Below are 72,089 nucleotides of genomic sequence, written 5' to 3'. Positions count from 1 at the left end.
TCAGGCCAGGCGTATTGATTGCAAACTGACGCGTGTGTCGAAAACTGAAATAATATATTATTAGTGTTAAATTTCAACACAACAAAGAATTGTTTATTAAAAAATCTTCTCATTTCTTTTATCAATATCATAGTTCTGCTATAATTATCTGATTTTTTTGTACATATCTTTATTGTGTATATAAATCAAAATCTATGGAGCTGTGCAAATAATGTTTTCTCTCCCGCTGTTCCGAACCCATTATAAAAACGGTTCGCAAAATAAAAACTATTGTTGTTGGAGAAAGTGCAGTTCATTTCCCGCCAAATTCGTCCGCCATTGTCTATGTAGACCGGTGCAACCCTTTTGTGCGAATTTTGCAAAATTTGCAACTACAATAGTCTTTGCAAATTGTATAATTTGCATGTGCTTTAGTTTCCATGGGTACAGTTAACAGCCTATGACATTTTGAGTTATTTATCAAAGTTTGTTGGCTAGAAGCAGCGTAATAATAATATAAAACCTCCTCGGTAAAAAAAATTAAAGGAATTTTAGTACATAATGTTTCATTAACGTCGTTTAAACCACATAGACGCGCTCTGCAAGGCATAAGCTTCTTCTAAAGATATGTATGGGGAGATATACCATAATCGCCTCGAAAGGTAGGTGTGTTGGCGATAGCAGTGTAGAAGCTGTTTTCTATCTTCTGAACACATATTTTATTTGTAATCATATAAAATTAACATATAAAGTGTGTGTGGAGGGCTACGATCGCAAGTCTTAGTTCTTTACCGCTGGGCGACCGCTGCTTGAATATTGTACTTTAATGACAAATAGTCCTTTACAATTTAAACTCTTTACTTCCACTACACCCTACTTTATTATAAATTCCACTTTTTTAAATTATTTTTGGAATCTATATTCCACGGACATAAGCATCTGGGCCTTTGTTTTTTAAAAAAATATTTAGTTTACTGACCAAATTTACTCTAGTCTATTAAACAATTTACTAAGTAAAACTTAAATTATAAAAGATAAAAAGTGTCCAAATACATGTCCGGCTAACGTAAGCTTACCAATTCGACTTTTAAAAACTCATATATTGATCTATCGAATTTCGCATTCGATTAAAAGCGCCGGTGTTCTATGCCTCTATTAACGAGTCGCATTTTAAACATAATTTTAATTTACTTCGCATAGAATCGTGACATTGGTTTGCGGTTAGCATACGCCATTGTACCGCAACCCTTTTCTATGCAGTGAAACCGTTTTGTATTGTGAACGGCTGAGATCGATGGGCTGCCGTCTCTTAATAATGCGTGCATTCGATATCTATCTTGCCATTTCAATCAACAATTGCTAATATTTTTTTGAAGAGTTCGTGTGAAAAAAAATTATGTAGTTGTACGTTTGTGAATAGAATATGAGTTAATCTTTGAATGACTTTCAATATTACATCTTTATTTGCTACACAATCAGTTTTTTGCGGACATGGTCACTATCGTATATTAAAAATACGTTCTAAATTAAAAATAAAAATCAATACCGAACCGTTTATATATAGTTAACGTGCTTTTGATATATTACTAGGCTTATTCGTTATAAATCACAGCGTTGAAGTTTTTAAATACAGAGTGAACGCTCAAAACAGACGACGATATTTTAGAAACCACAAAAATAACACGATCATCATTGAAATCGTGTTTTATTGGAGACATAACATAAGCCATTTAGATATAAATCTTGTCAATTTAAAATGTTAAAGCAATATTTTTATGGACACCATTTCCATATGTTTATTATTATATCCGTTTCTATTATATCCATTGCTAATAAGTCCGTAAAAGATGACAAAAATAACTATGATTAAAATTATGTCATTATGTCAACCTTTTTTTTTGTTAGCGACGCGTTTTCAAAACACGCAACTGACCATAGATAATATAATTGAATGTCCAAACTTTTCATAAAACCAATTGAAGCGTCATAGGAAGCAACTGTCAGTGTACGAGTCCACCCCGCGCTTTTTGTCCGAGCTTCCGGCTGCCATCTTGTCGACGCGTAGGAACCATTTGCCACGGTGGTCTAATTTATTGTTACGTTCACATTAAAGGGTTTGTTATAATGGCTATAGAGGATGCGGATCAAGTGTTCTGTGACGGGTTTGGACACAACCTAATCTCTATAGGGTTGAATGGCTATCGATAACTAAGATATTTTTCAACGATACATTCTCACGGGAATTTATATATTACTAAAAATGAGTTTCAATTCAGCGGGATATGTGGAACAACTGATCATATAAACATTATTCCTAACTAGTTTTTCATCTATATTCCTAAACATAAACCGATCAACTGCTGAAGTGCATATAAATTAAAAATAATGTAATTATAGACATAAGCACGTGACAATACAACTTCAATTTAATTTATGTGATTTAATGTACTCAGTAACTTAGAAAAAGAAGAGAACCAAGGTCATTGCAATTAAAACGAACGGCTAATGTTAAAGATATGGGATTGGAAAAAAAATATTCTTTTATATTGTGCATCTAATGTGATGTTTTTTGCAGCATTTAAACAATTGTAAACAACTTAATTTGATAATGAAGTCAGGATTCATTTTAAGAGTGATTACTGCCCACAGTTTTAATTGAACTATTGAAGTACCAGTTAGTAAACAAACGGCGGGCAGCGCGTGGCCGGGGCAGCGCGGGGTAGCGCGGGGCCGAGGAGGGAGCGGCGAAGAGGGTTTCCAGGAAGCTAGCGGTACCGTTAGCGTCGGCCGCAGGTAGCGGTGCACCAACCCTTCGCTTACCCTCTCCCCTGCCGAGTAAGCCCCGCCTACAGCGACCCCACGCCGCCTGGGTACCCTCGCCACTATTAGTGCATCGTGCTTTCCAAGAACAAGACGAGCTACATCATGTCCCTGTGGACCCCTTACGCAGACGAGGCTCTGGACCTGAGTCGAACTGCTGTAAAGCGGGAACGGGCGTCTCCGGAGCCGGAGCCCTTGGAGTACAGTCCGGTCAGATTTTACCCTCATCCATCGTCACCGCCCGACAGCCTGTCTATTCCTCATCCGTGCTACGTAGGCTACCACGAAGCTCCCTGCGTGCCGTCCGCTCAAATATCACCGGAATCCGCGGGAAGTGGGTGGTCACCGAGATCCAGCCACAAGTCACTGTCGCCTTCGAGGTCTTTGGATGCATACGAAGCGGAATCTCTCTCTGAAGACGTTGAGTACCTAGCGTTTGAAAGAGATGCGCTGAGAGCCATGGCGGAGAAGAACGGTGGTACTCTTCTGGGGAATAATCCGCGGATGCGGAGGGCCGTGCAGACGAACCAGGCCGCCGACGACTCTTATCGCAAGCAGAGGGAGAGGAACAACTACGCGGCGAAGCAGAGCAGGGACAGGAGAAAGCTGAGGGAAGTGAGACTCGCATTTCAAGTAACTTTTTTGAAGAAGAAGTTGGCAGATCTAAGAGCGCGGCTGGAAAACGGGATCTGTGCTCGCTGCTAACGGTAATGCCGCTGCTGGAAGAATAGTCCAGACCACACAGGCAACTGGATTTGTCAACTCGGGGCCACGTTGAAGACTAAAATGTATTTATTAGTGATATGTGCAATTGGCTTTGTAAATTAGCATCAATATCTAATTTTATATTTATACGAGATAATTCTATTATTTTAATTATTAATTTGATTTATTTAAATGTGTTCATAAATATTTTTAATTAAATTTTACGTATTTAGGATGTACTAAATAGTTGTAAATGTTATTTTTCAATGTGTGAATTATTTTTATTTATGTAAAGTGTCAAATATGCATAGTAAAAATAAAATATAGCGAGAAATTGTATTGTTTTAATTATGTAGCATAGAGTACTATGTTGTTTTTATTTCTTTTGGGTGGTGGGCGTTGTGATTTATAGTAAACATATATTTTTAATATTTAATATTGATGCAGGAAGCCACACCGACGGCATCTGTAAAAAGACACTAATTGGCTGAAAAAATATAATTTAAGCGTGTTACGTCTAAAGTTCAATACGATGTCAGAGCGTGGGAAAATACTATATATAAAGAGACGCCCAAACTGTGGACTAACCACATTTAACGATACTTCACAAAACCTTTTGTTTTTGAATTATTTTAATTTTATTTTTAAACATAGGTAAATATTATACTTTTTATGAGCTACGTAAGATATTAAAAATACATAGTTTCTAATAATAAAATCTATTATTGCAGTACAATAAATGATAGATTATTTCCATTAAATAAAACAATAATGTTAAATGATGACTTTAAATGTTATTTTACTAACTATGTATAAAAATGAAAATATACATTATGATTTTAAAAAAATAATCCTCAATTCCCGCGGTCACGCTAAATTGAAATAAACTGCCTCGTGTGATAAGACACCAGTTTATACTTTATTACATTAAGTATATTTTCCAGCGTGCATAATAAAGCGTATTAAATTAAATTAAAACTTGAGAACGATATTATTCATATTTTTTAACATGTTTCTTAATACCTTTTATAAGGTTGATATGGAAATGAGAAAATTACAAAATGTCGTAGAAACTGGAAAACTTTCATGAAATATACCGACTGAAATTGCGCATTTGACAGTTCACTTTGAACCTTCACAATTGCTAGTGCACGCGCTGCTTGTTCAAGTGTTTATTGATCACAGCATTAATTAATTTATTTCATAATTAAACTGTAAACAAGCAATTGGAACGTGAAAGGTTAATGATTTATGGCAGTAAAAATTATGTGACAGTACGTAATATACGAGGCTATTGGAAATTGGTGCCAAGCTTTACAGGGATGAATGTATTGTTCATTTGTTAACTAAAAGGTTTAAAGCTTTAACACCATTTTTAATAATTTTCCATAAAGTGGTCACTTTAAAACTCTATTGCAGGGGTGCCCAACTTGCGGCTCGCGAGTCACACGCAGCTCTTTGAAAGATTATTTGCGGCTTGCGATAAATGTATTACAGTTACCTTTTCATTGTTTTATTATTATAAAAGATCTATTGGAAAATTTAAACACCGATTAATATTGACTAACCGGTGTCTGAAAGAATTACTGAGAAGTGACGAAAGACATTAAATATTTACGAAATTATAAATAATTATCAGGAGTATAATAAATGTATTTGATTTTTAATATTTGAGTTGATCACAAATATTTTGAATTTTTATTTAATATTATTTCATTAAACATAATCTATGTAATTTTTTGTACACTTTTGTATACGTTTTAAATACGTATTTATTAGCAACTAGCGAAAAATTAAAACTTTACAGAAAATGTCTCTTACTGTGAAGGAGTTTGGTCACCTCTGACTCATTGTAATACGACAGACCAGTAACTTCTGACGGCACAAAGTCTGCAAAAACGGATTGTAAAGAATAATTCATTTAAGTGTGTAATCAGCTGAATTTCTAAAAATGCTTTTCATAATTATATTATCTTCACGTTGTTTACTATCACTTAAACTGTTTATTTTTGTACAGAGTGCACTGTACAGCGAATGAGTTATACATTAGCACTTTTAAAGCTTTTATAACTTTACAATTGCTTCGTATAATAAGCGACATATACCACGTTGCAGATATTGTTTCCATGTTTACACGTATTATTTTAAATCGTCCAAGTTCAATTGATGTCGAGATTGTTGTGGCGGGCTTTCATGCGTTCAATAAGATGCTTTGTACATTTTAAGTGTAATGCCAACATGTTATTAGATTTACCGTCTATCCGCTATTTTAAAAACTATAGATCAAACATTTTATTGCGAATATGCCAAACAGTCAAACTGACAGACTCTTTCAGGAGACCAATTCAACTTGAAATGTTTTATTTGTCATCTTTTGTAAATAACGTGCGTGTATATATGTGTATACACTATTTACTTGTATTTAGGTTTCTGGTTCGAACTGTTTATGCCCCCAGTTTTAAGACCTATTTGTCTGTTATAACTAGAAATTAAAATCAATATTGATAATGTTTTTCCCCAACACATACATTTGTTTTTATCTCGTCTCAATAATAAACTTTTGCGTAAAAACGTTGGCAGAAATGATTGAGCTGATCTTAGGTTTTGCATTTAACACACACACACATTGGCAATTAATTTTTATATATGTATAAATACATTGTATGTAAAATTTTAAAAAATTCTATTGTCGATATAATGACTTAAGTAACATGATAATTAAAACGTCAAAATATAATTTAGCAAATATTTAATAACGATAGATCACATCAAATAAACAACAAGTCAGTTGAGAATGTAAATAAACAGTGCAATTAGCACTTCCGCAATTACTTTGGACTCCGTAACGACTTTGTTTGCGTCGCAGCGGGCCACGACACACGACATCCAACGAGCGGCATTACTAATGATCGGTCTAGACTCGAAGGCAACAAGATTCTAATTCTCCAGGCAATAATTATATTTAGCTGTAAACCTTATATACAAATTAAAACATTAAGAACCGCTCATGAGTTTTCTCGTGTTTCGGGTTCCGTCTTTTACGGATGGATCACGAAATAACCCGTGTTTTTTACAAGCTGTCTCTGGGTGTATTATATAATTGAGTATTTACATCAACAGCCAATGTATTAAACTTGATGATCAAATACTTGGTCTGCCAAGAAGGCCGACTGATGGCTTGCATTTGTCTCATCCATAGTGAAGAAAAAGATCTCATTGCTTGCATCTGAACAGATAAAACTAATAAAACCTGCACGAACGCACAATATATAATAATTATTATAATTGTTTTAAATAATACCCAAAGTGCATCCTATTTTACAATTATAAAAAATTAATTCAAGTTAATTTTTTATATAAAAATAGTTATTAAAATTATTAAAAAAACATTTTCTTTTAATAACTTGAAAGTTTAACAACAATTGCTTTATAAATAAAAAAGTTATGACGATTTTAAAACGTACAAGTTTGCCCCAAAACGTGGCGTTGCAAGCGTATGTCTTACAGATGTGGTCCTTAATGCGTTAATAAATAATTTTAAATAAAATAAACTCTAAAATAACTGTAAAGGGCACTCCTGCAGATTTCCAATATGACTGTTTGAAAAAGGCTTGCGTCCAGCGCTTGCCGCCAACCTCAACAAGTTCATCTGTTTAGGGTGGACGTCATCTTAGGGACCTAGTAGTTATCTTGTTCTTCACGCTATTCATCTATCTGCCCAATAAATCACGTAAGAGATATTCAAAAATGATTTATTTTTTACAAAAAATTTCAATTTTATAACAGTCATGACAAGCGATAGTAAATCAATCCAAGAAGCTTAGACCAGTGTTAGCCAATATCTCGGCAGTCTCAGAATCCTTTACGATAAGTTTTGAAGTGGCCCCAGTCAAAACCACTGTGGTAGCCCTTGAGCCTCAGTATAAGCAGGTTTAGACGATGCGCAATTGATTTTGTCTCATAAAACTCAGTGAAGCTGTAAATCATAATATCATTCCGACCTTAGGACATCCACAGCTGGACAAAGGCACACACCATAGTTTGCTAATTGGACCGGTTGGAAGCTTCCTGCGTGCACTGACTGTCTACCTTAGTTAGTTAATTTCTTTAGTGTACGGATCTTTTCACTTACATAATGAATACCCGAGTATAGCTTCTATTTATATGTTGTACGAGCTGCATGTGCCAATATGCAAACAGCATTTGTAAATTACCATGGAATAGGATCTTTAATAATAACAGTTACATCTTAGAATATAAGCTATACAACACTGTACAATGCCAGCATGTTTTAAAACATGCATTTAATCTTGCAAATAGTATATATATTATAGTTGATAGACACTAAAATAACTTGAAACCAAACACATTGGTATTTTAAAATAATGCAATATATATCAGCATTAAATATGGCGTCTGTTTATTTACAAAGTAAATCCCTAAGCCAAATGTCAACACGGCACGCGGCGCAACCGCTGGACCACAGATAATATCTTGCCAAAGATAAAGAGTGATGCGTTTTGACAGATCACGATAAAGGATTAGACCCGCAGTTGCAAACGGCACAAGCCCGTCTTTTCAAATCCCAGAATTCCCGAAAAGATAAGGAGATATACTTGCCATATGAATTAGATAAACTTGAAAGCTGACACAGCGAACAGCTGAATTATTTAGATCGTACGTAATACTTTTCAAATTAATAATTTTGCTAATAATGTCTACAATCTGAAGAGTTTAATGAATTAACAAAAATGAGTTGTGATATTTAAAATCCTTTATATTGAGACAAGCTCGGGCAACATCACACAAATCACATGGGATTTTATGCTTTATAGCATTATTTATATGATTGATATTATAATGTACACAACAATTTGATAAATTTTATATAAAGGAGCAACTGTTGAGTTCCTTGCCTGCTTTTCTCAACAAGTCAGCGTTCTGAGCCGGTGAAAGCTGGCTACTCATAATGTTAAAACAAGCGACGATTCAAAAATACATGAAAAAATGCCTATTTCAGTATCATCATTCATCATCTATACATATATAACGAATATATCAGAGGTTCGTTTAAGGTAGCTCCGATCCCCAGCAAATTACAGGAAAATAGACTGCGATGGTATGGCCACATTCAACGAAAACCAGATGACCACGTGGTAAAAACTGCCTTAAGTCTCCGAGAATTCCCAAGAGGGAGAGGGCGTCCAAAAGCTACGTGGTGGTCTAATATCGGAAAGGAATTGGAAACTCTTCAACTTGATGCAGAGACAACCCAGGATAGAGTGGCCTGGCGCAAATTGATAAGGAGACCCGACCCCAAATAAAGGAAAAAGGGAAGGAAGAAGAAGAAGAGTATCATCATTCATCATCATGTATTCCTATGTTCCCAAGATGGGGCAGAGGGCGTCCACAGTGCGTCGCCATCCGGAGCGGCCTTGAGTCTCGCGCTTTATATCATTCGTACTCTTTCAGTGTAGATAATCATTATTTGAAACTTTTTTTAAGATTGATACAGTTCATTCAGTGTCTGGACAACAGTTTCGCTTGCATAAATTTTTTAACTTTCCTTAATTTATTTGGCGTTATGTAATAAGAACAATTTTAACACTAGTTTGAGTATTTCGTCCATTAATGTTAACAAATAATTTGATAATATACTTATATATTCTAGTTATTATACTCTTTAAAAGCAAAACAATTTTTTTCAACCTTGGTGATTAAATTGAGGTGATTAGAGCATTGTCAGCTCAGCGCCAGGGAATTGAGACCTGCGATTGTAGGTCACAGTTTCGATTTCCGGGATACAATCTAGTATTATTCACATTTTATGCTTTAATTGAATTGTCATTGCTCTCAAACAATTTTTTATAAGCAGCAGCGTCTTATGTGTACCATAATACTATACTGAAATCGCCAACCAGCCTGCCAAGCGTGGTGATAATGGTAATTCCCCCATTTATTTCTTTGGGGGAGGCCTGTGCATTGCAGTAGGTGTCTTCGGTCTGAAACTGCGACTGGAACACTCATAGCTAGATGTTTTTAGTTAGAGAATGCTCTAGAGAAGAGTTATATTTAAGTGTAGTTTCTATCAGGCCATGCTCTTACGGCATATTCTTAACGACGTAAAGAATAAATTATCCAAAGTGGATAATTCATGCACAATTCAATTCATTAAGCTCTGATTCTACTTGGAAAGCTAATCTAGTGAGCGATATTAGCTCAAAGTTTCCAATTTACAAGCACGACGCGCGGCATAAATATTACATAGTGGCTTGTGCGAGGGTAGCAGGATAGGGGTGCGCCCTTCAGTCTTCATAATGCACCGCCCCTACACGCGCCAGTGACGCGCCGCCGTGGCGAAGATTACGAAATATCTCCTCTGTTATGTCTATACGTTATGTATGTTATTACTAGTCTATATTTTACTAAGAAGCGCTAAATCATAATTCATTATCTATACTGCACTTTGACTTGCACTCCATTCGCGATAAGAATAATTATTACTTTCAGTGAATCATTATTATTTTGCTAAGCAATCTTGACTTGAACGTACTTCCAATTCTGTAAAAATATTTATCTTATATAACAGCCTATGCAGCTCGTATAGCTTGGTTAATAATACGAGGTTTAGACTAAGCGCATTCCGCGACTGCTAACTATCAATTCCAGAATTCTATCATCATCAACATAATTTCAATCGAAGTTGTATACAGAGCTGCCTACATACAAAGTCTTACGATATTCTTAACCAAAAAGTTCTTTTTGTGGGTAGACGAATAACCTTCAGCCTCCAGCGGCCATGTTTATGATTTTTTGCCACTTCAACTCGCCAATCTGCAGGGCTTCGTGGTTTAAATTAGATCAATTCGATTCCACCAACCTGGTCATTCCTGGTGCGATATCTGTACGGCGCTTTGAGCGACTGTGTGAACGTCAATGCGACAGGAAGTGAGAAACTACGTTCAGCCGTAGGTCATCACAGCAAACACATATCGGTCTTAATACTTCGATTTAAGACATTGGAATATTGGTCGAGAAGTTTCTTCGTATACTGTACCATTTAAACAAACTTAGAATAAATACATTGATTTTCCAAAGAAAAGTATCGATACATTATCAGCAGCATCACTGGCTCGTTGCGACTGCCCACATGGGCTATCGACTCCAATCGATAATCCTTACCTAACGCGATGCAACGAGGGGCGCTCCGAGGGTGCTGCCCCGCGGGCTTGTGTAACCAAGGCCCTCTCGCCCCGTGCGAACACACCCCACGTCGACGCCATGGCTACCAGATTTATATTACTTCCAAGCTTTAACTGCGTTGTAGTCTCAATGATTGAACACATATCTTTATTGTCCTGAAATTATTTAGTTTACAGAAGTTTAGGAGTGTTAAAGAAAGAATAAATAACAAATATATTATAATTTTTTGAGCAAATTCCTTTAAATAATATCTCTATATATGGTAACGTATAATTAAGAACACGAACTTTATTTAAATCATAACGAGAATGTATATAAAAACAAACAAATCGCCAAATGAGTTGCTAAGCGCAAAACTCGAAGACATCTTGATCAAATAACGTTTAAGAACAAGGCATATTATTTATCCCATTTTCGTAAACGCATGATGAAATTTTTCAGGAAGGATAATTAGTAAAAAAATCTCTTTTACTTTTACATATAAATGATAGACTGAATAAAAGCACCTGTTTCCATGTATGAAATATTAAACGACAGATAAAAACGTGCATAACAGATGCACTTAACTGTTCTCTTCAAAGAAAGTGGGGCTGTGCAAGTCACGCGGCGAGGTTCGCTGAAGGATGGTGGACATGAAGAGTTACAAAATAGACGGGACGACGAGGTATCAGAGCGAGAGGATGATCTATTGCCAGATGGCCTGACGAGATGGTGGCAACGGCAGGTCACGGGAGGTTTTTGACCCTGAGGGGTTCATAAAAACTTAGTACAAAATTATTATGACTATTATCTGAAATATTTAATTATTAATTTAAAGTCATTTGTATGGAAAGAAAAAAGCTTTATTATTATTAAAACAGAAAAACGTGTGGAAGTTGGCATACAAAAACATCGTGTGTCATATAGCATCAATGTTATTTATTTTTCCAAATCAATATCATCCCCTTTAAAGGAATCTCCGGTTGATAAAACGCACTCTTGCCAAAGCTTTTTCCAGTCCTCGAAACATTCAGAATAGTCTTCAAGACCTTCTTCGATTAGATTTCAATCTCCTCAGTCGTGTCAAAACGGCGTCACCGCATTGGCCTTTTGAGTTTGCTGAACAGCCAGTAGTAACACAGATCCAAATCAGGCGAATATGGTAGTTGCAGAAGGAGTTTTGGCGCTTTTTTCCAAAAAATTAAGCGTTTTTGAAAATCGAAACTTGACGCGTTTGAGATACAAAATATCCTTCAATATTATTTGGACCAAGCTCGATGATTTTTCAACACTATCAGCGAGGTCCCTAATTGTTGATCGTCTTTTTTCAAGCACCAAATCTTTCATTTTTTGAATGTGGCCCTCGTAAATTATAGTAAATGACAGCTTCAACCGTATTTTACATCACATTATTACAATAGTCTTGCAAGTAACGAAATAGGTAACCTATTGTGTAACAGCGCAAAAAACTTAATACTCATATAACTTATAACGTCCCCACATACATAAAACACACGCGCATAAGCTTCACATATACACACAAACGCATTAAAGTGTAAATAAATATTGTATACGTGGTAACAGAATATATAACTTGAATATTTTTTTGTTGTTTATGTATATTTGAATGTAGCATTTAAGTACTACGTTACAGGAGTTAGTAAAGATGCCAAGAACATACTGGAATTATAATTACATATCCTGGAATTTTAAAATAAATCATTAATAAAAGAATTAAATAATTTTATCAGTATTTTCTTAATACATTAAATCTAAAATAATTACCCTGACATACTTTTCCTTTTGGACCACAGGTCAATAACCTTTTACTGCACGGAGCTTGTCTAGAAATTTCGATATCCTTACTAGAATTACAAATAACTCCGACAGTCCGGTAAAGTAAATGAGTTTAATGTCTGAATCGAGGCTTCTGAGCTCTCGTCTTAATTACTGCAAAGAGATTTCAGCAAAGCGCCTTCAGTAATCTGCAACAAAACTTCATCGTCAGCAAATGTCATTATAAAATATTGCAGCACACCATTACGCATAGATAAGGACACTCTTGCTCAGGTATTTGTAAATCTGAATAATACAGGATGATTGGTTATAGGTGTTAAAGGTTTAAAGCAGTGAATGTACTGATCGATTGTCAGCAGAAAGCTTTACAGCTTTTACACATATTTCCAAGCACTCTGTATAAAGTGATCAAGCTGATCTGTGTTACATTAGTTTATTTTTTCTATAAAATATTACAGAGCTATATCTCTTAACAGCATAGAGTCTGCAGTAACCAATACTTTTAAAAGACTTTTTAGCTGTATTATCATAGCGGTGTTTAATATTTCTGAAACCATTGAGTTTTCGGATAGATTGGACCATGGATTAATTTTTAGCAAAAGTGCAATATAAACTACTCAAAACAAAATAGGGCCCAACGCAACTTTGTCTCTAATCGTATTTATAAATAACTCATATACTAATCATTGACAAAATGAAGCACTACCACTTCTAGCACACATGTTTATTGGTTCATAATGATGTTTTAAAAGTTAAATTTTTTGTTGATTTCAAGTGGGTAGACAAAAAAGAAAAGTGCTTAAATTTATCCATTTCTTAAATTTTCAATCGTTTCTGTTCTCAGTCTTGCTTTAAGCGCAATACTTTGATCACACTTTGTTTAGTTTTGTTTTTTTCGTTTCGGCATTATTCCCGATTACAATGCCAGGTTCTCGTCGTCATATGGATGTGGAAACTTCGACAAGGGCAGTTCTTTTGCTTCAAGAGGGAGAATCGCAAAGATCGGTTGCATCTCGCCTTGGTGTGTCACGGCGAGCTATTCGAAACGTTAGGGAGCGGTTCCAGGGGACAGGTAGTGTGGCTAGAAGACCTGGATCAGGAAGGATTCGAGCCACAACTGCTCAAGAAGACCGGTACATTCGATTGACTGCGCGCCGGGACCGCACGACAACCGCCCGGACCTTGCAATTCCGGCTAAGGCAATCTACTGGCATACGCGTTAGTGGTCAAACCATTCGGAATCAACTCCACGAGGACGGGCAACATTCTAGGATGCGTATTATTCGTTTAAAATTAACAAGTGCTCACCGGGAAACACGTTTGAGGTTTGCGCGTAAGCATCTAGATTGGACCATGGATAATTAGAGGACAGTACGTGCGTGGAGAAGAAAAGGAGAACGTTTTACTGAACCATGCTTGCACGGTACTGGTCGTTTTGGGGGCCCGAGTGTGATGATATGGGGCGGTATAAGCTTGTTAGGCAAAACAGAGCTGGTGATCTTGAACGAAGGGACGGTCACTGGAGCCAGTTACGTCGAGCAAGTAACCCGACCTTATGTCATCCCATATTCACAAAGAGTACGTGATAATTTTGTGTTTATGCAAGACAACGCTCGTGCGAATACAGCTAGTCACTCAGAGGGTCACTCAGAGGGCACTTTCTGATGCCAATATCTCGGTTTTACCTTGGCCAGCAATGAGTCCCTATCTCAACCCGATTGAGCATTTATGGGATCAATTGAAAAGACGTCTTAAAGAGACCCATAGCCACGTTAACAGCCAACAGGACCTCATAAACGCGCTGAAACTGTGTTGGGAACGAATACCCAACCAAAACATCACTCATCTGATTGAGAGTGTTTCAGATAGGCTCAGAGAGTGCATACGGAGCAAAGGAGGTCCTACTCGATACTAAAGAAAAGCTCCCGGCAAGTTTATTAAAAACAAACAGTGACTATAAAAGTTTTTATTGACAGTCTACTTAGTGCTCATTTTCTCTAAAAATGTGTATTTGAGTGTGTTGCGATAAAATTAAACAATTCAAACGTTATTTTGTGTTTACTTAATGTGTAAAAGCCTAATTCAACATCGACTAATTGTAAAAATTTAATAATCATGTATGCACATAAATTACGGGGCAAAATGATGGTGGGCCCTATTTTGTTTTGAGTAGTATATATACACGTTTAAATCTTTTACATCTGTAGGTGATCATCCTGTATAGTAAGTAGAATGTGGAAGATGTCGACACTCCAGAACATTTGAAAGTAAATGAACAAGTTATATATTTACAAGCGTTGGGCTTGCCGGACAACTAACACGTTTGTATGACGCGGACTGGACCGTTACTCGATGGTAAGAAATGACCAATATTTAGCTACTTCCGCACATGCAGTGATAAATCAGAGTCCGAGACTCTGTGTTTGGCACTAATCGGTGTAACATAACTCCTGAAGATGCCCCGTGGAGGGGTGAAACACGTGTTGAGTAATTTGGCGGTGGCGGTTGTGTGATTCGCATTGTTTGCCGCATACGCATTTATCAGCGTGCTGGCGGGCGGTGCATTTTATTGCATGACTACCACTGCATGTGCGGAAGTGGCTAAATATTGGTCCTTTTCTTACTTAGGATTGACTTCCACGAGGTAACGCCTGATTCCATTAAATATGTTACTCGATGGGTAACTAGTTTTTGCACGATTGCAAACAAAAATTTCCTACTAATCCTTTGAAAGGATTTGAAACTCAGAATTGTCGAAGTCGTTTTGTTTATTCATTATTCAATATTTTGACACTTGTATGTTTGCTATCGGCCTCCTGCTGAGTAGACCAGTGACACAGGGTCGCGGGCAGTCGCTGGGCACGAGCAGCCCAAGACTGGTCGTCGTGGCGTTGTGATGGTTATTTACTGTCTGATTGTATTCAATATTTAAATTTATTATTCATATATTTTGTAGATGCTGTTTAAATTATTTTTGGGCCAAATTAAATTACTTTTCTCCGAAAAAGAGTGGAGTAAAAAATACACTTTCCATTATTAGTTTTACAGCTTCAACAACTCGATTCATTGTGGAGTAGATAGCGGTAGCTTCATTTTAGTACAATGGCAATAAACAGCGCTATTACAGCTAGCCGGAGGACGGTTATATAACAAGGCAACCGCCGACAAAACTTACTGCCAAAGGAGTCATAAAATATTCGAAAAAAACGCTGTATCGCAAATAAATAAACATATTATTGTTATTATACCATCAATGCAATTACTATTTATTTATATGATAATGTTTGTGTTAAGACTGTATGAATGTTTTTTATATATCGTAAATATTATTTAAAAACGACACAAATTTGAACTATTTCAACATTTATACCTGTGTTCCCAAGATGGGGTAAACGGCGTCTACAGTACGTCGCCATCCCGAGCAGTCTTGAGCCTCGCGCTTTACTTCGCTCTGCGTGATTCCAACTGCCTTTACTTCTGCAGTGATCGTCCGCCGCCAGGTTTGCTTTGGGCCACGTCTTTGCTTTCCTTGAGGATTCCATTTTAGGGCTTGCCTCGGTATTTGATCAGGGTCCCTTCGGAGCGTGTGTCCTATCCAGTTCCACTTGCGGCGTTTGATCTGCTGGTCGATCGGCATCTCACCGCAGCGTTTCCAGAGATCTGCATTAGAGACTTTCTCAGGCCAGTATATACCGAGAATACGTCGAAGACAGTTGTTACGAAGACTTGAAGTCGACGCAAGATATCTTTTGAACTTTTTGCTTACACTTATTTATGTTCAATTAATTGTAGATAATTATATTATCATAATTTATATAGCGTTTCGCATGAAGACACCCTTAGATCGATCTAGAACCATGTTGCAATACAATACAATGCTCGTATTTAATTGGTCTTGTCTCAAGAACAAAATACGTAAAGTACGAATAAAGTAAAATAATGGTCGACATCTTTTTAGAAATCAACCCTGCACGTCCTATTGTGAAAGGATTAAATTAAATTCTTAAAAACAGGGCAAATTTAAGTAGCCCTGCCGTCCATAAAATACGGGTGCATTGATCGCTGACAATGGCGGCTGCGCAAACGTCAATTTATGACACAGATTAAAACAGCGCAGGTAGGCGGCACGCGTCCTCAACGTTATAAAATGTTTTGTTTTTCGTTAGAATTTCATCAGCAGCTACCTTTGTTCTTCTTTCTGTCGTAAATAATAATAAACGAGTTCCTAGCTGTAAGCCCACACCAGGACCATTTCTGAACGTAAAGAACTTTTGTTTTATTATGTTATTTTTAATTTAATAACGGTTTTTGCATTTTATTAATACTCCAGTGGAATGAATATTCAATTTATGATCGCTAACTATTGTTTCAATTGAGATTGGCTCATTATTCACAACAAATTGTGTAATTTTTTACATATAATAAAGTAAAGATTTGAGTCGGCGTCATACGACAGAAAAGTAGATCATGTTTATGTATGGAGACTACATTGTTGCTTAAATTGTAATTTATCTCGTAACATTTGTACCATAAACTTACTTTCAAAGACGTTGACATTAAGTTTTGAATGCCGCCAAAATAATATATATCTTTAAAGTCTTAGATAAGTACTAAACACTTGTGACGTCACGTGGTGATGCTTCTCTATATTATACTGTTGAAGTATCTAGAAGTTTTTTTTTAATAGTCACCTGCCACTTAGAAATCCCTGCCATCACACGGCATGGATTTGTAATCTTTGTTAATTTTCAAACAATTTTTACAAAGAACATAAACTTTGAATGTAGAAGTAGTAGCCTAGAGATAGAGGACTGGTACTTACGATCGTATGTCGCGGGTTCTTTGTGCATTAAATATATAGGATTGTCAATGCTTAAAGACAAGTTTCTACAGAATGTACAGCGGCGTCATCTGCGTACCGTAATATTGCACTGCGATCGCAAACCAGCCTGCCAAGCGGGTCAGTTACGGTATATTTACCCATATTTTGGGGGAGGCCTATACCTTGCAGAGGGCGCCTATGGCTTGAAAGATCATCCTTTCAGCCCATTGACGATGAATCTCAATAACGAACTATTTAACAAAGGTATATATGAAATAGTTATTTCATATTTACCATGGGTTGCCAAGTCATTTTCCAAAATTTCAATAATTTCGAGAGCTCTGAATACGTAAGTATTATGTTTTATTAAGAAACGATATCCATCGAAAATATATATTATTGTACGAAATATTAGTATGAAATCTAAATGTAATATTTAGAATCTTTATGTAGCATGCACGTAGCTCCGATCCCCAGCAATTTACAGGAAAAAAGATTACGATGGTATGGCCACATTCAACGAAAACCAGATGACCACGTGGTAAAAACTGCCTTAAGCCTCCCAGAATTCTCAAGAGGGAGAGGGCGTCCAAAAACTACGTGGTGGTCTAATATCGGAAAGGAACTGGAAACCCTTCAACTTGATGCAGGGACAACCCACGATAGAGTGGCCTGGCGCAAATTGATAAGGAGATCCGACCCCAAATAAAGGGAAGGAAGAAGAAGATGTAGCATGCACGTGCACAGTTGGTAGTTTTTAACCACCCGCTAAACGCGTACATTGTTGACTCCGACGTGATCTAAACTGATCAGAGTATTGTGGTTGTACTGGCCGGCAATACGAGGTTTTTAAATGAACGCTACACATCTATGCGATTTCGAATTCGGCGACCTGCCAAGCCCATGTTATAACTTGACAAGTGTACAGGCTCCTCAACGATAACTATTTAATTACTGTAAAGAAATCTAAGCTTTAGTAATCAGCGATCCCAATCCCGTAGAATAAGTAATTGTTAAAAAGCAAACAGTGATTAACTTTGGGTAAAAAAACTTGCATCTAATGATGTTGTTTTGAAGCGACGCTGTGTCGTGTGTCGTTATCTAATGCGTTTGCAGCGCGGCCGCGCTCCGGGGCGATGTAACCCTTATAATTATCACACGTAATGAGATAATCATTACAATTTAAGTCAATTGATTTTAATTAAAATGTTGTTATCTAAATTTTTTTATATATCATTATCTCATTTCGCCGTTTAACGAATGCTAGAAATAGATCTCCCTCATAGGTTGTCAATATAAAACAATAACTGGGAAAATCACAAATACTAATATAGCAAAGTAAAGAAGAAATTTAATGAGAATTGTAAAGGATATAAAATAAAATGCATAAAAATACTATAATATATAAAGATCTATCATTTTCAGACCGAAAGGTGCGCAAAAACGGGTGCCTTATAAACATAGCGAGTAAGAATTGATTATAATCTCAATGTATAACTATGTATCTATGTTCATCTTAATCATATCAACATAAGGTCGACAACTGTTGGATCTTTGGCTTCGCCCATATGTGGTGAAAAGCGCACTGCATACAGCTTTTATCGTCTTCTCAATCCCTAGAAGGCCACTGCCAGGTATATGTTTCCCCTAAAGATGTGTATGGCGGGTTAAGCCACAATCGCTGCGCTTAGCAGAAGACTTGGTGATCGGAGTGTAGTATGATGGTACGCAGAGAACGTTGCTTCCCATACTTTAAAAGTTTGTTAGTGAGCAGCGACAATCCCATTAACACACAAAGTATGAATTACATGAGATTGTATCCCGGGAGTGGAACCTGCGACCTACAATCGCAAGTCTTAGTCCCCAACCACTGCGCTGCCGCAGCTCGCTTTCTGCTTTCTTAATTATCTTTAATTTTGCAGTTAGAGCAATTATATCCAAAGCTTTATTGTTACTTAAAATTCTTTACACTGTAACATGATTTGAACGATTTCTTAACTATAAATATAATATACTAAACTAACTAAAACTATAACAAACAAAACCTCCACAGCTCCGTACTCTTCAAATATAGGGTCGCGTTAGAACCTTCCTAGTTATATTTAATGTTGAAAGAGGTAGCCATATGCGAACCAAATTCTATTATATTTTATACCCAATTGTTTCCTAGCATTATTCTTTCGAAGTACACAAATGATTGTTATAAATGATCCCAAGTGGAAAATAATGAGATAATAAATCTCCGGTATTAAAAAATTGTAACGAGGGTAAGGATTTAATCCTTAAAACTATGCAAATATTAAAATTCGCAAGAACCGTAACAACAATTGTCACGCGAACCGCTAGCACGCAGGCAGCGCGTGGTGCAGGCGGGGTGCAGGCGGGGTGGGGGTAGCCCCGCCCCCTGAGCCGCCAAGGACACGGCGTGCACTCAACAGGGTAGTCAATCGTGATCGATACTTCGAGACGGTAGTGCACCAAAAATGGCCCTGTGGACCCCTTACGCCGAAGACTACGTTCTGGACTTATCCTCCAAGTGTCAACGGCAGAGCCCGCCCGCGCCGGTCTATACAAGTGAAATTGGATATGGATACGTTCATTCATATCCAGCGATGCCAACGGCTATGTATCCGTGTCAACCATATCCAAGATACGCCCCCGCACCGGCGCATTCCCCTCTGTCAGGGGAGAGCAGCTATTCATACGCCTCCACACCCCTGAGTCCGCCCGCCTCGCCTCCCAACCGCCGCGCGCAACCATCCAGTTCCTCCTTGCTGGACGTCGACTCGCTCTCCGACGACCCTGACTTCCAAGCTTTCGAGAAGGATGCTCTTAGAGCAATGGCCGAGAAGAACGGTGGGACTCTCCTCGGAAACAACCCGCGGATGCGGAGGGCCGTGCAGACGAGCCAGGCGGCCGACGACTCTTATCGCAGGCAGAGGGAGAGGAACAACTACGCGGCGAAGCAGAGCAGGGACAGGAGGAAACTACGAGAGATACATTTGGCTCTGAAAGTCACTTACCTGCAGAAGGAAATTGCCAAACTCAAGAGCCAGTTCGCCGGCAACCCTTGCGTCCGCTGCCGTCAGACGTACCCTGCCTAAACGAACGCGGGAGTCCGCATGAATATAAAGATTTAAGTAATTTATTGGAATATGTTAAGAGATCGATTAGTGCAATGTGATTGTAAACACCCGCAGAGGTTTAGTGCAATTGGTGTTTGCTGTTAGTTGATAAGTCCTAATTGTATATTTAACCATAATTTGTAATAAAAGTATGTAGACAACTTGTCATTTTTGTTAAACAAACCTAAACCCCGTAGTTTAATTGGTATAAAAATTTTCTGATATTAAACATAAAAGCCAGAGAAAAACTTAAATATAGATTACGAAAAAGCAATAATTTTTCGGGATACCATCGAAATTTTCTCCATAAAAAATATACAGAAGAAACTTAATTTAATTTAAAATTATCTAATAGGTCTTATTTCATTAACATTATGCTATTTACATTGTCTTCTTTTATATTTATTTTTGTAACGAAATACACGATCCCGACATGCGTATAGCATTTTGTGCAATAAAGAAATATTGATTTAATCTCTATTACATGTAATGCTATTTTTCATGACTCAAAGTTTTTTATTTATAACCGAACTAAATATAAAACAAGACAAAAAGTTGCAGGAAATTATTTAAAACTTTTTCTATTGTTTAACCCCTATAAACCCTAGAGCGCTTGTATTGTCAGTGTATAGTAACTAATAATGTTTTATGGCCGTCATAAAATAGATGTATTTATAATAGTTCAACTACTTTTTGCCCGCTACTGAACTCTTGAATATTTACGTAAAAACTTGCGCAAAAAACTAGGAACAAAAAAAGCTTTTTCAAGTCGCGCGTCCTCCATTTGCGCAATAATGGGGTACGTTGGAGGCGCGGTCTGCGCGCGCGCCGAATTGCGTTCCACCAATCAATGAACGTCTCGCTACAGAGTAAAAAAGCTAATGTCAATACTTACAAAGTAATATTTTTTTAACAATAGCAATTGTTAATCTTTTTAACCGCTGTTATACACTGTTATATAATAACAAATTTTATATTGTAACACCAAGTTGTACTCCCGCTATAATTAAAAATGAAATACTAAAAATATTTGGCAGATTAAATAATAAATGTTGGTCTACCTCAAGGCACGAAGATAATATATATAATATAACAATTCATAAACATTCATTTGAACTCCATTTTGTTAATGTTTTGTTAATTTGGTAAGTGCAGAAAATGTGTAAAAATGAAACAAGCGTGATCCTTAATCTAATGCGTTATAATTAATCTGGCAGCACTAATATCATCTAGATGACGTCACGTCAAGGCTTCTGCTTGATCACGTGTGCGAGGTCGTACTTGCCGCGCACGCACTTTAGCTTCACGCCGGGACAATCTTTTACCCTGGAACGGAAAATAATGATATATCAATACTACTGAACAACAATAAGCTCACGCGCCGTCACAATCTTTGTATTTGGTTCACATTTGGTCTGCGCACCTATGACCATGTTTCTAAATTTAATGAGAAATACGTAATAAGCTCAAGCGGTTGCCGAGTCGAATGCTCGCTGGAATGTTATTACAGTTATGGCTCTATTCTTCAATAGTACTTAAATTTTAGTATTTGTTGTAATTTTTATTTCTTGTTAGAGCTATATTGCTTTGTTCATGACTAGCTTGGGAGCTTGCTTGACTCTTATTGACATAGTTCTGAGTTTTATTATTTTGTATTGTATATTGTACTACTTTTTTTGGAGAATATAGAGCGACATATGAAATCGCCCACGAGAGAGACGATGCTTATGTCCAAGTGGCGGGTGCATGGAGGTAAAGCGCTGAGGGCGCTTAGCCTAAAACCTCTTAGCTAAACTCAAGGGCTCCTGGGTTGGGATCCCAAAATTGGGTTTCCAAAGTATCAATTCGCTTTCGTTCTCTGTCCTTCTGTTCACGTATCTACGAAGTAAATTAGTAGTGGAATGCTAAGGATATTAAAATACGAATCATTGCTGCCTTCGCCTTTAGCACCATGAAGTAACGTGGCCTAAACACCTTCTAGAGGGAACCTTAATTGGATTTAAGCTCACGCACCTGCCAACGCGGACCAGCACGATGTTGTGCTCCTGCAGGTTGTGTCCGATGCCGGGCACGTAGGCTACCATCTCGCGGCCGTTGGACAGCCGCACCAGCACGCACTTGCGGTTCGCCGAGTTAGGCTTCTTGGGCTTCCTTATAAGGGTTTTTAGCACCACACCCTGGGTAACAAATAGTTAAACATATTTAAATATATACTCTTTTGAATATAACCGTAGCATACTTTTTGATCTAACCACGATGATAAAATAGTGATTGATTGTTGTAACTCAATTTAGACACGCGGCTTCACCAATTAGATAACAGCAAATTAGTGAGACGCTTCCGTAATTTCAGGCGCCATCTCACATACCTTAACAACTTCAATTCGTCAATGTGTACACGCTTTTCTACACGGTGATTGTTTATAGATGTAAAAACTTTAAAGAAGTAATATATATATATATCATTTTCTGTCAATTAATGTATCGCAAACTATACCAATATATCGATATTTTGATAAATAACGTTGCAAAATTACTTTCTGATTACTAAATATTAAAATTAATTAAAGTTTACTGTCTGACCCAGCCGACTATGTACTGCTAAAAGTTATTGGCTTAAAATTGAAGAAATAAAATAATGAAACCTACATCTGAGTGATCGCTTTATACAGGGATGACTGAAACATTCTTGCTGACAAGCGAAATGTATATTCTTTCCTTTAGTTTTTATATCTATAAAGAAACAACGTACACAGTGTTTACATTACACGAAGTATATTTTCTGCTGTGCAGTTTTCCTGGCTTTATTATCATTCGTCTTCCAATCTTTCTATGATATAGAAAATTAAAAACATATCTCTCTCATCGTCAACGTCCGTTAAGGCGAAAAGAAGATAGAGACTCGTCTCTTACTTAGCTTAGTCACGTTCTTATCCGATTAAATTACAGTAAATTTATGATTGAGATGTGTTCGTAATTTCCGACGCCACGCCATATAACAATCTCAACTGGTACATGTGAACACCGCTTTCTTTACGCGAATAGACACACAAACTACACGATGACTCGTTGAAAGCGATAAATTGTTCTCGGCTTTTGTACGAGTTGCAAGATGTAACATTTATATATACAGCTAGCTGAAGCAATACAGCGGTTCCGGCCAGACTTGCTATGAACTTGCTTTCAATCAAAACGACACCCGCGACGTACCTTGGCATATGGGTTTCCGTTGAGTGGATTCCTTGACTTCCTCTTCTTGATGTGCGGCCCAGTCCTGTGCATCTGCGCGAGGGTAGCCATGGCGCGGCTTACGAAGCCCAGGGGGGACGTTGGCAACTGCTGGATTGTCGGTGCGATGGTGTGCGGTATGGCTGAGAATTAAATAAAAAAATTCTCGTTGTATGCATATGGAAGAGTAAGAGAATGTAAGGTACGATAATGACAAAATAAAACAACTTGACAAGTATATTACTTCTCAGAAGCCTGGTCGAAACAAATACAGGTTATCTTCTATTAAGCGATTGCATGTAATGGCTTCCAATGTTGTAAAATTAAACAGACTTAACAGAAGTCTCTAACAGAGCTCTTGAGCTGCACGGTCTCCAGGAGGTGCCCGGACCAATCCAAAACATAAAGACGTCCATTGACAAGACCTTTTTAGAAGTCTTTAGAAGATTTTAGAAGTGAAAGGCAGTCTAAGTGTATAGTGCTTAGTTTGTGACTTAAATAAGTTTAGCATATTTAAAAAAAACTCAGTTTATTTTTAAATAAATTTGTATTTCTCGATAAAATTGTCAATCGCTTTTAACAAGCACTGCACAAGTATTTAATTGATTTTTTTTTCATTATATAAATCGCACAACCGAATAAATTTATAGATATTTATTTGATAAAAAGAAGTCGACATTTTTTTCGTTGCACGCGTTTTGTTAAACTTGACTTAAATCAAGTTAACCAACAATTAACAGCGACTAATCGTAGGTCAAAATTAATTAGTCATCCGGACTCTAAGAGTTAGGTATGCAGCGCCTTATTAAAAAAATATTTGCACCCTTTCCCAAACAAAACGGTCCAAATATCAACCGTTAGTTATTGTGCCGGGGTGTACTTGAATGGCAGGTGGCAGAGACGGCAAATACGTTGTCGCTTCACGGATTATCCCATAAATAGTGGTAGATCGTCTTTCATATTTCGAAGGTATATTATTGAAAATTCGTATAAATAACTTTCAATCTTATCTCCACGGCGTAAGGTATTGAATACAATGTATTTTAAATCTACGCAAAAGTGTGTAAATTTACATGTCAATACGTCGTTCCTTTAGTTTTTAACAGTGGTTTACTTTTAGGAAACAAATAAATGTTTGTATGATATTGTGTCGAAGTGAGCAAGTATCTTTTGAAGCTATTCGAAATAGAAAAAAGGACTTTAATGATTTTTTTTTCTACTTTGTACTTATACATTTGTTAGGATATTTGAACAATCACCGCGGAGGAAAGACGGCAATCTGCAGAATAATCAATCCGCTACTGAGTTTGTTTCTTTCAAAACAGATGCGGCAACAACATTGTCTAGACCGAAGTTCAATAACCTCCATAGTGATTCTTTCAAAATTCGATTCTTACTCCATCAACACATGATGCACATTCTTCTCACCACCACACACACTATAGATGATGATTTGTTGACGGCCTTGTCATGTTAAAAACAAGTTAGTTTCATATGTTAGCTAATAGACAGTGGATTCTTTACATTCTCATGACGACACTGCTTCACTGCTTTATGTCGAATCATTATAATATAATATGTGCACCAGTACTAATCATCTCCTGAAATATGCGAGGGGATTGGAAGTAATAAAGTTCAAGCCATCTTTCCTCTAATATCCCGTGTGCGTCTTTTTAACCTTTCTCTCTACCGTTTCGCCGCTCACATATCTCAAGCGGTGATCATTACTTCCACACTTACTAAAGCCTTGAGTCAAAGTCAAAATTATCTTTATTCGTATAAGCGTAACTGTCGATGGTTTTGAATCGTATAAATTATCTTAATATCAAATACTATACTCCTCTGACCAACAACCCTGGAAACCTGGTTGAGTTCCGCGAGTCGGTAGGCAAATAGGTCAACCACCAATAAATTCTGAAGGCGATATTTATTTTTCAAAGTTTTGCTAAAGAACGTTCAACTACTGATGGTGCTTACAAATCGTTCATGAAATTATATCACTCGAGAAATTCAATCCTACGCATTTTTGTCACTCGTATAATCTTTAATATTATATTTAGATTTGATTTTTATTAACGTTTACATTTCACAATATATTTGAATTTCCTTATAGACAAATCAGCAATTTCATTTGAAAGTTTGTTATAAGATCTAATACAACTACCCTACAAGGTATTGCTTATTTTATGAAGCCCAATGGTGGGCACTGCGAGCTTATTCTTATTTTTAGTTTAAATTATTATTTCTTTTTAGCTTATTTACTTTTGATGGTACACAAGATTTGTTGGTTGTTGTAGTTCGGCCGGAACTTCTGCACCGCGCGTACAACGATTCCGATACAAACAATAAAGTAATGCAAATAACATCGCATTGATTCACCTTCTCTCTTAAAACAAATTCTTAAAGTACCCTACAGATAAACAAGATCAAACGACACAATTCATAATAAATTTTATCGAACAACCTATATCATTATTTTTCTCTCATAGAATTTTTCAGCGCGGTTATTATATTTTTAAATCTTTTGATAATATAGTCAGCATGTGTGGCGTTCACACTCGGTACCGCTGGCTACTACAGTCCCAATATTTGTATGTCATATCATTTTCACGCGTCCGAATTCGAAATTCGAACGCCAATTTGAATTCAGAAGCCATCAGTGCTGTGATCGCTGCCGTTATACATGTGTGAATAAATCTTCTTCGATCACCCGTGGCTATGTTCCTCGTCATGAAACAGCGGACGAATACGCGCTCGGCCGGTATCTCACGATATAGAAGCTTTAATCTTTACTTCATCAAAATATACCAATCAAGCAATGTGCGGTTTTAATTTATATTAATCATTTTTTAGCTAATCGTATGAATATATAAATTATTTTTTTTCCTCACAGAGCGATTAGCTTCTCGCTATGTTGCCTCTTGTTTGATAACGGGAGTAGGAATATCGAACTTGCAAAGAACTTAAGCAGTTAATGAAGTAGGAGATAGCAATAGTTGCCTCTGCACTAACTATTAAAGACATATCCTGTGGCAATGGCTAAAAATCATGTTTACATGGAATAGGGAAAGAAAAATTATATATATATATATATATATTTAAATATTACATGTGACCATAGCCAGTAAGATTAAAAACAGATAGCTCAGTACAAAAGTAAGTCTGTTCAGGGTCATCCTTTCAGCTAAAGAACCTCTACCGTAGATTTCCCATAAGAACGGTTGGTAGCGGCCTTATCAAGAGATACCTATGTGGGTATATACCATAATCGCCACGCTTAAGTGTGTCGGTGTTGTGGTAGACAGGGGACGCTGCTGCTTCTAATTCATTATTTAATTTTGTGTTTAGATTTCGTATATAAATTCCGAATATAGCCCTTTCTACGGTTCGTTCAGACCTCCGCGATGACCGGTCAGCGCTACTCAAATGCAGCGACATCCCGTCACCTTGTTTCCAGTCTTCAAAGTCTCTGCTCTTGAGAAATCAAGTTGTTAACCTGAGCGTACCATGAAATATATAATAAAAGTTCGACAACTTTCAGATACAAAATGGCAACATTTATAGATTTTTTGTTGTTATATCAATTGAACAAGCAACACAATCATATTGACTATTTCAATCGCTGTATATGGGCGATAGACTGTCAGACAAACCTCTATTTACACGTACAGACGACCCCATTCTGTACGCGGAGCTGGGCGGAACGTCCCGTTGTGGGAAACGCATTCGCATGCATTGTGCGGGCAGCGGGTGTGTCAATTAAGCACGCATCGCCGGGGGCGGTCGCTATGCGTAGCGGGAACTGCGCGCAACAAAGGGGTTACGCGGCGGGTCGGCCGGTGCATCGCGACGCAGCCAATGCTGACATAACTGCATTTATAACTGTATCGAAGTGGGTTTTAGAATAAAATCGCGTATTGAACAAGCATTTTTTTATATCACGAATAGATGCATTTTCTACGTCGCCGGGCTTGAGTTGCCAAAGGCTGCTAGTCTTTACTTTACCTCTATTTATTATTAACCTCTAGAGTTGCCTCAGGGAGGCAAGCTTCAGATTACCGATCTCGGTTAACAGAGGGAATAAAGGAGAAGAACATCGCCCCAATAGTTAGTAAAAGAGTGTCGCCAGACATTTTTGCAAAAAGGTAAATAAGAAAAACCATACGAAGTAAAGTAAAAAAAGAACAAGAATAATGAAAATAATAAGGATGATAAAATTACTTTGATATAGATAATGAAAAATATGAATTAACAATAAATAAGTTATTAAGCAAAAATAATAATAATAAGCGTAAAATTGTAAAACTCTGAAAGGTAAGCGAAGGAAGTGAGGCGATCTATGGAAGTATGGAAAGAAATGAAAGACATTGTGAAGGGAATTAGAGGAAAGAAAGAAAAACATTGAGAAGAACGAAAGATGAGTATAGAAATCAACTAAAATTATTAAAAAAAATTACAATGTGAATGAAGATCCTGTCCACCCATGATAGCGTTTCCTCACAACCAAGTAGGGAACTCCTTGGTTGTGAGGAACCGTAGTTCGGGCTGAAATATTACTATACTATTGCGAAATCACGTAGCTTTCAGGTTGCTGAGGCCAACGCTCCATGGAGTTTGGACTGGGTGCAGCAGCCACCTAGAAGCGGCTTCGGTACGGACGTATATACGATAGGTCACACAAGAATTTTGATCAGAGGATGCCCGAGAGGGCTGGGCCTCGGCTCGATCAATTGTTCGATTATCATTTATGTCTAGACTAGTTAAATACAGTACACCATATTTAATTAAAAAATTGCTAGTAGCGCTAGAAATAATTGTCATCTCGCATTGCAATAAAAATAATAAATTATTGCAACGTATACCAAAGTAACCACTTTATTTATTCATTAAATGTGAAATAAATAAATTATGTGATTGTTAAATACTGTCCGATGCAGCTGCTAAGCGACGATATAAATTTGAAGCGCATGAACTGTCAAAAGTTCAAAACGCACTGTTCTATGCGAAAAGCTAAATAATAGTAAAAATTGTGTGCGTGCGAGTGTAATAAGAAACTTGCATGAAACCGGTTAAGATTCTCAAGTGATGACGTCATCCAGGAGCACCGGCATACATTTTTTTAAGTGTTTGAGCAGCGGTAGCTCAACGGTAGAGGACTGAAACATTCCATCTTAGCTCGCTTGTCCGATTCCCCGAATACAATCTCTTATAATACACTTTTTCCGTTTTATTTATACAAGATTATCACTGCTCACAAGTTACCCGAACATGGGCAGCGGTATTCTCTGCGTACCATAATACCGCACTGCAATTGCCAACCCGTCTGCCAAATCATTGAAGAAGGCCTATTCTTGCAGTGATAGATGATATAGATTTAAGATACACAGTTCTTAAATCAAGGCTTGAACAGTGTTATGATTCTAAAATTGTTATCTGAATCGTCAATTATTAAAATGACGTAACATGAAAAGCTCTGTACTTATATATATTCAATCAGCGGATCTTGCGTTACTTATATAAAAGTGTTAATAACAGTATAAATAACTCAAACAAATATAGTAAACGAAAATTCAAATTATCTAAACGAATCCAACATCTTGGTTTCAAGGTGTTTATATATAAGATTATGAATATTTTATTACAATTTATTTTATTTATGAATAACGTTTCATGAAGTTTAAAATAAACATAAGATGCTTACTTTTTGAATTGATTTATCTAAAGTAATATTACAAATTAGCTCTTGACTTTTGTATACAGTTTGTTCCTGAAGAAGTGTCTGAATGTGGAGTGTTTGAAAGTAGAGGCAAATTACAAATATGTCATAAGATAAATGCGTATTATCATATATTGCTCTTCAGAATGACGTTCGTTAAGCAGATAAAAAGTATATATGATCGCCATAATTGTGTATGAACACTCTGGCATATTTCTTGGTCACTGTTGCTATATTAGCTTTTATAACAGCTACCATAAAAGTAATATCATAATGTGAACTTGCCTTAATTTCTACAAACAGCGCCAAATATCACTGCGCTTTGACATTCGTGATGTAGATGTATAGAGGATTAGTTCCCAACAAACGACGGAGCGACACACGCCGGCAGAATGTAGAACTATTGTTACTGATTATTTAACAAGCTTTCAGTCTTTTGTTTTAACGCAGCATTAATTTTGAAGTTCTTCATGGGCACGAATAATCAAGCATTTGGCAGAGTATCTCGTGCAAGTTCCACTAGAGTTGTCGCAAACCACGCACCTTACAAGCCTTGTATATTAACATTGAAAAAGATATCGCCAATTTGAACCCAGCGATCTTGCGAACAACAATTCAAAATGACGTAAATTATGCTAAGCTTGGGAAGTGCCACTTGAAAGACATCTATTTTTCAATTTAATATCATCAATCTTACACTTATAAGTAAACTGTTTTCAACAACAGAGCTCTTTTCTTAAATTTATAACAAAGTGACTGCTGGTACAAATTATGACATTACTTTCGCACCATCTGTGGCCTGATAAGGTAAAGCGCGAAAGGCGCTTAGTCTAAACCTCGTTTAGATATCCTTACAGTTCTTAGGTAACCTAGCAGCGCGAGAGCTTTAACAGGAACCTAGACTTTGACCGTTACATCACATTAGATATTTACGGATTACGAGGTCATCGAGATATCAGATCGCTTAGGCGGGCGGTTTCTGCAATACGGAAAGCCTCTTTAGAGATGAGCATTAGAGCTTTTGCTGTCGTTCAATACGTGTTTAGCACCACCTCGACTTCCGACCAGAACGTCGGCTGGTAATATTATTACATTTATTATTTATTTAGTATTACACACACTACAAAGATTGTGTTTACATGATTAGTTTTTTTTCAATAGATGTTGGTTTAGATTATTATTATTAAACAAATACTGACGAAGGACATGAACGCAACTGAACTGATCCTTATCTGTTATTAATAATAATACTAATTAGAATATATCTCAGTAAATGGCGTCTGATTGATCAATGCGCTTAAATCGAATGCGTCTCTAATGCTGTCACGATAGCTTGTATAAAAACGCCATCGCTCTTTGTACATTATATGAACTTAATTAATTGTTATAATTGTCTGTCCGGCTGAGAGTAGTGAGACCGAATTGATTTGGTGTCCGGTCCGAAGTTACTGTCCGGTCGGGTAGTCCCGTGGGACGTCGTCAGTCGCATCTGCTAGCGCAAGTAAATATCTATCGCTTGCCGTAAGCTACAGGCGGAAGCGATTTGCATTAAGAAAGGTTTTTTATCCGAGGATTTATGAAAGGACAAACCGTTTCCTTTCTTTAAGTCCCTAGCAGAAATATTCGCCATCTACCAAACGAGTTGATTGCTAACCCTCAGTAAGAGGAGATTTATCACCATGAATGTAAATCACACGTGTATTTCCACAACAACGCCGGGAAAACCTAATTATATTAAAACTATAATTCACACGATCTTCATGTTCTTAATAGTGGTCTTTATTGCAGTGGTATTTATTGCAGGACAATTCGTAGTCATTGAATAAAAATATGAGAAGTCTTAACCTAAGCGTATGTATATAACGCAAAGTGAACTCGCTGGCGCTCGTGGCCCGCGCCGCGTTTACTGTACCTGCTCTTTTTGCGGATTATAATCCGTTAATAGCGGGCATTGTGCGCAGATGACGGGCGCAGATTAAAAATGATCCCACCGCTGACTCCCCGGCGCTCGCAAAAACTGTCGCGCGACAATGGGCAAGAGTTGCAGCGCCCGCCCCTTCCCGGAACTCCAGATCATAACTGAGCGCACCATTTGTATAACTCTATCGGGCACGCGTTAGGTCTGTGCACACGGCTCACGGCCGCATGTTACATACAAAACAAAAATAATTTATGCTAATTATATTCAGGGGTATATATACCGTACTATACTATTTTATTTTTCTGGGGGGGGGGGGGGAATTTTACATGGGATACCCTACAGTTGTGAGTATACCATAAAGGTCATGCTGGAATCCTACCGCTTAAAATCGCTTGAAACTTCGAAACAATTTCGAATACTACCATTATAGTTTAAATGGCGCTGGCCACTGTTTGGTTTTAACAAATGAGCGGTAAATCACCACGAGTTCGTCCCCAAGGCTATGTTAAGGAAGTTACAGTTTCATATGAGGAGCTTTACTCTTCTCTCTCGTTTCTTCTTCACAGTCTCCTTCTATAACATGACTTTTTCGCAGGGAGATACTAAAAAGAAACTATGTAGAATCAAATAAAGATCCTATATAATGGCATACGTCAATGAAAGCTTCGAGAGTTTCAAACGCACTTTGATCTGAGAGCTCATAAAGCTTTTAATTTTCACACAACTGAAAATGTGTTTTTTATCATTATTGTTTATAAGATAATGAAAAGTAGTCCGAATCTTTGATCCAAGTTTTGTACATTATAAATAATTTTTGCGTTAATATTTTGCTTCATTTTTTTAAAATAATAAAATTGATATAAATTAAACAATATATTTTGAATAAAGCATATCGTTGAGTGTGCACCTGGTTTAAGCAGCGTACTGTCGCTTGTACTCGCTGCGCCGATCGTCCCCGGCACTTGCACTTATGGCGGGGCAGTCGTCGTGCAAATAACAGTTTTGTTCCTGGCTAATCCCCGCAGGACTGTTGCGAGACATCACAAATAAACAGGCTTCCGAGAAGGTCCTTCGGTTGGGAGCTGGCGTGGGCCTTTTTTAGTTGACTCGAAGTTTATTCAAACTTGCCCACATTGTTAACACCATAGTACACGGAGCTAATTTATTAGCGGTTTAATCCTTTTTTGGGGTTTTTTTTTCCGGAATCAATTGCAAATTTACTAAGTTCGAATATTTATTATGTGACAGATCTTATTACAGTGTAAAGAATTTTTAAAACAATAACACAACTCGGAAATTAAAGTATCTTATATATTAAATACATTTGTGACAGTGAAAACTTCGACTAATTTAATTTATACTATCATTATGTGGCGAAGAAGATTCTTATGAAAAAAATTTCCGCCCACAAGGTAGACAGGCGACCTTGACTGATAAAGTTGTTGGAAGACGCTGGATGCAAGCCGCTTTCATCGGGTCCTATTGGAAGTCCATGGGAGGGGTCCATCTGGCAATAGATGGCCTATTGCTGACATCACGATGAAGATGCAAAAAAGTCCGTGTATGTAACCGCAGCAGCCACGCTGTAGGCCAGTGCGACCAAAATGGCGGACCCGAGTTGGTCATTACATACTGTGTACGAACTGTATCGTGGTCATGTGCATAATGGTCCTGGGTTTGGGCATCGCGATATTTGGCGTGAGCACCACTCGTGGGCATCAGCGTCTATATCATAAGTATAGGCGCGACGCTATCATGAAAAACATCATAATACTGGAAGCATTATCAGCATCGGCAATCGGCACCATCGCAAAGATTTAATTGATGTTGCCATCCTATGCAAGTGTAACAAATTAAAATTCTTTTGACCATACAAACCACAGACTAATTAAAAAACACCTGACAATGGCTGTCAAACATAGCTGTCAAAAATAAAACATCTTTACCTTAAATAGGTAATTAATAAATCGCATCTGTATACGTTTATATAAAACACAAAGTCATGTTTGTACAAAGTTGAACAGCATTGACCCATATGTGATTTTTGTTTTTGTATATGCCTCCTTTCAGAATAAGATAATAAGCATTAATTACATTATGATATATAAAATAAATAAATTAAAAACATTACCACCACTGCAACGTCAGTTAGAATGAGTTTAACCGTGTTCTAATGTATCTCAGCTAGATATTACTTATTGTTGTGAGCAAAATATGAAAAATATTGTATTGAAATTCTTAAAACACTAAATAAACATTCACTCCATAATACGTTATATTCACTTATTTTATCTATTAGATTGCGTCAGTGGTAGCACAGCAGCTAAGACAGAATTTTGATCGTGGGTCGCGGCATCGATGCCCAGTATGCAATCTTAGATAATTCAGAATTTGTGCATTAATGAGATTGCTATTGCTCACAAACAAGTTTCCAAGGGATAGGTAGCAGCGTCCTCTGCTTACTATAGCATTGCACTGCGAAGCTAACCGCGGTGATTATGGTATATCTATATATCAGAACAAACTACGGAAAGAAAGATGTATTGTTTGAACGAGCACAGTTGTACAAAAACCTACCCAATGATTTGAAGTATTCAGTTTATCAATTCGCTCGCTTTTGAAAAACAGTTAATATAATGTAATATAGTATGTCACATTTTTAGTAACTGTATATAAGTTTTATGCGAGTAAATTGTTTACATCCAACCATACCATAAATATATATTTTTCTATTGTATTTGTTTACTTGTTTGTCTATATTAGTTATATATGTCTTGCCATAAATTCTGTTACTGGTTGTTTACATATGAATTTCGAACATTAGCTTCTACGGTAAAAAAATAGACTTCTTTACCGCCATTATTGTATATTTAGAAATTACTTATTTTGAAAATGGAGTGGGACACTAAGAAGAGAATAGGATTGCAGTAACTGCACTGTACAAAGTAGGCAAGGAGCCAGCCGACATTTTTGATTTATTGAAAAAGCCTGGGGATTAGCCGAATGTTTGTGTATCGTACCATGCGAAGGTTCACTGAAACCATGTCTGTTGATGACCGCGAGAGATCCGGCCGACGGCGATCTATTCGGACAAGCCAGGCCGTTAATGCAGTCAAGGCCAGAATTCGTCGAAATCCCATAAAGAAGCAGAAAATCCTTTCCAGAGAAATGAAAATCCCACTGAGGACACTTTTTCGGATTATCTATCAAGACTCTAGGGGCTTACAGGAAATACACAGGACATACCTTAAATAAGGCTCTATAACAAAAGAGAGGAGAAAGATCACAACAGCTGTTAGTTCGATTCGCGGACGAAAAACACAGAGAAATTATTTTTACCGATGAAAAATTTTTTTCAATAAAGGGGCACTATAACAAAGAAAAGGTTCGACTAAAGAAGCTTCCGAGGTAGCGGCCAAAATTCAGCGAGACCACCGTCCAGCAGATGTCAAGGTTTGGTGGGGTGTCTCCTACCAAGGGGTTACAAAACTCCATTTATGCGAAAAATGAGGAAAAACTTCAGCTAAAGTGTATCAAGATACCGTGTTAGAAGCGTTAGTTAAACCTCTCAACAACACCTTATTCAAAAACGAAGCGTGGACATTCCAAGTTTCAGCCCCGGGGCACAAGGCGCGCACTACCCGAATTTGGCTTGAGCAAGACGATCCAGACTTCATAAAGGCTGATGATTATCCTTCGGCTAATCCGGACTTAATCTCTTTGGACTATAAATTGTGGTCTGTGCTAGAGGACATGGTCTACTCTAAGCGTCACCTAAATTTTGCGTCTCTAGAAATATTTGGAGACAGCAGTGACCAAGTTTCCAATGGAAACCATTCGTAAATCCATCGACGAATAGCCCGACCGTTTAAAAGCGCGCGTTGAAGCTAAGGGTGGACCACTTTAATAACTAGTTTAGTACATTAACATGTCTTTTTCACTCTACATAATCACATATAAAACTTTAAAATATATTTTTAAGAAAATATCGGATATTTTCTTTGTTACAGAACTTATGGTTAGACTAGGTAAAGTTTGGGATTTAATTTTTTTTGTATTTGTTTTCGATACCTCGTCGAAAGCTTTGGTTCGAACGTTAGACAAAGCTGTACGTCTAAAATATTTCTCTACTGGCCTACACAATGGCGTAGTCGCCACGTGAAAATTGCGAAGGTATGAGGCGAAAATCGCTAGTCATTTTGCATTGTGTCATCGAACTGACCATCAAAGGCTTTCACGGCAGCCGGTAATGAACGTGCGAGCGCACACAAAGTGCACAAAGTGCACAACAGGCACAATGCGGCCGTGTGGTCATCGCGGTGACGCACGACACCCTCGCAACCCTTTTGTACGGATGGTAGCGTTCGCAGATAAATCATTTATACAAACAATTTATTATTTACTATATATACATTGTAATGTTTTAATATATACAAATAAATAAAATCGGATTGTCTGTCTTTAATATTAAAATAACCGCTTTTTATTACATGAATATATATATGTATATATATATATATATATATATATATATATATATATATATATATATATATATATATACTCGTATATAAATATACGATAAATAAGTAAAAATTAAATTTTTTGTCTGCCTGTCCTTCTGTTTAATCTTTGGAATAGCTGAACTGATTTTGACGGCACTTATACTGGCAGAGAGTGGATAGAATAAGGAGTAACTTGACTACTTTTATTTTAGAAAAATTTTTAAACGTAAAAAAATTTGTATGTTATAAATTTCGCGCAGACGAAGTTACGGGCACAGCTAGTATTTTATAAAATACTCATATAACATGTATGTAACACCTAATTTTTTTTTGATGAAGTATTTATTAATTCAAGTTATTTTAACTTTAAATCAATGATGTCACCACTCGTGTACACCGTGAAGTCGAAAGAGCCTAACTGTATAATCTAATGATCTATCTAACCACATTGAACTGAGGTTTCAAAAGCTCCCTAAGATTTCAGATAGGCCCACGACAAACACATTCGGTTTTTTTCGTAACCACTTCTATATATGCCTTCAATATAATAAGTAGAGGAATGAAATCTATATTATCATAGACTTTTTTTTTAATTTCACTAAATCTTTCAAATTTATGTAATCATGTATTTATTTCACAATTATATATGTACATAAGATATTGTATATTTTACCATCATAGTTACAAAAGATAATTATGTTATCGTAAACTTGGAATGCTAAAAACCAATTCTTGAATGAATACAACGAATTGAAAGCTACACCTCATAAGTAGTAACCTCTACAGGAATATTTGCCAAAAGAAAAATCGATGTTAAATTCTGCGATGATAAATAAAGATTCACTTTTCCTTAAGTCAGTGCAACTTATAGATTTAAACATTTGATTAAATTAAAGTTTATAACAACAACGACATTTTTTATTATTATTAATCGACCAAATATCTTTTGTTATATTGCCTGGAAAATTGTTAATGTAATATTTATATTTGTCTATAACTTTAAAAATGAATGATAGATAATAAATAGCAATGTGTCCACAATGATTTTGCTGACTGTACCGTTCGTAATCCGGGTCCACGCGGAAGGGTTTCTCGCAAAATACAGGCGCGATATCAGCAACCCTCGCTAATACGCTGACCGCACGCGGCTCAAGCCGTTGTCGGTCATATCTCTATCAGCATAACGATCACAGCGGCGTGCACGGGGCGCTGCAGCTGCTAAATCCAATGCAGATGCGTTACCATCACCGCATTACGGTGCCGGGGACGTTGACAGTTATTGGAAATTGACATCTTCCTATATACCGCCGCCGCCTCGCGGGACCATTTCGACAATGCAATATTATACTTGACAGTTTCTTTTTCATGCCAACAAAACAGAGACACATTTGATGAGAAAGATAACATTTATTTATTTTATTATTTATTTTAATCTATTATAATTCTGACTTCAATCTACCTCGAAAGGTGTTATAGTTAGTAGTAGTAAGTTCAACTTACACTCTATCAGACATAGCCTAAATGAAATCACAACAATCAGGCGACATCACCGCCAAGGATTTCTGTAGTTTCAATATTCGTTTATTGAATAACAAGCGTTTTTCCGTCAATTTACTTTTGGTACGCGCTTTCATTTTGTAAATGGCAGTCCAATAATGTATTGCGGCAATTTATTAAAAACCTGATTCCGTTTATTACAAATGAATTAGAGAATTTTTGCAGTCTATACTGTAGTGCAGCCAGCTTTTCACGATGCCTTGTAAATAAAAATACACTATGGACGTCCCCTATGTTTTGGAATTTATTGTAGTTATTTGTAAACGTACAAAATATTATTTTTAGTATACCGTGAGGCCGCTGTCGGAACATTGACCCTTCAAACCGCTTCCCCGAGCAGGTGCGCGGCCCCGAGCCGAAAGTGGCTCGGATGGCTCTCTTCCGCAAAACGAATATATTTCCAATGGCCGCACCGTTGCATTGCACACAACGCATCCTGCATCCACAGGACATAACTAACAACAGCAGAGCGAGTAGCGTTTCATCTTCCTAGCGGCACAAGCGGTGTTGCAGCCGAGTGTGAACGCAAAACTCAGTGCGAGGCCTTCATTGAACTTTGAATCCCAAAGGAATTTTTTATTAATCATACATACATATGAAATAATGCTAAAACAGTAAGGAAAAGCGCTTACATGTACAAACAATTATTATAATATAGTTCACTAATAGTTAAATACCTACTACTAATTTTTGTATTTTAAATTAGCTCCGGACGCGGGCGGCGCAAGAGCGGTCATCGTGGCGTTACTTGCAGGAGGCCTATGTCTTGCATTGGTCATCTATGTGCTTATAGAGCGATGAAGGTGATTATAATAACATGGTTTTATTTAATACGTCTTGAACAATTATCAATCAGTCATATCAAAATAATAAATATTTACTTTTTGCCCGTACATTACCCGAGGCGCAAAAGTAATGTCAAGATGTTAACGTGACTTAATTTTTACAAATGGCGCCTAAAGTTGTTATGCTTTGATTTTTATGATTTATATGTATAGAGAATTACTTATCAACAATTGGTCGAGTACATCTATATCCTAAATGTCACAGCACAGTGATATTGCTGCAGAAGACCTGTAGGGAATAATCCATTCTGCACGACTAAGAACGGTTATCGATAGAATCAAAAACCTGATCCGTGGTAGTGGACGAAGAAAGTTATGAGTGCGCCCTTTAGCCTCTTACTGACCCAGGAGACCGTCGCGAGCATTAGATAATTACATTTAAGTTTAAATATATAGAAACGTAACTTCTCAACACCCGCGGATTTACCCTGAATGTTTTGAGTCTATCATGTTGGTAAAGAGCGGGTACAGTGCTCGGGGCTTCAAGTAGGCCTCCTTGTAATACATTGGCGTTTACCAACACTGCTTTGGTAGCCCATTCTAGAAAGAAGGTGAAGCTCGCTCTTGACAGGACAAAATCCTTACATAGGTTAGAGAGAGTGAGAGAGATATTTAGCTGTAATACCTCTCACTCTTAACTCACTCACACAAATTCACTATAATTTTATTCCTTCTTATGAATATCCTTCTATAAACCTAAACATGTATTTTAAAACATAATAATTATTAATTTTATTGTGTAGAATAGCCATGTTTTTATAGTATAAAAAAATTATTTGCATTGCAATAAGGTTCAATGCTCCTAATATGAATAAACCTTGTTTAGTAAATATTATAACAGAAAAGTTGTGCAGAGTTTGTTACAATTTGTAATTGTAAGCTGTGGGTTTCAAATAAAAATTCAAAATATCTTATCTATTCAAATAGGCATTTACATTTACTTTTGATTTTTTTATTATTTTAAACAAAAGAAGTAAGCTATCACCGGTTCAGAGTGCTAATCTGCTAAGCCAATCAGAAACTCGACCATTGCGTTTATTAAGTTTAATTTAATTATGTTTGATCTATAGTCATTAGAGCCCATTGATGCCCACTGTATGGCATAGGCCTCCCCAAAACATATCTATAGGGCAAATATACCATAATCGCCAAAGTTGGCAGGAGAGTTGGTTATCGCAGTGTGGTATTATGGTATGCAGAGGATGCTGCTGCCCATCCTCTGGAAACTTGTTGGTGAACAATGGCAATCCTATATGATTAATGCACCAAGTGTGAATAATATAACATTGTATTTTGGGAATTGAACACATTCCCTACAAGTAAAAAAAGGACCAATATTTAGCTACTTTCGCACAGTTATGAGAGTTACGAGACTCTGTGTTTGGCACTAATCGGTGTAACATTACTCCTGAAGATGCCCCGTGGAGGGGTGAAACACATGTTGAGTAATAAACAAAAGTAAACACGACTACCACTGCATGTGCAGAAGTGGCTAAATAGTGGTCCTTTTCTTATTTAAGATGGACTTTTGCGAGGTAACGCCTGATTCCTTTAAATACATTTTCTACAATCACAAATCTCAATCCTCTACCGCTACTACCAATGCTGTTTGATGTATATGAGTCAACAAACAAAATTCCACACATTTTAATCAATTAAAAAATCATTGTAAAATTTGATTAATTTAATCAATTAATTATTTTAGATCAAAACCTAAGAAAAGTTGGCTGTGAGATATCTTGAGAAATTTTATTATATTTGCATACATTTAAGAGTTTTTGGTCTGCGGTACCACAAGAGAAAGTACACTGAGTGTAAAATCAATAATATAGTTACTGCTCATTAATGTTACAAAGCAAAAGTGTCACATGTACACTTTTTTAATAATTTTATCTGTGAAATTTAAATAATGAAATACATTAAAATAATGGCTTTGTAGTAGTATTAGGTTAGTTAGCCTGCCTTGGCAGCTGGAGGTAATCAATACTCCGAAAAACCCATTTACTGTGTGCAAAATGGATAATTTTAAAACTTTTAAAAGTAGTAAAGATATAGTTTTAATCAAAAATTTCTAATGGACATAGCATTATAAGCATTTTAAGTCTGCAATTAAAAATTTAATATGAAAAGTCACATTTTTTCTCTCACTACATTTTTTTCAAACTTTTGGTAATCGGCCTCTATTTTCTTTAATATTTTTTTATGGCTTCCACTATTGGGTGCCTTTCGCACCCTTAACTTGTTTGGGATTAAGGACTCTTTAGGCAAATAAGTTCTCTATAATATTAAAAATGTATATATATATAATAATGTATATGTATGTATGCTTGGCTAGTGCTTGGCGCCAAAAATAGACGCACAAAAAATAAATATTTGAAAATATTTCTCACAACAGTCTTATCACAGCTTATATACAAGAATATAGTTTATTATTTTAGTAAATATGTTAACTATATTGACTAATTTTATAAAACATAATAACAACAGTTATATTAAGATGATAGTTTATACCATCATGTATATAATATTAGTAAATACCTGAAATCTGAGAGCACTGCAACCTTATGCCCGTAGTCAGAAGGGAGAACCCTCTTCTAATAAGATTCATCTGAAAACAAACATAAAATAAGGTTAAGAGGAATACCTCTTAAGATACTCTATTTCATGTTTAATATAGTATGTAGTCATATAACTACTATTTCGTATAAAGAAAACGTACCTTTACTCTTAACAATATATGTAATTTCTATTCAAAAAGATAAAAATAAATAAAATAACCTCTTAATATTGACAAAATTATCGAGTTCTGACAGTCGCAGCTGAAACTGACAGTTACCAGTTCGTTACTGCAATTAAATATTTTATGAACATAATAATTATGTATCTTAGAACTTTAAAATTTATAGTTTATATTTATACACAGTCTATTTACATTTATACGAAAAAGCACGAAGCTGCTATATTTTTCATAAAATGAATAGAGTTGTGTTTTTAAATCTAAACATATAATTATGTTTGTTACAAACGTAACACAAGATGTCGCCGTAAGAGTTTATGATTTGGTTACTATCCGCCAATAGAGGGCACCACATTTTTTGTGTTAATAAACTTTAAAACTGCTTCCATTATCTATGCTATGAAATGCATCTGGTTTTTTAAAGTATTTTGTTAAATTTGTTTGTTTTCATGTATGCTGACGTTCAATAAAGAGTTAAATAAGTAATTGACATATGAAAATTATTAAAACATTTAAAAATTGTCTATTTTAATGGGATAAATATTATAGCTTGGGAAAGATATTACAGGTATATCTACAATGGTTTTTGAATCGCTATCGACGACAGCTTCAAGTACTGTGATTAATATAGATAAAAAATAACTGAACAGTAATTTAGTTAGAAACTAAGTTAAGAGTTGTTAACCATTTTTTATTTATGTCAACATAATTATATTCGCTATGGAATATCCTCTTCTGCGTTCGAGTGACGTCAGGGAGGTTTAGTTTCGCGTTTCGGAACGTCGAATGTTAAGTGGGTCAGAGTAGCCCCAACATTATAGTAAAGTTTTTGAAATAGATCAACAGTAAGAGATTAAAACCTTTTTATAGAAAAACGCTAGAAGGTTATAAATAAAGCTTTAAAAAAGTGAATGTACGGACAATTAATGTATTGTCCAAAAATCAATGATTTCGGAAATAATAATATAGTTATGAAAACCGTTTTCAAAAATCGTTAGAATTTTGATTTTTTAATAAACACAGTTTATTTATAGTATAGATATATATATATCTGTGTGTATATATCAAAGTTTACACAATTCTCATAAAATACGATTGAATTATAAGTTGTGACGGGATCGTGCAAAGTTTTATGGGGTCGCTTCTCGGCTTTAACATTTATATTGGATTTTTTACATAATCCCGGCGCGTGGCGGGCCGCCGATTGTAAAGTTTTTTTGTCTAACCGAGAAGTCGGAACTGCTTGAGGTAATATAGGCGACGACGTGATGGTCATCATCTAAGATTACTTACACTTTTATTTACGAGTACTATTAAAAGAATAAAAAAAGAAAAAACAAAATGTGTCAGGAAAAATGATCAATTTTAATTTAAAAATTTAAAAAATAATAAAAAACGGAGATCTTTATCCAATGTGTATTGCCAGTGATGACATCCGAAGCCGTCGCGTGATAGATAGCGATGGACCTCATAATAAGGCTCGAGGTAGCCCAGAGAACAATGGAAAGGTCTATGCTCCAAATAAGGAAATCCGCAGAAGAACTAAGATCACTGATGTACCTCGTTTGAAGTGGCAGTGGGCGTGGACATCTTACGCGCCACCTACAACCATTGCGACCAAAACGTTCCTGAGTGGCGCCCACGGTAAACGTGGCGTGAGTAGGATCGCACCAAGTAACCGACTAGGTTACATTATTTACAAATATGAACTCTAAGAATATACAGTCTTACCAAAATCATATGATTATTGATTGTAATTTTTGATAGTTTTTGGCTAGAAAGTCTAGTTTAAAGTAACTACAAGGCATACTTAAACGCAACGGCTGATCAAGAACGATTAGAATAATGATCTATTGCACTTTTAATTGTTAAGTTATTATTTGTACTGTATATATTATTAAATAAAAAGAAGTAAATACTTTTAAATATTTTATTATTTAAAATAAAAAATAAATGCATTGTTATTGTTTCAATAAAAAAGTTTTTAACATTTTATATAATAGCCTTAAAAATAGGTAATACTTTTTGGTGAAGTTTGAATGCCAGCATCTTAGATGATCGTCTAGCTGGTCAGGTTCAGTTGGCAGATGTACGGCTGACTGCGGTGACACCACCAGTCTCTCAGGCCAGGGTTGATGGCGTCCAGCGCTGCGCAGTGTGGCTCGTCGGGGGCGTTGCTGCAAATGAATCATTTATTTTACTGATAAATGTGCATGCGGCAAACAATGCGAATCACACAACCGCCACCACCAAATCACTCAACACGTGTTTCACCCCTCCACTGGGCATCTTCAGGAGCTATGTTACACCGATTAGTTATCTATTATAGTCTATATCTATCATTAGTTAACCGATTAGACTCTGTGATTGGCACTAATCGGTTTTATCAGCGGGCTGGCGGGCGGTGCATTTCATTGCACGACTACCACTGCATGTGCGAAAGTGGCTAAATATTGGTCCTTTTCTTACTAATGATCACTTGTAGCCCAATGTAATAGAAACTGAAATCAAATGAATTTTAAATATTCATGTATCGTCGTTGCAGCTCATAGCCGTCCTCTAGAAGATAAAGGCCTCCCCCAAAGATATCTTTAGGAGGATATATAATAGTATACTCGCCACGCTTGGCAGCCGGGTTGGCTATCGCGGTGTGTACTATGTTGTATGTTGTGTGTACTATGTTGTACGCAGTGGACGCTGCTGCCCATGCTTTGGAAACATGTTTGTGAACCTGTGTAAATTCTATGTATTTACTGGTTTATTTATTTTGCACCAACACTCTATATCAAAATCTAAAAGGAAATTTAACAAAGTAACTTAGGTAATAACTAAAAAAGAAACATTTAATACACATCTACAAGAAGCGGTCTCATCGCTGAAGGCGATGTCTACCAGACTAACTTTTAATTAATACACGAAATGTGAATAAGTAAAGTATCGCAGGGATTGAGCCCGCGACCTGTAATCGCAAGTCTTAGACCTCTACCGTTGGGCTATTATAACTTCATACATATAATTTTGTTTTTGATACGTAGATGTAGAAAAAGAAATAAAGCTATTTGGGTAAACGTTTCTTAATCTGAGGAGAAACCAAAACAAAATAGTTCGCTTTTTTTATAATTTGGCGAACAAATAGGTCTTTAGTATAACAGTTTAAAGAGATTTATTCCCAAGTTTTAGTATAACTTGAAATATTCTTTTCAATACAGTCCGCTATATTTTTCCTTGGTAATAAGTCAGTTTAAATGTCTGTATGAAATCAAAGTTTGCGATACAATCGCGATTTCCTTATTTCTTTATAGATAACGACTGTGTGAGTATACGTAAATAATTCTTAACGAACAAATGTATTATTATATAAATAAGACAGCGATTATCCTTAACATAAACGGAACCTGCGATCACTACATCAGGGATCACTTACCTAGTCGCTTCTCCGTTGTGGCCGGCCCATTTGTCGAAGCCTATTTCCCGAATGTCGACACCTGGAACAACAACCTACAGTTATTAATATGTTTTTAACGACACCTCGCCTACATAGACAACTCTGCCGCAACCGTATACACGAGTAAGGTGCTATTACACTAGAGTGTTCCTTTTTCCAGGTCTTAAGTGAAATAGAAAGGTATCCATCAAACATAATTCTAGAACACATGTGTTATTTTTAAAATATCAAATTCATTAACGACTATTTGTACAGAGTGTTTGGTAATAATTGTAAAAGATTTACAATTATTACCAAACACGTATATCAGCAATTACAACTCAAATCTATTTTTGATCACTCTGTATAAAATGATCAATCTGAATCATTATTGTAATGCGACAGGGCAATAACATTTGTCAGTACAAAGTCTGCGGGCCGATATAAAACAATAATTAATTTTAATACGTAATAAACATAATGTCATGTATTATTTTGAAATTTTTACATAGGGTGTACGATAGATTAATTGACAAAAAATTAGCTATATATTCTCCCGTTAGAAGCTTTTACATCTATAGGCAATCATCCTGTATAATAAGTCACATTGCAGTTCAATTAGCTCTCGACGAGTTGCAATTTTCGAAACTTTTTTTTATCGGTTCTTTCAAAATATTATTGTTTGTAATATTTAATACTTCACATAGCTTCTGTATCGAAAACTAGATAGTGATTGGTTCACTCCTTTCTTGATGAATACAATCATTAGATTAGGTATTAATATGGTATTAAAAAAAGTATTTACAAAATTATATATTTTTTTTTATAAAATAGCTAGCTTGTTTGTCATTGTTATACCTCTTTTGCGGGGAACTGTGTACGCTTTTACAATAATTACCCTTTAAGTACTAGAATTATCACGCAATAGATTTAAAAATATATTAAACCAAAACTAGATTTTTTTTTAAAACTCTACCAGGAAAAAAGCCGTACCGGCTCAACGTGCTCGCACCCTTAACGAGGTAGTTAAAATTCCGTTTCACAAACCATCACATATTTTATTGCGCAAGAAATTACAGCGCAAAGATATCATCTTGTATGGCCGGTGTAAGCGAAAACATGATTTGAATTAAGGGAAGATGAACAGAATTAAATTGGTTTTGAAATTTGGGTCACTTATTGTTGTTCATTTATGCCCCTACACGCTGGATGCGGAAGTAACCAGACCGGTCAAAGTGGCGATCTTTGAGGGAAGGTTACGCTTTGCAGTGAGCGCTTATCAGATGACGTAATGGTGGTGATGAATTACGTACATCTAGAGAAGAACGCCGGTAAAGAATCAAATTGAGAACCCTAGTCATCCCACCATGGCAATCCAATGGACTACAATGTAGTCCAATAAACTGGACATTGTTAGGGCGTCGTTAAAATAGATTAAGACTTAATATTTTACTTGAACACTGCAACAAGCAAAATGTGAGCAAAACATCAGAAATTTTAAACGTAAATATAAAACAAAGGCACGGATGCTAACATCTGTGGAACATGGATCCTAATAATAATAAAAAAAGGCTTCCCTCAAATGAAAATAACGCTGCGAGGGTTTCGCATATGTCCTGATTTGTCAATATACTTCTGTAATCAAAAAGTAAGGTGAAATTTTCATTTAAAACACCCGGAAATTAGTTAGGCAGGTAATTTATTTTTCCTAGATTGTTAGAACTGTTTATAACATTTGCCAAGCGTCTGTTTCTAAAAAGTTGGAATATTTTTTGGCTTAATCGAAACCATTATAAAAGATGTTTTGTGTCTCAATTGCGCAAAGGAAAAACTAGACTGATATCGATCCGCAGGCACCGTATTCGCCTGATTCGGCTTCGTGCGACTTCTGGCTATTCAGCAAACTCAAAAGGCCAATGCGGGGACGCCGTTTTGCTACGACTGAGGAGATAAATACCGAATCTACGGTTTTGAAGACCGGCGCTACCGGAAAAAGACTATTACGATTGTTTCGAGGACTGGAAAAAGCCTTGGCAAGTGCGTTTTATCGGATTTGGAAAAGTGAATAAAGTATTTACATTTTAATTAAAAATTCATCTTACTTTTTGATCACAGTAATATTGTATAATATTATCGATTTTCTAAAAACACTTACAAAGTAATTTTTTACTAGTTTTGAAATGAACTTTTAAATACATTGCATGATAATTTTAAGGAAGCCTCTTCTAGCTGGTACTTTTGGAAATCTACGGGCGTGATCTATGTCCAGCTGTGGATGTCCAACATCGTAGAAGCGTACAAAGTTGCCCACTCTACTAAAGCTGTTAATGAAGCCTGATGTAAAAATGAGTTGATGAGCTCTTGACAGAACTAAATTCTTCTACAGGTTAGAGACAGATTTCGCTGACAGACCTCTCGTTTCTTCCTCTTTTTATTGACTAAGTCATCGTAATTATTAACCTTAGTTTTGTGACGTTTAGATTTATTTGTTTCCCAACAAACAGTAAATTCTATTAATACTACCGTAGGAGCTGCATTACGTCATCGTCAGCGGTGCAAAAGCGAAATTACACAGAAATATAATTCTTTATATATTAGGGGGACCGGAAAGTAATGTCGCTTTCTTAAGTTAAATTCACACGACTACATTTTTGACAAGATTTTATTTCTTATCAACAATATATTCACTTTCGTTATCACAATCAATAAGATGATCACAGCTGGGCATTAGCCTTTCCAGGCGTGGACCTTTGCTGCGTTTTTCGGTCTGTGCTCTCGACTCCAGAACATTAAAGACCCCTTGCGCGCTATGGCCTATCCCCTTCTATTTCAACTTGCCTATACGCTAGCTTATGTCGGATACTTATACTGTACACCAGTATTCATACATGTTATTAATTACAATTTTAAAATGAAATTATAATATAGTAAATTATGATAAGTTACCATCAACAGTAATCCAAGTCCTGAAGTCGTTTATATTGTTGATGCCCAGCCATACAACCAGCTTCTCCGCCGTATTGGTCAAGGCTGGGTAGTGCATGCCGCGCACCAACTTCTGGATGAACTGGAACTCTTTCTGTAATGTCACAATTTTGTTATAAATATCTACATTGTAAGCACTTCAGGTTACTGTGTGATTCCGAAGAAAAACCTAAAACCTTACAATATCCAAAAAGGATTCAAATTGGTTAGTATTTCAAATATGCAATCCCAATACTAAAAGTAAAATATTTTCAGCCGTATATCATTATAATATATTACTGAAAAGTAAATTGTTAAAGTAGGCATATAATTAAGACGTCTACCGTACTTTATCAACCATTAATTCGTTCGATTATTTAAAATTACTCAGATACGCGCGGCCATTTTGTTTTTGCGCGCTGTGATCGGACATTCCGGAACTAAAAAATTCCTCGACAAACCCGTGCCGTCTGCTGCTCAGTCTTGACGTATGTATAAATTGAGGGCGTGATTATTTAGTTCTTGATTAATCTTTAATTAGTGTTTTATTATTCTTAGTGACAGAGTTAAAACCCTATTGCGATCCAAACTAAAGGTTCGCGGACGTACTTCTTTGTTCCGCCCTGCACCACACACTTGGTTTCGGTTGAAGTTCATGCTTTTAACCCGGAGGCTTTTACAGCTTTATAGGAACTGGGCACACACTTGCCCAGTATTTCGAGCTTTTCGACTCTAACATTGGATCACGGACTCCCGCAACAACCACGCTGGAGCAAAGAGAAACAACTTTCGTCTCCCATTCTCAATTATACATTGTATGACTTGGTCTCTTATTTAGACGTGATGGTCAATTTCGAACCATATATAAAAATGTATTAGAAATGAAACTTTTTAACGAAGAAAGTGTACTCACTAGAGTACTCATAAAATTGGCGATATATACATTTGCCGCGCACCATCTGTTCCGAACGTCGTATATTTCAAAGACTAGACATTCTAGTAAGACGTGTCCACGTCTCGGGATGTTCTCGTATATTTCAAAGTAGCCTGATATTGCAAATATCACGTATATTTTCGCATATTTTCCAGGTTTCTTTTCTGCGCAACTCGGAAGTTTCGTAATTTTATTAAAATTGTTATAACACAAAAACTTGCCGTCAAAGTGTAAATAATTTTTAAGACAAAATAGAGCGTAGAAATGAATTGCTCCATCTATTGTATTATGCATCATTGTATAAACGATCGCAAGCAATCCCGGTCGAGTTTGATGCTTTTCTTAGATTAAGTCGCCTTTGTAACCCTCAAGTTTTAAGTTGCCATTATAAGAGAGATCAATTCGATTATAGTTTCTATCTGATTGTGCTCTTCTCCAATTTTTCTCATTATGTACTTCCTGTATGAATAAAGTAAGGAGGTCAATTAAGGCGTAATCTTAGGGTGAAGACAAGATATATTTCCCTGGAGACCGTACTCAAAGGCAACGGCACAAAAGCGTGCCCCTGACCTGGCTGTACTGCAACGAAGTAGGAATAAAATAGAGATCCAACTGGTATAAACCTTACATCACTTCTCATGCCACTCTCAGAGAGACTATACGAAGTACTTCTAAAGAGATTGTTTCTCCTATACCTTCTGCGCCACGCTATGAGTGACTTTAAATGATTGTGTTTATATAAACATGTAGGATTATCTTCTATTTTAATTTTAGAAATAAGGCAGGCTTTCTGAGAGATGGAAGAAGATGATAAAACGACCTATAAAAACAAATATTGTGTATTCATTTTGTAATTTAAAATAGGAAGAAATTTATGGGAGAACCTTGATAAAAGTGGTTTCACGAGTCACGTTTTCTTTCAAACAGGGAAATAGTGATTATTTAAAAAGATTGTATTAATGTGTACTTTTGGAGGCACCGAGGTGCTTCTTTATAAATTTATCCAATTGGGTCTCACCTCTGAACGCGGTACAGCCAGCTTGGCGCCTTCATCCTCGCAGAGCTGTCGCGCCATATCCCAGGGCTGTGAGCGGTATACTATCTTATACGCAGTTCCGAGCTCCTTGTTCCTCGTGTACCCTGAAATTAATGTTTATTATTATGTTTGCAAATTATGTTCGTTCCACCATTGCGTAGGTAATATCAAAGTACAGCGTTAAAGATGGCAAATGAAAAAAATGTGGTAGAAAGTGTTCATTAGTGCTCTGCAACCGGTGTGCCGTGGTATACTGAGGTGGCGTAGGTCGGATACGAGTGTGCCGTGGTAAAGATTAATAAATTGAAATTTTACAATTTTTTTCATTACACATGTTTTGTATTTGAGGTGACACAGTGACGAGATAGTCATGTTCCCTCGTCACTCGAATTTAGCTTTCGGTGTGCTGCGAAATTCTTGAAAAAATTTTAGTATGCTGTAGATGAAAAAAGGTTGCGGATCACTGCATTACATAATCACGTGTACCTACTATCACGTAGCGCCTACCTTTACAATTCCTTCTGTAAGAGTTCGATGTACATTTCGATATTTACAAATTATAACTTTGATCTAACACACTTTATATTTTTTGTAGTGTAAACTATGGAAATCATTTTCGTTAAATACTTTAGATTCTAATGATATCTTTTGTTTGTGAAAATGTTAATGACTTCATAAAGTAAAAAAAATAGAATAGGTTACAATAGGTGTCATACAAAAGCTAAGATTTTGTTAAAAATTGCTTTGCTTTCCCAATTAAATTTAATAATCCTAATTATTAAGTTTTAAATACGTTAATACGACTTTATTTTTTACTGTTAGCGGTTTGTTATGGTTGATATATGAATTGTAATTATAAACTAATTAAACTTACTTTTGCTTTATTTTGTTACATTTTCAAATGAACGATAGTACATGATACTTATCTCCGTGTCAGTCTACGCCATAAATAGACAACTAAATTACCGATTTTATTTAATAAGGTTCCTATTACTTCGTAAAAGGTTCACAAAGAACATATAAAATTTCGCAGAAATTTAAGTTGTATTTGACTTAAACTAACATACCAGAAAACAAAATAAAAAGTGTGTTTGTCAGTTTGTTATGAACGCGGTGTAAAATTATATTGTCGCATAACATCTGCATATCTATCATAAAATTAATTCATATTTCATTTTTTATCAATAAACAAAATGGCTACTTTGAAATACGTTACTATCTTTTATTTTTTCTTTTGGTATAACAACAGGCCAATTGCTTCGGGTTGTACGTCTGTCTTGACAGCTAGTTTTTGTATATATCAAAAAATATATGAGACATTTTTTTCAGTTTTCAAAAAAATTGAAACATTGTATTAATTAAAAAACCTCAATCTACTGACTTTATAGTAGTTAAACATATATAAGAATAACCTTACATAGTTTAATTCATTATTTTACGTTGAACGATACGATACGGTGAACGGTCTGATCACATTGAAATGCGTCCATAAAATTCGTGGACACACGATGCTCTCAACGGTAAATTGGCTGTCGTTGTTCTACAAAACTAACAGGATAACATCGTTTCTTTAAACAGGATCGAAGGAGAAAGTTTCTTTGGCAATCTAAAAAAGGCTTTATCGTTTACAGATAGGGTACGTTTTTACTTACCCTGCAGGCTCCTGCTGCTTACAAAGCACGTGCTCATTAGAGTGAAGACGATTGTGACCTCTTGCAACCTAGAAACGATTGTCATAGATCAGTCAACTGTATCGTAGACGCGAACTACTACGAAATTCTACCCATGAGAGTAAAAGTCAATGAATAAATTAAAATTATTTAAACGAGGGATCACTTTATTTATTGTTTGATGTATATTGATATTACTTTTTTATATTTTACTCACACGGAAGAATTGTGTTGAACAATGATTTAATTATATTTTTATTGTTATGCTTAAATATAAGATATTTTTTGACTACATACTATCGCGACTATGTTTGTTAAAATTGTCGTCAAATATTTGATAGCAAGGAATGGGAGTTTTAATTTACTCTGTAGTTCATTTTTTTTATTTTTCTAGCAATTTTTTCCTCGAAAAATAATTTTTCGCGTCATATAACGAAAATATGAAAAGAGAACAGTCAAATTGGCCAAGCCGTTCCCAGGATATGCACTCAACAAAATATTTGGAGATTCAACTTTATTTACATAACTGATACAAAATGGCCCGGAATACTCAAATATTTTTAAATTACAATGACACTCTTCTTTATGTATAGATAATATATAAATCTTAACTATATATGCGGATTTTTTTTCTAAATTCCACCAACAACATTAGCGTCTGTGCTTACAATTCAATTTAAAGTTTCCGAATTTTTTTGCTCGTGTTTTTGCATGTTGCCGTTTCCTAAGTCTTTTAAACTATTTCCTTCCCTAAATCTTAGGTTCTTAAATCATTGTTTGTTTGACCACAATGCGCTAACGATGCCACTGATCACTTCCTCGTCCCTACTCCATATTGTCATCCTCAGCTTGTACGCCAGTATCTGTGCGGTGGTTGCCGTCTTCGTCAAATCGATAAATGTTGCAATTTCATCTTAAGTCTCGTCCGTGCAATAAACACGCGAGTTCGTGTGACGTGATATTGCTACCACCGCATTATGTACACTGTTATACACCCCGAATCTAGACGACTTTATGCTTCGATGTAAAAAGTTGTTCATAGTCTATATGAAGGATATGTACATATGACACTTTTTTATCTTGAAGCAATATGTGGAGTTTCTACCTACTTAAAACGCTCAGAGCTTTCGATTCTTTGCAGTGGCCACAGGGTCTGTTGCAGAACTCACGGGTGTAATTACGTACGGTTCTAGTTGAATTTGGTTCTGTTCTTTGTAACATGAAAAAATATCTTTAAAGTCTATAAACAAGACAAGAGGAGTTGCAGAAGGCTCTAACTTATTCCTAGGTAAATTTTTTATACGTTCTAAAAGTACCTAATTGTTAGGTTACACGAAAAGGGACAGTATATTTGCCCGCGGGCAGGGAGCTATTTACAACAGGTTTTGCCTCCACCGCCTCAGCGGGCAGTACTCATTTAAGAGCGGCAATGGACACTACCTGTTTCTCCAAGCATGTGATGGAGTTGTAAGGCGCACTCGTTGCCCGTGTGCCAAAAAGAACGCACTAATGATTCAATCCGTAATGGATTTAGCACTAACTACACCCGGTTACGGTGGATTTTATCTATTACACATTTCTTGCTCAGCAGCAACTACCAGAACTGCGGCAACCTGTTGGTTTCCAGCTGGCAAGTTACCGCTACCAGTAACTTCTAACGGGATGGTTACCGCCCATGTGGCTCAATTACAAACCATACCAGGCAGACGAACATGTACGGCCTTTGTAGTTAATCAAATAGTCACTATGAGACCAACGCCAATTGCCGATAGCCACCACTGACACAGTGACCAGACCTCTGGTCCATGTAGTACACTGATGCAAACAATCGAACCCACGATTCTAATATCGAAACCGATTGAAGCCGAGTATCTCTCAAGCCAGTATGTCAGACATCTCCTATTCCTCATTTATTGATTATGCTTAATATACCCCTAACGTTCCAACGCCCCAAAGCTCCCAAACGTTAAGTATAGTATACGTGCCCGAGAGCGAGGACCTATTTACGGTAGGCCTTGACTCCTCCGTCTCCGACATGAGTGCTCTTTAAAGTGACTGCCCCGTTCGTAAAAGCACCGCCTGCCAGGCAGGTGATGGAGTTGTAAGGCTCATTCGCTTCCCGTAAGTTACCTAGAACGCACTAACAATTCAATCCTCGCTCTGGTCTCCTGGTAAGCTAGCTGCCATATTATCGGAACAAGTTATATAAATCATTTGAAACTTACCTCATGATGACCTGGTATTAGATTGTTTGTGAATTGAAGTCTTTAATCAGTTGCTATCTCGTTTCACTGCTCGCCTCGATATCTGTAACACATTGAGAGTACACAATGAGCGTGCGGGTCCGGCGCCACGCGGTCACCCGGTGCAACAGTCACAGACGTGACCTGGATAACCTCTTTGTTTACGCTTCGGTGCCTTTGCAAAGTTTTGAACTGCGATTATGTTGATATATAGTAATCTAGGCAATAATAATTGATAAAAATGTAACTGTAAGGTCAAACACATTGTTATAACATTTTGACATTAATAAAATTAAAATAAACTTTATGTTCAGTCTTTAAGAGTAATACATGAGCATGTATTTCATCTTTTCAGCCGATGGACGCGCACTGCAAGGCACGGGTCTCCACCAAAGGTCGCCGCGATGACCGGTCTTGCGCTGTATGCATCCAGCGCCTTCCCGTGACCTCAACTGTCTTTGGTCTACCTAACTGGGGGGTATTACCCAAGTATATATATGCTCACACTTTAAAACAAGTAACGTATACATGTAACATCACTGGATGCAGGTCGACTCTAACCGGTTCTTTAGGAAGTCTATAGGGGAGACCTACGTCCAACAGTCGAAGTAGCAACGTTGAAATGATGATGATGATGAAGGAATAGCTAAATTAAATTTCAACAATTAAATATATTTTAAAAACGCAGAGAGAGATATAGATAAAATTAATTTACTTAACATTGGATCTTTTCGCAGAACTCTTATTGATCATTAACGTTTTTTTAATCTATATTAGCTTTGACTACACTCTGCTTGAATTCACAAAACTGACGAGAAGTAAGGAAATACCGCGAGTGATTTCCAAACACTTATTACTTTCCTAAGAAGTGTTACATACACAATATTAAATCTACTTTATCGATTAATAAATGATTGTATTAGCAATGTATGCGCTTTTAAAAGTGAAGTTTCAGATAATGTATAGAAAGCTCTTATTACTAAATTTAAAAAGTCAAAGAACGTTTGTGTGCTAAGGGAGACTTCAGTGTGACTGACCAAAACACTTTCAAATAAAGAGTTCTTTAGGTCGTGGGCTAGATGTTTTCCCTTACGTGCGATCACTTTTCAATCATTTTTTATTTATTTGTTGTCTTCCCTTTCTGCAATGTTGTATATTGTAATTTTTAATGTTGTATCACTTATAAAGGAACACGACAGAACCATTATCTATGAGGCAACTTTTAATGCACTTTTGGCTTATGCGTACTGCTGGTATACCTAAATAAATTGTAAATGAACTCACAGAATAAATACCTCGGGAATTATGAGTTTGCTTTTGATTATGCTTTTAACAAATTATATATATTTAATTACCGTTGTAACGTTGATATGTACATACATATTCATTAGTCATTTACTTTTTCAAAGAGAAGAATGCCAATGGAACCCAATTTAATATAAACCAGAATTAAATCAAGCTAATAAAATATTCTTAAACACAAAAACAAAGCTATTAAGATTTCTTACGCGTTTTTGTATGGTTTGTTCACTTTCACAAAAGCTTCGCGAATAAATAAATTTAACTAATTGACGTTTGTTAAATTTAAAATAATAAAACTAATCATTATTGGATACCTTCTTATTTTAAATTTAATGTTTCCGACGCAAGATCACTACAATAATTAACAAGTTTTAAGGTACTTGAGAATAAATATATATGAATGTCCAACACTTCAGTACTACCCGAGACCATAGGTGCTACAAAGCACACAAAACGTAGGGAACATTAGAAGCTCGGTGTACTTCAACGAATCAATCTACCAATTTACTTTCTACTTCATAATTGTCAACCTTCTTAATATAACCTTCGATCCTGTACGAGAAAATAGAAGAAAGCGAGAAACTTTTTCTTAGATACAAAATTATTATGGGTTCATTTATATATACCTGCGTAGGTGTAAGACGCTATTGTTAATTATTACACAGTTTTGATTTACTAAGGTGCGTAAAGACGAATCACTGGTACAAAGCTCACGCCACACGGCACTCGCACTGCACTGTCGCGGTCGGAGTGGCGGCTGCCCGTTGCGTGCCCGCCGACCATATATATGATAACGGTACCGCCGGCTGCGCGCTCGTCCTTGGATTGTCACGCACTTGCCACTGACCTACGATGTACAAAACTCATCCATAAACACGCTGTAGCCGCATGGCAGCGGTTGATCATTATTATATCAAAAAGGAAATGACCTTGAAATTGTCCCCCCATTGGTAACAGACTAAATTCATAATTTATGTTTTACTATGGGTAAATACTGTTACTATTGGCCACGTGGCGCTCAGAACAGATGGCTGCCGGAGTCGTAAGTTTGTTAAGTGGAGACCATGGAACGGCAAACGTAGGACGACCACCCAAAAGGTGGTCAAATGTCCTTGTCATCCTTGTCGGAAAACACTGGATGCAGCCTCTTCCAGCTAATTTTTTTTGTAATATGACCCTATCTTTGAGGGTCCCTGGACCTTGTGTGTAGTAGGGACGTTACAAATTCAGTGAAAATGAGGTTTTCAATTTTTATTCTACACTCTCTTTCGTCCTTCACATTATCTTTTATTCATGAGCTATTCTCTATAGAATTCCGGGAATGATGGGCGCAGTTTGTCGTCGCCTATGAAAAAGCGGTACACTATTCTTCTAACTTTTCCTGGACTTCCTCAACCTGGAGATCAAGGCGGAGTCCTCCAAATACAGGACAGCAGGCGATAAAATGCACCACGAATGGGTCCACTTCCATGTCACAGATGCACGAGGGCTTCCCTTGAGTTTAAGCTTATGCACGCTCAGAATCCCTCGTGCCCTGTGAGCATCTGCACCAGACACGTGTCCAGCTGAACTTTCCAGAGTACACGGTAGGTTGACACGGCGTACGGAAAGAATTTTCTCATTAAACCAAGGTCTATGTTCAGCAGTGGACGTCGTATGCCTGAAACGATGGTGATGAAATACTGTTTGTCCATGAGGTTCGCGGCGGCAAAATGATGTTTTGCCTAAACCTCTTTACGAGGAGTGATATTGAAAATTTAAAAAGATCGAAAATTAACAAATACTAAAATCCCTTAGGCGTTAGCTGCATGCCGCTTTCAAAAGGCCCTATTGGAAATCTACGGAGGTAGCCTACGTCTAGCGGATATTGTGCTACAGATGAAACGGTAATGTTTTTCAATCTATTCATTTCAGTCAAATGTTGAATTTGTAAGTACATGACGCAATTATTGCTTACACCCGTGCCTCCCATTTAGTTGTTCAAACTTTTCATCTATTAGTTTTCCTCCCAGAAAACTCCAAAGCTGCTCCTAGAAATGTGTTTCATTTCTCTCAAGTTACTACTGTCTTCAGAGTTACTTAAACTAGACTGTATTTTCGTAACAACTAGCAGTAATTTCTCAACTTATTTATGATCGTAAGTTGTGGTTTCGTTCTTCAAGCTCTCGTTGTTCCATTATACTCCAATCCTAAATAGCTACCATGAAACGGCTGAAGCCGAGCGCCGGTGTTACTGCCAGTATGTAGACTTGTATTGTAGCAAACATTTTTATGCGTATTCTACAGATTGCATTTAGGAGAGTGTGCAGCTGAATAACACTAAATAATACCACATATCCTTTCTTCCATCGGACAACAAATCGCATGGATTGAATACATTTGTACACGATTGAAATTTTATCGCACTAATCGTTTTGCTAATACATTTATATTGCGAACAGCCAAGGAGTGGAACAACGTATCGGAGTCATTATTTCCAGACAATTATAACTAAGGAGGTTTCTTTTAGACAAGCATGTAGCAACGTAGACCTAGTCATCGCTTAATATCAGGCGAGACAGAGGTCAAATGCTTCGTCGTCTATAGAGGATAAAAAATATAGTCAAGTGAACCGTTTTCGTTTTGTATCGTCTTAAGTAAGAAAAGGACCAATATTTAGCCACTTCCGCACAAGCAGCATCTTCAGGAGTTATGTTACACCGATTAATGTCGAACACAGAGTGTTTGCTCCGCGGAGGGGTGAAACACGTGTTGAGTAATTTGGCGGTGGCGGTTGTGTGATTCACATTGTTTGCCGCATACGCATTTATCAGCGGGCTGGCGGGCGATGCACTTTGTTGCACGACTACCACTGCATGTGCGGAAGTGGCTAAATATTGGTCCTTTTCTTACTTAGGATGGACTTCCGCAAGGTAGCGCCTGATTCCATTAAATATTTGTATCGTCTTGTTTGTATTATGACATTTTAAAAAGAAAAAAAAGTTTTTCTTCGGTACTCTTAATTAGTTCCTAAAGAATGATTTTTAATAATTTAAAACTTGATATTTAATGGGTCACATAGGTGTGAGCACAACAGTCAGGATTCTCTGGTTGCTATACATATAAATATATAAATAAATCGTCTACACGTTGTAGACAAAGTGTCTGCGCATCTGATGATGTAATTTACTATCATCTGATTAAACTATCAGTAGATGTCGGGCCCGAAATAAATTATCAGCACTTGACGAAATCAATTCATAAGTGAATGTCTGGCGGGTGATTTCGGTCAAGTGTTCTGCCGGATGCTATGTATCTAATCATCAATAAGAGTCACAACTCTAAGACGTGATGTCTGCAAACCCCGACTGTCACAGCCTCCGAACGTGATATGTACTACTTTTACCATGGCATATTTTAAATAATAATACTGTGACGTTAGATATCTAAATGAGAGGCCATGTCGTCAAATACATTATTTAATCGAAAGTGCAAGACGACTAAGGATCATGGAAAATATATAACCTGTCTGTTTCTGCACCGGCGTGGTGCTAACCTAACCTAACCCTGGGTAAATGCTACATGGAGCCCAAATAAGCGGAGTGATACGAAGAAGTAGGTCCTCTTTGGACGTGGCGATTGAGCTCAAAGCAGCAAGAGGTATGCCGTGAAAAGGTTCTGGCTGGAATGTACGAACAAAATGGCCGCGCGTACCTTAGCAATTTTAAACAATCGGCCGAGTTGAAGGTAGGTGGAGTAGGAGTACAGTCAATATCTTAATTTTATGACTACTTTTACAATTTATTTTTTTAATATTTTAAGTTTCGTTTGGAAAAAAATACCTCTTTATTTTTCCACCAGTGATAATGAATGAAATAAATAATTGTGTCAAAGAATATTAGTTGCCTCTGTTTATTGCGCGGCTGTCTCACAGTTGAATTTCATCGGTGCAGCTGAATGTAACAAATATATTAGCTATTTTTTTATACCAAAGACATTTTTATGAAACATTGTGTCGATGATCTGAACTCAAACACAGAAGATCTACTTAACTGTAAGGTAAATGATAAACGAAATGTAGTGTATTACACAAGCGTAAGAATTTTATAATTTGAACTTAGAATTCTATTGCATATTTTACCTCTCATCACGGCTTTTTACGATCTAAGTAAAAATAGTGCAACGCTGTGTTTACGACCGTCATTCTGTAGATAAAATGGCTCATTAGCCTACAAACTTCAATAGCTATGGTACTCTATTGAAGTGGGACAAGGTAATCACTGTGCACATCTTGGTACATCCTAGGATAGTTCGATACCCACCTCTAGCTTTATTTATAAAACAATGTGATTTACCACTTCTGGTCTCATTTGCAAGTTTACTGTATCTCTACGAGATATGAAGGAGACAATGATCCATAAGATCGTATCAAGCTTATTTCTGATTCCATCTCTTAGAGACCCGTAAACAAACGTTAGTGAAGACATGGCCCAACGGATTGGCAAGTTGAACTGGCAGTAGGTAGGCTGCATAACGCGCATGACGTGATGCTGAGCCGAAGGTTCCGAAGTATGACGTCTACATACATAACACAGTAAATACATAACATAGTACATACATAACTTGATATTTTTATGGCCACTTTTTAGACCCCTAAGGTGTTAAGGACAGGAAAGTATTTTTTTAGGATCAGTTAATAATGCCCGAAGAATCAAACTTATAGAAATTGAGCTCCACAATTATGGCACATTTAAATTTAATGCTTATAAAACTGAGTTTAAAACGCTCCTAGATCCGATAACCCAAGATAAACTCATACGGATTTTATTTTGTGATCACTTCCACATTTATTCATCTTACGGTAGTTAGTAGAAATTCATTTATCAGTATAACACAAAAAAATGTTTACTATGCAGTAGGATTTTTACTAATTCACATTTAATTTTCATCACCATCATATCAGCCTATATACGCCCACTGCAAGGTAGATGCTCTTCCGGATGATCACCACGAAGACCGATCTTGTGATGCCCAGTATATATCCTACGATCTTAACTATGTTGTTCGTTTACCTAGTGAGTGTTTCTCACACTTGATATACTTGTAAATTTATTTCATCACAATTCTGAGCCATCTTTTCTCTCTTTTCAGCTTATATATAGCCGATACCTTAAGGTATATCCTATACCATAATGGCCACGCTTGGTAGGCGATCGCAGTGTGGTATTATTGTACGCAGAGGACGCTGCTGCTCATCCCTTGGAAACAAATGAGTAGTAACGCTTTTATAAATGTAATTCAATAAATGTGAATTATTTAAGATTGTATCCGAGGATCGAACCCGAGATCTAAGATCGTAAGTCTCTGTCTTCTATCGCTGAAATACCACAGACCTGAGGTATCACAGAGGAGTTTGATGCAAAAGTGTAAAGAGTTTTAAATAAAGAGTTTTGTATTTAGTTCATGGAGCCGAGAGAAAGGTATAATAAACTCCTTTATTTCTAATTCTAACTCTGTGTAAAGCGCTGTATTTCCTGTTTATTAAAAACTGTAATGGGTGAAACGCTCTGCATTATATTATAAATGTTCCAATGGTATTGCATATAATATTAACACAAGAAATAAACATTGCATATTAATATTATTTTAATAATTTACAATATACATAAATAAATAACATAAGCATAAGTTTTAACTATCCATAAGAGTAATGGAAGCCATGACCGGCCCCATGGCCGCCGAAGTACCAGCCCGCGCCGTACCCGCCGATAGGGTTTCTGTACCTGTTCACCGACTCCTCCACGTTGTCCGAGATTTTAAAACTAATTTTCGGTTCTTTATGGACAACACTATGCAAAGGGATAACTGTCAACTCGTGAACGGGTACCAAGTTATGAATCGGTATCAAAACTGGTACAAGTTGATGAGTAACATTGGTGGTTCCGTGCGACACGGTGTGAGATACGATTGTTGGTAGTTCTTGGTTTACGCCGTGAATTCTAACGTTTGATAGCGGTATGACGTGGAGATTTGGTACGATGATTTGCGGTACGGAGACCGATATGGGCAGAGTCGGTGCTTTCTTCTTCCTCGAGGCTGCGATGGCGTTTATGGGTATAAGCGGGAGAATTTTTTCTTGTTTCTCGATGAGTTGCACAGCGGGCTCGGAGTCGGGTATTAACCGTCTCTGTCTTTGCGGTAACCCGGGAACTTCGCACAGCGTCAATAGCAAAATAACACCAGAGTACAACAGCATCTGTAAATGAGATAAAAATATAATTGTCAATTGGAATTAAAATAATATGTGTACTTCATAAAATAATTATTTTGAAGCTCTACCAGTCACCTAACGAGCAGTGGTCGTGAAGATACCTAATTTGACGCGCGTCATACAATAAGTCTCGCGCGTCAGGTGCGCCGTTTAATAACCTGTCACTTGTCACTGATATTGTTATCCGGTTAACGAGGCAAGCGCGCGGTCAATTTGCAACCGCCTGTATATTATACAGGTTGATTTATTGGCTGAATTAACTGTGGGTTTTAATTTTCGTGTGTGCATTGATACAGTGTTTTTTATGTCAAATTTTCATTCATTGTTTTACAGTGTTTTTCATGTAAAATTTTTGACGTTAATCACAATTAAGGCGTGTTGAGATTATGTTTAGTTCATCATCATCAATGTTTCAGCTGTAAGACGACCACTGCTGGAAATAACCCCATATAGATTTCTACTAAGTCCGAACGAGTTTGTTTATTTCATGATAACTGGGGTTGTGGTGTATGTGTAACTAATCCTTGTTAATTATTTCGATATAAAAAAAGTAACCGTGGGTTTAATTGTTATTTACTTTTATTACTTTGCGAGAGGCTTTAACTTGGCAGTATGACTTGTATGGGCAACTGGGTACAATATTACACTCCCATATAATTTCTCTAAACTATCTGGCAATAAATTTAAGAAGTTCTACAAACAAAAACTTAAAAAAATCTAGCTAGAGAGAGTTGGATATTTTAAATAAAAATGAAACTTGGCAATTTATTATATTACTCCTGTATTAAAGATAAAATGTATGTCAACGTCCAACATTTATACATGACATCGGAGATCTGAAAATTTTATGCAAATATTTTTGTGCAAGATATTCAAGCATCACACACTCCGGAGACCGAGAACAATTACACAACCCCGCAGTCATACTCTTACTACCAAACAGGTACTTTCGATAAAGCCACGTACTGGGTAGCTTGTACCCGAACAGATATCCAGACAACAGAAGAGTTGCTGGTGTTTCTTCCACCTCTTCTTCTCCCATCGCCGACTCTATCTGAAGAAATGGTAATAGTCACTTTACTAATAGTTACACATCTGTCTGAGATCTGTCATCTCGGGCAATCTTGAATTATATTACTTCAAACATACCGTATATAAGTCCAAGAAAACACGTGTGAAAGTTTGGTATAATGATGTCAGAGATAATAAACTATGTAATGACAATATAGTAAAAAACACATTTTTAAAATCGGTGTGTGTGTATTTCTAGAAGTGAATAATAAATTTTGTAATATATTTGCTAGCGAAAGATCACATAATAAAAATTTAGTAAAATATTAAGCGCCTTGTTAAAACTTTCCGCAATGTTACAACTACACAACTCTTGCTATTTGTTTAAGTTTCAATTGTTTCATTCATTCTGTCACTGATCGAATTGTTCTGATGGTTCTAAAGATTATGTAAAGCAATATTGTCTATTTTAAACAACATTTTGCCACACTTCTCGTTATAAATATTACGTACGTACGTACACGTACATAAGCAAAATTTGAAAAGTTATTTGTATTGTTCCTCAATTATTCAATACGTAGATATCTTAAATTAAAAAGCTTTGAATTAATTCTATCAGTATTTATCACGAATTAAAAACATTTTTCTTTACATTTAATTGATAAAATAGAGATCACGGTTAAAATAACATTAATTTACTTTCTATAAGAACGCGACAGGTTAATTATTTCTGGCAGATTGTACTAGTCTGTCAGGACAAGTATTTTTAGAAAAAAAATGTAAAATTAATCCTAGCAAAGAGAATTTTTGTAAGTTATTAATGACGGTAGAAAGTGGTAGACTTATTAATCAAGCGACATGTCCCCAGTCCAGTGTGTCAGTGGCGGCAATAACTCAGGCGGGCTCTTGTGTTATTCTTGATAAATTAGCATGTATTTGTATCCGTTTTCTGTCTCGCCATGTTGTCAGAGGTGAAGCGAAATATTTATAATTTTGTCAACGCTTAGCATTGCTAATGTGGCCGTTAATCAATACAGACATCCTATCAGTTTATACCGCGTCCTAAATCCATTCCAATATTTGTAATAAATCAATATATGTTTTAAATTATATTAACATGACAATATAACCTAAAATACATTATTAAAAGGAGTTAAGATTTTAGCTCAGGTTAAAATGAATACATGTATCAACATATGATGACAGATGACATAGGTACGGCGTAACCTGGTGATATCGCACCTAAGCCTTTCTAAAATTTCTACGTCCCTCTATTTAACATACATATTTTTTATTTTAAAACGAAAGGGTTTAACACGTTGACTGCCACGACAAGAAATCTGGCCTAAAATGACAATTGGATTTAATAACATTATATTGTTAAAAACTCCAATTCTAGTGTATAGTTATCATTAAAAATGTTTCTTATTTAAAATTTTTGAAATTATATTTTACTTTCTGATTTTGAACTCATTTTTATATTTATATGTTTCGTTCGTTTTTTAATAAATTTTCTGTTGGTGCAAGCCAGCATTGAATTTTTGTTCTTTTCTCAGAGCCTGTATCTAATTATATAACTTTGTATATATATAAGAAATGTTTGGCGGACGGTTATTGCTCTTAAATCGTTATGGTAAAACGCTTAGTGCGGATTGAAGGGACTTCAAAGATGGAGGATTTAATTCGATTTAGAAACAAGATATTACAACCATGCACTACTGTCACATGTCTTTAATTAATAATCCAGTCTAAATTTTGTTATTTTAAGGTTAACATATTTTACAGGTAATCCTTGATTTATTAAGGAAATAAAACAACAGCATATTAAAGTAATGTTGTTTTACCTTTAAGAATATTAAAGTCATTTATATGTGTTTTGTTGTAAGAATATTTTGACAGCTAACACCGGCCATGACATAGTTCGAAAAGGGCGCGAAACTTCCTGTCAAAATATTTATCAAGGGTACATTTAGTTACGAAATATTAATTTTATTTCACGTTAAAGCTTTGCACAGGGAGGTGATTTGATTTTAAATCGTAACAAGCATTGACATAAAAGATCAATGTTGATCACCTCGGTGTCAGTTGTCCGTTTAATTTTAATAAATCGTATTGGCAAAGATTAATCAGAGGTCATGCAACGTTTTTTAATTGGCGTATGGCAACATCGGTTAGAATGTTACAGCGGTTATAATGTTGTTGGGGCAAAAATTAGCCGTCAGCAAAACAGTTTCAAGGATGCTATTTACGCCGTTTATAACAAATAATTTTAACGATTTTTGGGTTTTTAAAATTGTATTCATCGAGAATATGATACCTATTAAAATATATATTCATTGTAAAAATAGATATAAAAGAACGGTTGAGAAATACGCACCGAAGGCTGAGATGTTGTCTTCTGCTTTGATTTAACGAAACCAGGACAGTTAATCTTGACTCGTATAATGTTATACGTAGCATATGTTACATAGATTCACAATAAAATCCAACAGATAGATATACCTAGACGGGTCGAATGTCTTTAAATAGCGCGCTTAAAAGAGTGCCGTCAGGAACTCTGGGGAACTCGCGTTCCGTTTATGCGTTTCGGTACGTCCTGTATGCGGACAGGTGAGTAGCTATTAAAACTTTACAGGGATAAATATGAGTTATTTATGACCAAAAAGCTTTGAAGGTTTTTCTTTTACATCCAATCACCCTGTATATAAAGTACTATTATTAGTAACACTTTTTTAAATTTATTTTATATTACTTTATTCGAGATAAACAGTAACAAAAGGCAGTAAGAAATTAAAAACTTAGAAATATAAAATTAGTTACAATTGTTACCTTAAAACTATCTCACTAAGAACATTTAATGAATCAAAGTTAAACAATAATAAAAACAAAAACTTCATCAAACGGGGATCAATAATCCAGTGCATTCTGCAGAACAGACAGTAATAATTACGAGTCACAGCAAGCCGTCATATTCCATCAAAATTTAAATTATATTGTGTCTATCTAATAATTTCGAATGATATTGTCTTTTAAAAGATACATTAAATGTTGTTTAAGTCAAAATACAACATTCATATTTAATTACTTAGTGTACTTATTGTACATCGTTATGTATATAACTAATAAATATTAGCAATCCTTACGCCTTTTTTGCAACATTCTTTCTCATGGCCATATAAAGTCTCTTGTTGTAGATAAAACGGCCTGTTATTATTTACAATAGCAACGTACAAATATAAGGATAATTCATATATGGCACAAGGTATACGTATGTACAATAAAATTCTACAATCAATTTCAGATCTGCCACTGGAGAGATTTAAACCCAATATTAAGAATATATTCTGATGTAAATGCGTGGAATTAAATGTTGTTGATGCTCATCCGGGAAGCTAATTATAGTCGCGCGCTTTTTATAAAACTATATTTGTAAAGAGCAACTGTCGAGTTTCTCGCCGTATCAACAGAACTGCCTTCCGAGCTGGTGGTAGCTTCCCGCAGGGACAGCGCCGCCATTTTATGTTGATTGACGATTCGAAAGTTCTTGTAACAGTCTATTCAAATAAAGAATATTTTGTTTATGATTTTTTTCATGCCAGTATTAAATCAATATCCTTGCACCACTTGCAATCTTTTATTAAACTAAACTTGATCCTTAACCTTTTTTAATACGAAATTTACAATGTACTAAAATGTCGCAAATAACGCCCTGGCTACTAGAGTACATTGAGACAGATTATTTAAAAGGTGTTGCCCTTGGCAGCACTGTCCGCTTACACTCGCAGGTACCACTTGCCATACATATATACTAGGACTTGTTTTATAGGTATCTATCTATATATTAATAATATGTATATATAATCCGATCCTTTTTTCCCTTGGTCACCCCATATCACATATTTTTATAGGTACATTATATCTATATAAGCTGTGCTTGCGATTTATCCGCGTGGAATTTAACAATAAATTATTATTATATTATTTAGTTCATTTAATTTCTTTTTCGATTATGATTTTTTCTAAAATAAAAGTTGCCCAATTTACTCCTCATCACCTGTCAGTATAAGTTACGACAAAATCGGTCCAGCCATTTCAGATATTAGCCGGAACAAAAAGACAAAAATTTAAAAAAAATATATGATTTTGGTATATATACCATATACATATTAATACGAATGTATTAAAAATAGTCATTTTAGTATTACAACAGACACTCAAATTTTATTTATTTCTATACATTGGTTCTTAATGCGACAAAATACAATTTCGACTACGAATTACATTTGCAATATTGATTTGATAAAGTCGTCGAGTATTCCTGGCATCAACCTTACTCGTTCCCGTGTTACTGTAAAACCAAGCATCAAAATTTAATCTACGCGACAACTAACAACGTTGTGTATCAAGAAGCATTAAAATTAACAATATTTATATATCTTTTTTCAAATACTTTTCGAAATGATTATTGACAGTTGATTGATTATTGATTTGTCTGTTGACATTTAAAGCTTCACGATGATCGAGCGCTAAATGCGCGTAGCATAACTTATTATAGTTGATTGAGAAGCCGCCAAGATCTTGAGTCGCTTAGGCGGAGGCTGTATATAAGAGCCGTTGTTTTTTATATCACTGCTGCCCAAAATGTGTTTGCGAATTCCGTGGGTCCTTGTCTAAAACTTCTTTCAAAGTAGCGAAGCTGGGGGCGCCCGGAGGAGCCTCGGCTCGGGTCACTACATATTACTATTTCACCGGATTGGCAAACCGCTGAGCTTTTAGATTGCTTCGGTGAACAATCCTTGGGGTGAAGAGGTCTGAGGGCACCTACGAGGGGACCTCTGCTTGGGTTGTCACTCGTCGAAGGAGACATTGGCACACTATGATTATCATTTGCTTCGCTTTAAGCGTTCTGGGAATGCCTATAGAGTCAAACCATGGATTGATAGATTGTCATTACCAATTCATTATCATTTCGGCCGAAGGACGTTGACCTGGTCGCAGACCTCTCTCATTGATTTCCAATAGGGTCAAGTAAAGCACCCTGCATCCGACGTCTTCGGTCGACCTGAACAAGGTCTTCTGTTCACCTTGACGTTGGACGTTCTACGTGCGCTTGTCGATTTTTGGTTTCCATTTAAGACCCTCAAGGTCCCAATGGTCCAGATAAGGTCTGTCCACTGCCTCTACAATTTGCTAATATGCTGGACTATGTCGGTTACTTTTGTTTGTCTACGGATGTCCTTGTTGTCGATCAGTTTAAATATGCGTTCGTAGTAAAATGTAAAAATTGTTCTTTGTAATAAATTGGCTGATGGAATTATTTAAAAGAAATTATAATTCGAGTGTATTCATATTCGAAGGTCTGATAAGTTCTGACTTTATTATCAAAGACCACTTTCAAAAAGCGATCTGCGACACGCGTTGTAGCTATGACCTGCTAAATATGGAATATGTGAATTTTTATAAGTAACAGATGCTAAACTAAACTATTATCTGCCTACATTTATACGTGAAATTAAGCTCACAGTTGAAAGCAGATAAATTTTCGGGAACCTCCGCTTACGAATTGTAAACAACCATTTTTTTGTCACTCTGTAGGGGATCCTCCTGGATCATTTTGATAAATATTGTATTATCTATATTAATTCGATTTGGTCATTAAAAATTTTCGAATGCCAAAACACTATAATATTATATACACTTTTACAAAGTACAAGCAGTCAATCCAATTATTTATGACATTACAAAATTTCGTTACATACACCTTTTCGAAACATAAAATTAATTTGATTTGTATGAAACCATAAATGCTTGCTATATATTTCAAAAGATTACGCCAAAATTTAAATAATATAGAAAGCAAGTTTTAAAATGTATCTATTTACACAAGCGTCATAATTAGTAATGCAATTGTTATGAATACAGAAATAAATAGTTATTAAAAATAGTACTGGCAACTTCACCTTGCGACGGTAGTGTTTGCAGATTGTGCAGTGTCCGGCGCGTTTAAATTAGGCGCGCATTGTTTCTTTTTTATCTGTTCAACATGAATAACACAACCGCACTAGACGCACACACTGCACCGGAGTGTGTCGGCTCGTGCCTTACCGTGGCCCGTGGGCGAAGCGATGGGGACAAGTTTAGATATTTAACATTCAAAAACTAGCTGCAACGAATGGCCACATTCGAACGGGGACGCTGACAAATGAATTGACTTAGAATGATTATAACCAAATGCTAAATAACTATGTGAATTCGAAATGCATTTATAATGTTATCTATTGATTTAATTTAAATAAAATTTGTGTTTTTAGAACGCAAAAACATAGCATTTTACAGTTTAGTTACATGTCTCTCATTAATTAAAATCAACAGTCAAAATAATTTTATTATTACATATGTAGCCAAGTAGAAATTAAAGTACAGTATATATAGGTGCATCGATAAAGTATTTACACAAAAAAATTTCTTTGACAAGTTGTATAGAAAGAACTTTTTCAATAACATAACGATAGCAAGCCGTTGAACACTTAGGTTCCGCCGTGTTTGACACTCTTGCGCACCTTTTTATGTCCTTGCGTACACTACCGCCCAAGCGATCATTTAGAGTTTTGTCTAAATAAATGCAAGGATAAACCTATTGAAAGCCACCGTTTACAGGTAGAAACACATAGTGAACATACTATCAAATAGAATTTGTAAGATAAGGTTTCAACTACTTAAACATGGTAATTGTATTATGGTCCGACGAAATGGTCAAAGGTCATGGTAAGTCGTTACATGCGGACAGATCAAGACCAGTCTTTGTGGATATCTTTGGGGAGGCCTATCCCTTGTGGTGGGCGTCAATCGGCAGATATAATGGTGATGAATTTCAATATGAAAGACTGTGACTCCTTTTGTAGACCACTAAAATGAAACTATAAAAATCTCGCGAAAAACAGTACCGACAATAAATAACTTAATAAAATCAGGCATTTATCGAAAGTCAATCGGATTAGAGTCTGACTAAAAAGACACGGCAATGCTACGTCTTAGACACTTTGAAATCCCTTGGATGAGACATGATACCGCAATCATCACCTAAACAATAGGCACTTGCGGGGCAACGAATCAACAATTTTGAGGAAGTTATAAATTTTTGAAAGATTAGCATGGATTAGCATGGTACTCATGAATTATCTATAACATGAACGAATTGTGTACAACCTGATAGTCAATATTTTAAAAAAATCCGTTCAAAACTATGTGTTCCTTTTAACGAATGAACTGAAAAAATAAGCATATACCTAGTAACATTGGTAAAGCTGTAAATGTGTTATCGGTGAAATAAAATCAAAAGAAACTACGACGGACTGCCATCTAGCGGCAATAAAACGCGTTTTATGAAATTAAACTGAGTAATTTTAGTAATTGGCTTTTATTTTACTATCAAAAAGGCGATTATTCAACAAACCTTTAATCATATACTTAAAATAAGCACTGGGTTCATATCGAGTAAAAAATATTCCCTTTTATGGTAAGCATTTAAAAACACATTTTAGTTTCAAATCTCGTCAAGAGATGTCGCTTTAACAAAATTGTAAGTCATGCATATTTGCATTATTCGAGAATTTTTAGTACTCAACACGGCTGTCCAAAAGTGATAAAGGTAATGTTATATAAATAAAAGTGCCCAGCACGCGGTATGATAATTAAACGAGTTCGCAAATTGCCGCGAGGTTCAGACTCTGCGGTCGCTACATTAGCTTTTTGCATAAAACATTTTGCCTACGAAGCGAAAGCATCCCTTTCCATGCTGAAGTACCTAGATAGTACAATGTTGAGTTATGGTAATCTAGTTCGATTCCTAGTCTTTAAATTATAAAGGATAATAATATAAATAATAGCCTTCATATTGTATCGGTCGCTTGCTAATCTGCGATCACCGACCGAGACTAAAAAAATAGTGTACTTCTAGTAATGGCTGAAGTTTTTACTTTTATAGTTTACGTGATGTTTTCCGGAGCACCTCTCTTTTAGGGGAATGGTGTAGATTTTTCTCCTGTGCTGTGACCCTTGGCGGACCATTTGGCGGCGAAAAAGGAACATCAATAAGATTGTAGTCAGTGCATATTCTATTTGCCGTCTTTGTTTCTCAAGTGCGATTATACGAATGAATGGATAAAAACGAAAAGCAACATGAGCTGCTTACAAGAATACGAATGATTAAAACTGGAATATTTTCTATTCAATTGTGTTTCAAGATTTTGCCAATCGATGCTGATATATAGTTTCTTCTCCGTCTCTTCAGTTTCTTTATTCCTTGTAATTGTGACTCCAGTAAAGATTCTCCCTTGAAAAGGGGATAGAACTTGACAGCTTTTATGGGCATTATGGTAATTTTTACTATATCACAGCCTGACTTCTAGGCCAGACACCCGGTCACTTAGGTCTTTGTTTTTTTTTTAACTAACAATACAGGACTACGTTCGCGTCGAATATAACAAAAGAAATATTTAGTTTTTTTTCGTTTAATATTTCTGAGATTTCCCGGAACAAATAGAAAGACAGACAGGTCAAAATAAAAAAGAAATGTAATTTTAATAGATGTTCCGTATATATATTCATACGTATGTATTAAATGGCGCTTATTTTAATATTATGAACAGATAATATAATTTTATTTATTTGTATAAATAATATATTTTTTAAAGTCGAAACAATAACGTACTAATCACTGATACAGTTTTAAAAGTAAGTGCGGGCACTAAAAATATAAAGGATTTTAAAATGAAACAACATTACGATTTAAAATTATTGCACATTTATTTTACTTTTAAAGACTAGAATATCTTGATAACTAACAATCACGACGTTTTGATTTAGAAGTTACAATTTCTTCTTACTTGGCCAAATGACAGGTATCCATAGTAGACAGCATAAAGAACTTTTCCCGTCTGACTACAATTTTACACTTATCTCACTAATTTGACATATATTGCACAGATATTAATGACTCCTCCCTTTCATGATTTCAATCTTCAGAAATATTGCGGAGTAAAATGTATCTGACATATGTCAAATTGAGAATTAAGGACAACCTCCTTTGAAGGGTTCTCATTAAAAGTAGAGTAGTAGTATGAAAAGACGGACATTGGCGAAGAATGATATTGTAAGCATTAAACAGTTCAAAGAAGTGACATTGGACGGAGCACATCGGTCGTGCTGCCAATAGCCGTTGGAGCCCCAAGGTTCTCAAGAAGTGACTACGAAACGGTAGATGCATCGTGGGTATGCCCCCATTAGGTGAACCATAATCAAGGTCGGGGGAAATCTATGTAGAAGGGAAGGCCTATGCCCTGCGGTGGGCATCTATCGGCTCACATGAAGTAATGAAGCTCACAATAGCATCAGTCCAGGATTTGTAGAAGTTAGGACAGAGGTCTACTGGCTTATATTAGCACAACATCAAATAATTTCCACGACCTCCAACATCGCTAAGGCAATGCCAAACTCAAAATTAAGCAGAAATAAGCCACATACAATTACTTTCAGGAATACAATATTCCAAATGACTTTATTTTAGTCACTATCAGGTTCCATTACACTGTCCTCATCGTCATCATTTGTCTCAAATTTGATGATGATAGCATCATAACCTTCTATGCTGTTTGCAGGGTCTCGTTCTACAATACCTATTCTTGTGTTCACATCAACATCTAAATCACGCCTCAATTTCACTAATTGAGCAATTTCTTCTTTCAACTTGGCATCTACCATCGGACTGAGCTGCCGGCGTGGTGGTGGATTGATGTGGTCTTTTATCAATCTGCAGTGACGAGGGTGACCTTCCTGCATACGAGTCAAAGCAGCACGTTTGCGAGCCTGGATTAACCGCAGCTTGTGTTGCTCTGCTGTTTCATTCTTCCTGCGTAATGCAAATCGTTTGGCTGCCATGGCACGTTTTGAAATATTATTCTTGTTTGGTTGCGGCATGGTGTCTCAATGGTAAACCTGAATTTTTATTTGTGTTTTATTTATCTACACAGGATGATTTGCTATGGGTGTAAAAGTTTTAAAGAGGTGAATATCAGGAAAAAGCTTAAAAGCTTTTGTACCTATTTCTAATCACCATGTATAAGGCAATCACTCTGGAAAGTTTTACAATAATATATATTTTTTTACTATTTCGATGTAACAGCCAAATGATTTCTCATAGTGTAAAGTTCTAGATAAACATGTATTAAACTGTAATTAATATTAATATGTAGTAATGAAATTTTGCAAACTACTTATGTTATTATGTTATTTATTAATTTTAAAAACATTAATCACTCA

The 72,089-nt window shown here is 36.2% G+C and overlaps 4 protein-coding genes across 4 annotated transcripts; 2 read left to right on the top strand and 2 right to left on the bottom strand.

Moving 5' to 3' along the window:
- The first annotated feature begins 2,732 nt into the window (after positions 1-2,732).
- LOC137931064 (CCAAT/enhancer-binding protein alpha-like) lies at positions 2,733-3,876 on the top strand. The gene has a single exon (XM_068774468.1). It carries the CDS (start codon positions 2,905-2,907, stop codon positions 3,502-3,504), a length of 600 nt encoding a protein of 199 aa, XP_068630569.1. The 5' UTR covers positions 2,733-2,904; the 3' UTR covers positions 3,505-3,876.
- Positions 3,877-19,759: 15,883 nt separating this feature from the next.
- On the top strand, positions 19,760-20,655 carry LOC137931214 (transcription factor VBP-like). The gene has a single exon (XM_068774627.1). The coding sequence runs from the start codon at positions 19,789-19,791 to the stop codon at positions 20,407-20,409; it is 621 nt and encodes a 206-aa protein (XP_068630728.1). The 5' UTR covers positions 19,760-19,788; the 3' UTR covers positions 20,410-20,655.
- Positions 20,656-21,620: 965 nt separating this feature from the next.
- Positions 21,621-41,007, bottom strand: tko (technical knockout). The gene is made up of 5 exons (XM_068773190.1): positions 40,921-41,007; positions 40,740-40,809; positions 23,640-23,800; positions 22,444-22,607; positions 21,621-21,756 (listed from the first exon to the last, which is right to left on the bottom strand). Exons 2-5 carry the CDS (start codon positions 40,807-40,809, stop codon positions 21,675-21,677), a joined length of 477 nt encoding a protein of 158 aa, XP_068629291.1. The 5' UTR covers positions 40,921-41,007; the 3' UTR covers positions 21,621-21,674.
- Positions 41,008-42,899: 1,892 nt separating this feature from the next.
- Positions 42,900-53,399, bottom strand: LOC137930041 (hemolymph lipopolysaccharide-binding protein-like). The gene is made up of 6 exons (XM_068773186.1): positions 53,192-53,399; positions 50,949-51,016; positions 49,279-49,400; positions 47,309-47,441; positions 44,363-44,423; positions 42,900-43,115 (listed from the first exon to the last, which is right to left on the bottom strand). The coding sequence occupies exons 1-6, from the start codon at positions 53,194-53,196 to the stop codon at positions 43,001-43,003; spliced, it is 504 nt and encodes a 167-aa protein (XP_068629287.1). The 5' UTR covers positions 53,197-53,399; the 3' UTR covers positions 42,900-43,000.
- Positions 53,400-72,089: the final 18,690 nt, after the last annotated feature.

Source organism: Battus philenor, unplaced genomic scaffold (genome assembly GCF_028537555.1).
Source record: "Battus philenor isolate CCGP_79_NKW_IND1 unplaced genomic scaffold, ilBatPhil1.0.hap1 SCAF_11, whole genome shotgun sequence".
Lineage (NCBI taxonomy): Eukaryota > Metazoa > Arthropoda > Insecta > Lepidoptera > Papilionidae > Battus > Battus philenor.
The sequence above is the reverse complement of the archived record's forward strand: the minus strand, read 5'-3'. Positions and strand labels throughout refer to the sequence as shown.

Coding starts and splice junctions, on each gene's coding strand:
- LOC137931064 (XM_068774468.1), top strand. CDS start 2,905: ATGTCCCTGTGGACCCCTTACGCAGACGAGGCTCTGGACCTGAGTCGA.
- LOC137931214 (XM_068774627.1), top strand. CDS start 19,789: ATGGCCCTGTGGACCCCTTACGCCGAAGACTACGTTCTGGACTTATCC.
- tko (XM_068773190.1), bottom strand. CDS start 40,809: ATGAATCTTATTAGAAGAGGGTTCTCCCTTCTGACTACGGGCATAAGG. Junction 22,608..23,639: donor ACGGAAACCCATATGCCAAG/GTACGTCGCGGG, acceptor TTTGTTACCCAG/GGTGTGGTGCTAAAAACCCT. Junction 21,757..22,443: donor GTGCTGGTCCGCGTTGGCAG/GTGCGTGAGCTT, acceptor TTTCCGTTCCAG/GGTAAAAGATTGTCCCGGCG.
- LOC137930041 (XM_068773186.1), bottom strand. Junction 49,401..50,948: donor AAGCAGCAGGAGCCTGCAGG/GTAAGTAAAAAC, acceptor CATTAATTTCAG/GGTACACGAGGAACAAGGAG. Junction 44,424..47,308: donor GACTTGGATTACTGTTGATG/GTAACTTATCAT, acceptor TTGTTGTTCCAG/GTGTCGACATTCGGGAAATA.